A 72,089-nucleotide genomic window follows, 5' to 3' on the forward strand; every position below is an offset into this window, starting at 1 on the left:
ATATTCATACAAGTGGTTCTCTTTTCTCCAAAGGTCTCTTTAATTTTCCTGTAGGCATTATCTATCTTACCCCTAGTGAGACAAGCCTCTATATCCTTACATTCGTCCTCTAGCGATGCCTGCTTAGCCATTTTGTACTTCCTGTCGATCTCATTTTTGAGACGTTTGTATTCGTTTTTGCCTGAGTCATTTACTGCGTTTTTATATTTTCTCCTTTCGTCAATTAAATTCAATATCTCTTCTGTCACCCAAGGATTTCTACTAGCCCTCGTCTTTATACCTACTCGATCCTCTGCTGCCTTCACTACTTCATCCTTCAAAGCTACCCATTCTTCTTCTACTGTATTTCTTTCCCCCATTATTGTCAATTGTTCCCTTATCGTCTCCCTGAAACTCTGTACAACCTCTGGTTTAGTCAGTTTATCCAGGTCCCATCTCCTTAAATTCCCACCTTTTTGCAGTTTCTTCAGTTTTAATCTACAGTTCATAACCAATAGATTGTTGTCAGAGTCCACATCTGCCCCTGGAAATGTCTTACAGTTTAAAAGCTGATTCCTAAATCTCTGTCTTACCATTATAAATCTATCTGAAACCTGTCAGTATCTACAGACTTCTCCCATGTTTAAAGCCTTCTTTTATGATTCTTGAACCAAGTGTTAGCTATGATTAAGTTGTGCTCTGTGCAAAATTCCACCAGGCGGCTTCCTCTTTCATTTCTTGTCCCAATCCATATTCACCTACTACGTTTCCTTCTCTCCCTTTTCCGATTATCGAATTCCAGTCGCCCATGACTATTAAATTTTCGTCTCCCTTCACTATCTGAATAATTTATTTTATCTCATCATACATTTCTTCAGTTTCTTCGTCGTCTGCACAGCTAGTTGGCATATAGACTTGCACTACTGTCGTAGGCGTGGGCTTCGTGTCTATCTTGGCCACAACAATGCGTTCGCCGTGCTGTTCGTGTAGTAGCTTACCCGCATTCCTATTGCTTTATTCACTATTATACCTACTCCTGCATTACCCCTATTAGTAGGGGTATTCACCTGACCAAAATACTTATTCCTCCTGCCACCGAACTTCGCTAATTCCCACTATATTTCCTTTTTTAAATTTTTTAACCTACCACCCGATTAAGGGATCTGACATTCCACGCTCCGATCCGTAGAATGCCAGTTTTCTTTCTCCTGATAACGACGTCCTCCTGGGTAGTCCCCGCCCGGAGATCCGAATGGAGGACTATTTTACCTCCGGAATATTTTATCCAAGAGGGCGGCATCACCATTTATCCATACAGTAAAGCTGCATGCCCCTTGCTTTTAGCTGTTCGCAGTACCAGCACGACAAAGCCGTTTTGGTTAGTGTTACAAGGCCAGATCAGTCAATCATCCAAACTGTTGCCCCAGCAACTACTGAAAAGGCTGCTGCCCCACTTCAGGAACCATACATTTGTCTGGACACTCAACAAATACCCCTCCGTTGAGGTTGCACCTACGGCACGGCTATCTGTATCACTGAGGCACGCAAGCCTCCCCACCAACGGCAAGGTCTATGGTTAATGGGGTGAGGAATCTTACACTAGTCACCAAAAACTGCATAGGTATTTGGCGCTACTACCTATCATACCAGTTATGTGCCCTCGTAAAGAAGTTTATCATTATTCCCAGTTTATCAGATGGCGTATGCATTCTCATGACGACTTGGTCCCTGATCGCCTAAGTCTGCCGGCCGTTGTGAGTGAGGTTCTAGGCGCTTTAGTCCGGAACCGCGCGCTGCTACGTTCGCTGGTTCGAATCCTGCCTCGGGCATGGATGTGTTTGATGTGCTTAGGTTAGTTAGGTTTAGGTAGTTCTAAGTTCTAGGGGACTGATGACCACAGACGATAAGTCCCATAGTGCTCAGAACCATTTGAACCATATTTTATTTTCAAACAGCTGAGCAAAACTGAACGTACTCAGACATTGCTCTCTTTACTTATTCTGATCAACACTAAACTGACACACAATATTTTTAGCGCAACGCAATCTGACTTTCAATAATCCCTACAAAAGAATGGCCGTGACTAACAATAACCTATACCTTTCATGAATCACTCAACTCACAAACATCTACTTTACTCGAACAACTGCAATACAGCGAGCGCCAACACTGCCAGCTAAATAAAAGATTCTAACTACTGAAGGCACTAACTACTGATAGGCACAGTTAGCAAATGAAAGATTTAGATAGAGAACAAACAGTGTTTTTTCCTTAATAATATACAAAAGTCATCATGTATACAGTTTTACAAATTTACTCTTTCTGATGGAAACATGTCCAAATCGTCCGCTCTCAAAATTCTGCCATCTCTCTACCACTGCTGGCGGCTCACAGCCAACTGTGCAACGCTACACGCTGTTCACATCCAACTGCCCAACACTACAATAGCAAAAATTCCAACAATGCAAACCAGCCACAGACTGCACACCGCACAGTCAGTGACTTTCATACAGAGCGCTACATGACCTTACCAACATAAAAACCTAAACAGGCTACTTACATAAGAGCGCTACGTGGCGTTATCAACATAAAAACCTAAACAGCCTACTTACAACTTGCCTTCCTCCCCCGCCCCCAGAAACGGTCACCCAGCCCTCGACTTGCACGCCGCAGTTAGAAATCAGCAGATGATTGTAATTTATAACGCCATTCTCATGGCGCGGTTTGTTGAACATGTATCACGAACAATAGAGTTGCTTTCGAAGATTATCATTTACCTCCCACAGCCTTGTCCTAGCGAAAACAACAACATATATTTCGAAGGATGTTGCTAGTATTTGGCATACCAGGCTATCTGTCTCCAAATGAACACACGGTGTTTTTCTAAAGTTAGCAGCAACGTCCAGTTTTCCAGCCACTTGCTAGAAAACAAGGGATGTTTGGCTCAGAATTTTCTTATTCTCCCCCACAGCTGTGATCTGTTCCTCAAACGCCTGTCCCAAGCCCGACTAATGTATTATTCTGTACCGTACATAATAATAATACTCAGGAAGGACTGTCTTCATCCTTCTGAAGGACGTGTAGCGGACAAAACAGCGGAATTGGGATGTTTATGTACCTTCATCGTTGATCTGTAAGAGTGTAAAAGGAGGCGTGATAGGTGCAGCAGGATGCTATAGTTTGTTGTTATTACTGGAGAACCTAGATAATATAGTTACGTAATATAGATAAATAACTTGCATCGAAGATGTTACGCTCTTTAGTGGGATGAACTAAAATGTGTTTACATCCCCTTCAGAATCCTCTTTCGAAGAGTCTTTCGCTCTTTGCAGGGTTCTAGCAATGTCGAGAATAACGTACAATAGGTTGAAATCGAGACTTCGCAATTGGTTATATGCGTGCATAGTCTCTATAAGTACGCGTGTAGAGCTGTCAACAGCGGACGGTGGCAGTTGGCATGCATAACTTGCTAACTGTTCGTCTATAAATCACGTTGCTGGGGGTGTACACTCTGTAGGCATAGGGAGGGGGAACTCTCATGGTCGTTAACTAACGAGTAACGTACTACTAGGATAAAAAAATACCCGAAGTCTAGAGTTTGTAGATGTCCTAACGTGGCTGTGGGGACGTATCAGAACTGCAAGGTATAACAAAAAGTAGCAAAGCACTAACAGCGCACACTTATGGCGAAAAAAATATCAGAACATCAGCAAAAATAAACTCTGCACGCTTGTCAACTCTTAGTTGGAGATTGCTACACAGTAGAGTGGAAGTCAGATGAACATGTAGAACTGTGCCCGACTGAGTTTCCATCAAGTGAGTCGCTACATGAGTCTGCAGACGAGCTCTCTGATATTCCGCAGCAGTACACGGATTTGTTTCCACATTAAGAGTTTCCAATCTGCACCACTTATTAAGTTTCAGCTAGCTACGAGGAGAGTGCTACTATTTTTTTCATGATCGTCTTATCCAAAATGCATGAATGTATATCATCGGGCAGAGGGGAATTCTTATAATTTTTTAGTGGACTAAGGTACAGGACACGCAAACATCCATCTATAAAATCAAACAATGCATGAGTAAGCCGACAATATGACCATATACATACGGAAAAATATGAAAAAATTTCGAAAAATCAGTAAAAATCGAGATACACCTGGTAGAATTACGACAAATTGATGGGAAATCCGTAAAATTGAGGGAAATACGACGAAATATGTAAAATCGCGAAAAAACCTTGCAAAATGACTGAAATTGACGGACAATACGTAAAATTACAGAAAAAAATACACGAAATGTGGGGACTGAGGTGGACGAGAAAAGTTTAAAAAGTATGCTCTGGCTACATTCACATTTAACCTTACACCTGCAAACTACGGGAGTTTCTGTAACACATACTCTAACAAAGGCGACTTAAGTATTACCCAGAGGCGCCATATTAAAAGCAAACAAAATATATGTTTCTCAATCCACAGTACTATGAGAAGAATCAGTGCGTTTACCAGACTTAAGCTATTCTCTACAGTGTTCTGTAAGAGAGAGGACCAAAATCACATACATCACCTTTAATAATGTGAGGGGGTGTACTCGAGAGAAGTAGTGTTAAGACGAAATTGCTATTTTATCATACACATGAGCAAAACAACCTGACACCTGACCAGGACAAGTTTGTGCAAGAGGAATGCTACCAGAGCTGTGGTGACGCTTCTGTAAACAGTAATAAGACTGTGGCAACTCTCTTGGCTACTGACCATGGTGCTTACTCCCTCGTAAGAAGTATCTACTTCTTCGTGTGCATTTTCATGCACCGGGGCATGTGTGGCATCCCACTGTATCAACTATCGAAAATATTCATGTCGGTTTTTCTACACTCTATTTGCTAGTTAGACATAGCAGCATCCATCAAAACCGATAATAATAAAACTAATCATAAGCACGACTGAAGCGTGAAGTGCGATTGATGGTGCATACGTTTCCGACTTAAAAAGACGTATAAAATACATTATTTTTCTAAGAGACAGAGACGCAGTATCCAGGCTTTGTTCTAGCTGGTTTAAAAAGGAGCTCGAGGAGTGGATATACACTGACGATGCCTTCCTAGGTCACCAGATTGGTGTAGAAGGAAGTAGTTTTATCATTTTAAAGTTTTACACCGTAGGGGTTGTGGTAGGACTCTTGCGGAGCGGTTGTATCTCCGAGTTTGGACAAATATATCATGCATTAGACTATTAAGAGCGTAACATTGCACACGCCTAACACTTCGGAAACCGTACGGCTTTAACAATATAGAATTTTTAATTGCAGAACCGTGTAACCATTCTATTGTGCGTTTATGCTCTCTGCTCGTTTCTCTCATGCCATTACCTTCCAGGTACTGACACCAGACAACGGAATAATGCTTCAGAATTCATAACACCGTTGATTTACGTGAAATATTTCAAACTCAACCCGTCTGCAGCTCAATCATGTATAAACCACACGTTTCGTCTTAACCGTTTGTTATATCACCGCAACATTCTCATGTCCACAGTACACCTATAAGATGTGCTACCCTCCTCGACATGCACGATTCTGGAGAGATCTTACGCTTTTGGATGGGAGCCTTGGGTAGCATTGGTGTTGCAAGGAGAATTGGTCAAGGACAATGTGGAAGGGATCTGTCAGTATCTGACTTTCTCCTACGAATGCGAGAATAGTCTGTGACGCCCATCTATACAGGGAAAGATAACTAGTCGTAATCGCAAATTCTGCACTATGATCGTCGCGCTGGGAATATTTAAATGGTTCAAATGGCTCTGAGCACTATGGGACTTAACATCTGTGGTCATTAGTCCCCTAGAACTTACAACTACTTAAACTTAACTAACCTAAGGACATCACACACATCCATGCCCGAGGCAGGATTCGAACCTGCGACCGTAGCAGTCGCGCGGTTACGGACTACGCGCCTAGAACCGCTAGACCACCGCGGCCGGCTGGGAATATTTAGATAACGTAATTGCATCGGTATAGGACGCTATCTGGTATACTTTGGTGTATATGGTCGAATGGACGAGCTGCAGTCGCAACCTAATGTATTGTACTTGCAAAGTAGTGGAGCGATGATACAGAAATTGGGAAGCAATCTTCTGTGTAACTGGCCGGCGTTAAATTACGGAACATATGGTAAAATTGCTAAAATTGTTCGCACTGTGAACTGTGGTCTGTATTATAGTACGTATCCCCACATCAACATGATCTTTCCCGTCACATTCATCCACTGGTACGCTGTTGATTACCGCAGAATGATAGACTGATATCACCTGGTTGAGAAGGAGGGAGTCTTGGCCGAACACTGGATATCTGCTACTTGTCACTGTGGAGCATGGGATTAAATGGAGAGACCATCAACTTCAGATAGTTGTTTGGAAGCGTTCCTCAATACTGCAGACTCGTCCTATTTCCATATGCTGACACGTCCTCCAATTGCTTTTGTTTTTCATCAACAAGATAACAGTACCTCTTGTTATTTCTACACTTCGCGCGTGTTGTGAATGGCACCTTCTGACGATGATCAACACTGGAACAGTAAGCATGTACATGACAGCAAAACGAGGAAACAAAGCTCTTCGAATCGGAGCACCGAACATGCGCTATCCCCGTCACTGTGAAAGATGAGATTAACTGTATTGTTCATCACCTTTGGGTAGCTGTCGGAAATGCTCTACAATGTCACAAACTCTTCCAGTTTCCTTATGTTTCGATGTCTTCCAAATTTTTGTCAATGAGAAACATCGCCTCCGTGTTCTATTTCCACCAGGCTGTGTGTTGTGGAAGCTGGATGGTTTACACAACGCAATGTTCAGCTTTCTGTGAGAGTCAAAGGTTCGAAATGCTTTAATGTGTGTTTAGCAACTAACAAGCAAGGGAAATTTAGCGGCACCGCCCCACCCACACGCCACCCACCTGGCTGGGCGCAGCTGCCTAGAGCGACCATCCACACATCAGCGCACACGCGCGCACGCAAACGCACACACGTACACGCACATACTGGACCGTAACACACAACTCGCAAGTGCCTACCATGGAAACAAATCTCTGTAACAATTGTATTTCATGTCAATGCATCTCGTGTAATCGAGTATATATTAAAAAGAACAGAATTACGACATTAAACGTACTCTTTCCATAAAAGTAGGGGCAGTCTAGTTTCTTTTAGTTTTATGAGCAAAATCGTTATGGTATTTATGTTAGGCTGCAGGATATAATTGGCATCTCATTATTTTCGCGACATCCATCGAAGCGCACAGCCGCTGATTATATATTTCAGAGGTCAAGCTATAGGGCCCCTATGCACATAAATCCTGCATAAAATTGGAAAAAAAAATCTTGCATTATTTCGCTGCGAAAGTTACCGATCACCGCAGAATGTCTTCGTTATTTCTAAATAGTAACTGGAGTAAAGACAAAGCGAGAATTTGAACTCTGAAAGGAAAACATCTACGTTAAACAATTTCTTTCAGCTTGATGGACAAATTACTCGACCCGAGAGCGTCTCTCGCATTCATATCAGTTGTAGGTAGGCAGTTTAGGTTTTTATGTTGGTAACGCCACGTAGCGCTTTGTATGAAAATCACTGACTGTGCTGTGTGCAATCTGTGGCTGGTTGGCATTGTTGGAATATTCGGTAGTGTAGTGTTGGGCAGTTTCATGTGAACAGCGCGTAGCGTTGCGCAGTTGGAAGTGAGCCGCCAGCAGTGGTGGATGTGGGGAGAGAGATGCCAGAGTTTTGAGAGCGGACGATCTGGACGTGTGTCCGGCAGAAAAAGGAAATTTCTTAGACAGGATTTCATGAGCTGATATATGTATTATGACTTTTGAACTCTACTAAGGTAATACATTGTTTGTTCTTTATCAAAATCTTTCATTTGCTAACTATGCCTATCAGTAGTTAGTGCCTTCAGTAGTTAGAATCCTTCATTTAGCTGGGAGTATTGGCTCTCGCTGTATTGCAGCAGTTCGAATAACGAAGATTTTTGTGAGGTAAGTGATTCATGAAAGGTATACGTTATTGTTAATCAGCACCACTCTTTTGTAGGGATTATTGAAAGTCAGATTGCGTTGCGCTAAAAAAATTACTGCGTGTACGTTTACTGATGATCAGAATAAGTAAAGAGAGAACTGTCTAAGTAGGTTCAGTTTTACTCAGCTGTCTTTGTATCAAATAATTTAGATGTTTACCAGCACAGTCATACATAATTTTCCAAAAGGGACGTTTCACAGTGTCTGTAAATAAACTGTCATGTACGTGTGTATTACAAACATGTTTGATACGTGAAATAACATTGTATTCTCTAATCTTTCACGTCATTAGCTCACATGGCAGAAAAAACACAATCATTTTACGTTCGACAACAAAAGCTATAATTGAAGAGGACGTTGCTGTTCAAATGGTTCAAATGGCTCTAAGAGCTATGTGACTTGATATCTGAGGTCATCAGTCCCCTAGACTTTAGAACTACTTAAACCTAACTAACGTAAGGACATCATACACATCCATACCCGCTTGTAATAGCACCTCTCATAAGATTTCACCGCGATTCTCTCTCTCTCTCTCTTACATCGAAACCAGTTACCATCTAGCAGCACGGTTTGACTCCTGCCTGAAGGCATGCGGCTCTCATCCCGGCTGCTTCAGAGGACATACGAGTGCACCGACCAGCATCCGCCTTGCGCCGCCGCGGAGAGCAGGTTGGCGTGGCTTGAGTGCCACTTGTCACAGGAGGCTGGTGCTCAGTCATAATCGAAGGGTTCGTTTCTGGGGCAGCGTGCCTCGCCGTGGTTGTCGCAACTAGGCCACGGGCAACGGGGCTGCTTCATCAGCAAAGCAGGGCGAACTAACCGTCGAGCGAGTCGAATTCGACGTGAGCGGGACGACGGCCACATGTACCGCCTGAGACAAAGAAAAATAAAACGTTTATAGATATCCGCAGTGTCTCTCTGTAGCCGTGCCCTTTGTCCCGCCCTACAGCCTTCATTTCATCACCCTGAACATCTGTCGACTTCATATGTGTCGGAGAAGCGAGCATCGTCTTTGCTGTATGGCGTTCGGATCCACCGCCTAACTAATCTGCGAGAGCCATTCGGATACGGCAGTCGCAAAAAGTGCTGAGTGATAAACCATTTTGTTTTGGAATATGTAGAAAGTATGGGGTGCACAGAGCTACATATGGTGCTTTTATATATATATATATATATATATATATATATATATATATATATATATATATATATATATACTCCTGGAAATGGAAAAAAGAACACATTGACACCGGTGTGTCAGACCCACCATACTTGCTCCGGACACTGCGAGAGGGCTGTACAAGCAATGATCACACGCACGGCACAGCGGACACACCAGGAACCGCGGTGTTGGCCGTCGAATGGCGCTAGCTGCGCAGCATTTATGCACCGCCGCCGTCAGTGTCAGCCAGTTTGCCGTGGTTTACGGAGCTCCATCGCAGTCTTTAACACTGGTAGCATGCCGCGACAGCGTGGACGTGAACCGTATGTGCAGTTGACGGACTTTGAGCGAGGGCGTATAGTGGGCATGCGGGAGGCCGGGTGGACGTACCGCCGAATTGCTCAACACGTGGGGCGTGAGGTCTCCACAGTACATCGATGTTATCGCCAGTGGTCGGCGGAAGGTGCACGTGCCCGTCGACCTGGGACCGGACCGCAGCGACGCACGGATGCACGCCAAGACCGTAGGATCCTACGCAGTGCCGTAGGGGACCGCACCGCCACTTCCCAGCAAATTAGGGACACTGTTGCTCCTGGGATATCGGCGAGGACCATTCGCAACCGTCTCCATGAAGCTGGGCTACGGTCCCGCACACCGTTAGGCCGTCTTCCGCTCACGCCCCAACATCGTGCAGCCCGCCTCCAGTGGTGTCGCGACAGGCGTGAATGGAGGGACGAATGGAGACGTGTCGTCTTCAGCGATGAGAGTCGCTTCTGCCTTGGTGCCAATGATGGTCGTATGCGTGTTTGGCGCTGTGCAGGTGAGCGCCACAATCAGGACTGCATACGACCGAGGCACACAGGGCCAACACCCGGCATCATGGTGTGGGGAGCGATCTCCTACACTGGCCGTACACCACTGGTGATCGTCGAGGGGACACTGAATAGTGCACGGTACATCCAAACCGTCATCGAACCCATCGTTCTACCATTCCTAGACCGGCAAGGGAACTTGCTGTTCCAACAGGACAATGCACGTCCGCATGTATCCCGTGCCACCCAACGTGCTCTAGAAGGTGTAAGTCAACTACCCTGGCCAGCAAGATCTCCGGATCTGTCCCCCATTGAGCATGTTTGGGACTGGATGAAGCGTCGTCTCACGCGGTCTGCACGTCCAGCACGAACGCTGGTCCAACTGAGGCGCCAGGTGGAAATGGCATGGCAAGCCGTTCCTCAGGACTACATCCAGCATCTCTACGATCGTCTCCATGGGAGAATAGCAGCCTGCATTGCTGCGAAAGGTGGATATACACTGTACTAGTGCCGACATTGTGCATGCTCTGTTGCCTGTGTCTATGTGCCTGTGGTTCTATCAGTGTGATCATGTGATGTATCTGACCCCAGGAATGTGTCAATAAAGTTTCCCCTTCCTGGGACAATGAATTCACGGTGTTCTTATTTCAATTTCCAGGAGTGTATATATAGCCTGTGTTGGTTATGAGGAAAGGGTGCCGAGATGCATTTAAGTATTGCATTGTTCCGAACTTGTGTGAGATTTGTAGTATGAGGTACCTGTCGTTGTTTCACAGTCGCGTTGGGGTAGGAATAATGATTCTTTGGTATCTTTAAGATGCAGCCAGTGTAATTTGAGGGCCATTGTGCGCCTTGTGCTTGCGTTTAGGACACTAGTCATTTCGGCCATAACGCGAATCAATGTTTGTGGCAAGGCGAATGAATTGAGGCTGTTTTGTTCTATATTGTATCTGAGTGGTTTGCTATAGCATGTGTGAGAAGTAGTAGCATGACCAGACGGAGGAGTTTTCTTTTTGTGGAAGTAAGGTTTGTGATTTGAGATGTTGAAGGGTGAAAGCAGCACCGTAGCAGAGTCTTTAATGCAAGGAATGTTATTGGAAAAAACAGCTCAGTTAACAGCAGATAAAGCTCATTTAAGTAATGAGATAATAGGCAAGGGTGAGCAGTTGTCGTTGCCTGAAGTGCCACAGCAGAAGTTATATACGGCTGTCGCTGGGCTGATTTTCGAGTAGAGCATCTGATAATGTGCGTTTTCTTGTGTAGGAGAGCTAGAGACGTCGGCTGTGGTCAATGGCTTGACCGATAATCAGCTGTTGAACATGGCTAAGCTGCCTTTAGCAGGAAAATCCGAAACGTGTGTGCTCTGAGACCTTGAGAAAGGCGACGTAGCTTTGTACGGTTGAAGAAAGGGTTTTTGCAGAGATATAAGAAACAGAATAGCTCACAGTACATTTACGAGAGGCTGAGTAGGACGGTAAAGAGGCAAGGGGAAAGGGTGGAGAGATTCGCAGATAGCACAAGAGTGATGAACGAGAACAATTATGAAGTGGGACAAAGTGATGCGACAAATAAGGCTGCATTGCAAGAGGGTGAGCAGAGGGCACTCCATGTAATTTTGTGGAGGTTGCTTGTTTTCGACTAGCTCAAAATGGCTCAAATGGCTCTAAGCGCTATGGGACTTAACATCTGAGGTCATCAGTCACGCCGGCCGAAGTGGCCGTGCGGTTAAAGGCGCTGCAGTCTGGAACCGCAAGACCGCTACGGTCGCAGGTTCGAATCCTGCCTCGGGCATGGATGTTTGTGATGTCCTTAGGTTAGTTAGGTTTAACTAGTTCTAAGTTCTAGGGGACTAATGACCTCAGCAGTTGAGTCCCATAGTGCTCAGAGCCATCATCAGTCACCTAGACTTAGAACTACTTAAACCCAACTAACCTAAGGACATCACACACATCCATGCCCGAGGCAGGATTCGAACCTTCAAACGTAGCAGTAGCGCGGTTCCGAACTGTAGCGCCTAGAACCGCTCGGCCACAGCGGCCGGCGTTTCAACTAGCATAAGTAAGCGTGGTCGTATGGGACTTGCGCAGAAGCAGTGTCGCCAGCCACGAGAGAATAGGGGTGGAGGTAGTAATCAACAACGTGGAGGATGGAAAGGTGGGCGTGGTATTGTTAAACACTTGTTGAACGGAGGGTGGGGGAAGGGGGGGGCTGTCCAAAGTCAAGCCAAAGAAGTTCCCATTTAATTACCATACCAGAAGTACGTGTGAAGAGGTGAAATGTTCAGTGGAAGGATTTGTAGGACCCAGAAACTTTAAGTTCCTGTTGACATAGGAGCGCATGTGTCCGTGGCCAGTGACAGCACAGTATTGCAAAGGAAGTTGAGCCCACCACATTATAGGCTGCGTGGAGTTTGGGATGAAGGGATCACACCGTCGGCGGTTACAGCACGTGGATTTTAGAACAAGGAAGTTTCATTTGACCAGTGAGTTGATGTTGTACAACTTGGAGCAAAGGCTATGACATGACGCGAAAGATAGATTTCTTGTTTCAGCATCATGCTAAAATTAACGTTGGACAGCGAACTATGGAGCTTCATGGAACGTTAGTTCAGCTAGGGGAAACCGTTTTCAATGCAGAACTGTCCCAAGGATTGTTCATCACAATGAAAACACCAACTAAACCGCACACATTAGCATTAAGGCTCATTTCGCATGACTGTCTAGTAGCATTGGGAAGTCATTCTGGATGAATGTGGAGTCAATTTTGCCTGTGAGTACGGTGTGTGTTGTCGAAACATTTGAAGAAAGTGACGTCTTGGATCGGTTAGGTCGTTTAGTGAGACGTAGTGTTGGACACATATAGGAGGGAAACGGCGGGTGCACGTTACTTGTACACACGATTAATCTGGGCGAAGGGATGTCGATACCAAATTGAGATGTTGAGGACGAGGAGGATTGGTGCATTAAGGATAGCTCTAGCGAACAAGCATGAGCTGCCGATAGAGCTTCATTACATAAGAAAGCATTTCGAAGGAAAGGAAGAGAGGATGGTAGAATGTTATTGGAAACTAGTGACTTGCTTTTTTTTTCGAAAGGTCAATTGCCAGCAACTCTGATAACAGAATACCAACGGGGAATGAAGCACCATTTTACCGTAAACCATATCGCACTGCAAGGTATTCAAATCGACAATCGAGGTTTTTATTAACCAGCAGCTAACTGATGATATAATGGAACACAGTAATAGTGCTTCATGAGCCGGGATCACTTTTGTGCCAAAAACGTTTATGGATAGGACAAGGAAATACAGGTTTTACTGTGACTATCGTTATCTCAACAGCATGACAGCAATGGCTGTGCGTCACATTCCAAATATATCTGAGACTTTGTATCACTTGTTACACTGCTAACACTTTTAGACGGTGCATCTCACGAACGGTTATCATCAGTCAGAAGTGGCTCCAGAGGACCGTCTGCAAAATGCATTTTCCACGCTCGGTGCCCATTACCAATATAAAAGAACGCCATTTGCTCTAAAGAATGCTCCTGCCACGTTTCAGAGATTGTTGGACAGTATGTTGAGGGGTTTGAAACCTCGTCAGTGTCTCAGATATTTAGAATACGTCATAATATTTTCGAGTAGCATGGAACAGCGTAGACAGCATCTACGAGATGTGTTTAAGAGGTTGCGAGTGACACGTTTACCGTTGTGCCCGGAGAAGTGACATCTTGCGTTGGAGGAGGTGAGATATTTGGGCCATATTATTAGTAAGGACGGAATGCGGGCAGATCCGAGATTGGTGCAGGCAGTGCAGAATTTTCCAGAACCAAAAAACCACTAAAAAAGTTCAATCCTTTCTCAGGATCTCCAGTTTTGTGAAGTGATTTGCCAACGTAACACGGCCGTTGAAATAGTTTTTACGAGAAGGAGCGAAGTTTGAGTGGATGGAGGAGTGTCTGGAAGAATCAGGCAAATTAAGGGAAGTACTGACATCGAGTCCGGTTCTTGTTTCCCCAGATTGTGAGAAGGAGCTAATTCTGTCGACTGGCGCATCTAATGAGGTATGGGGGTGTGTTATTCGCTAGGAAATTGATGGGAAGTAGCATCCTGTGGTCTACTCGTCAAGACAGTTGAATCTAGTGGAAAGAAATTACTCGATAACAATCAGAGAAATGCTTAGTATGGTTTACGAGGTTTTGAATTTTAAGTGTTATTTGTACGGGAAAAATGTCTTGTGGTAACAGACCGTGCCACTTTGAAGTGGTTACTGGAACTACGATATCCATCTACCAGACTCGCAAGCTGGTCTTTAAGGCTTACTGAGTTCGACTATGAAATCAAACAAAAACCAGGGAGATAGCATGATAATGCGGACGCACCAACGGTAAGCAAAAATGAGGGACACTGACAGTGATTGTAAGTAGTACCGGACACAGGCACAATTTAGCATATACAACGGTCTTCTGTGCGCATAAATGATGTTAGGACCACGTGTAGTTGTGAAAGCAAAGTTGAAGGAGGAAGTATTAAGGGAAGTGCATGATCATATATTGCCTGGTTATGATAGATGTAGGTCGACGAATAGGAGAGTGGTGGACACGAACTGGTGGAAGGGAAGGAGAAATGAGGTAGACCAGTATGTGAGGAGTTGTATACAGAGCACGCAAAAGCCCGAATTTAGCCAGAAGCAGATACAAGTGCAGAGAATACCAGAAGTATGAAACCTATTTTCTGTGTTGGGCATTGGGACCGTTCAGTCAAACGTCACTAAGGGACAGATTCGTTCTAACCATAACAGACCATTTTTCGAGGTACGTAGAGGTGTTGAAGCAGCAGGCAACGACGGTTGCACAGGTGTTGATGCACAACTAGACTCTGAAGTTCGGATTACCCGAAACGATCATTACCGACCAGGGCATCAATTTTATGTCAGATTAATTGAATGAACTTCGTTGCTTGTTGAATGTAAAGAAGTTGAGTACGAGCGCGCTGTATCCGCAGGCAAATGAGGACGGAACGCGTGCACAGAACGGTTGGTAAGATGCTGGGACGAATATCTGGGATATGTCGTCTGCGATTACAACTCAAAGTCCCTCAGAATACTCGGTTGTCCACATATGAGATAACAGACGGACGGAAAATTCCATCTCCATTTTACCTCATAAAGGTAGGAAAGGAAGAATTGTGGAACCGATGCGAGAGTTCACGAGAACTGTTCGGGAGCCTAGTGCAAAATGAAAACACAAGAGCCTAGGAAAAGCAGGTGGAAGCAGTGAGAGCAACAGAGAGTTTGACATAGTGCAGAGTGGGGAAATTGGTGATGCTGTCCAGCCCATATACGCCGAAAGGGAAGACTAACAAATTCATCACCAGGTACCAAGAGACGTAACAGGTAAGAATAATCCCTTCACCCATCAACGTTAAACTTCAGCTGTCCACAAGAACGGCATTTGTGCACATTAACGTCTGCGGCTGTTTCAGAGTTGTCCATATAGAATTCCGCCTATTTCGCGAGGGAGAAAAAGGGAAGAAAGAAAAAGTAGAGCGGAGGGAGAAACAGAAGGAAGTGATATGTATAGAGCATGAGGTGCCATATGCGTTACGATCTAGGAAGTAGTAGGAACTCTGTACAATTTTTTCTATTAGTTAGTAGCGAATGACTGTTCCATTTTGTTGTAATTTAGTTGTGCTGTTTTATTTCATGTGCATTATAGAGCCTGATAGAGACAGCAGGCTTTTCAAAAGGGAGAAAGAGTGATGGTGATCATTGTCCTCAGGTTACCTAAAATCGGAATTTTGATTGTGTCCTCGTCGGGGTGGGCACCTTTCAGGTCCAGTACTTCGGCGGAGGACTACTATACTAGAGGCACGAATATGTAATGATGATGGCTCTGAGCACTATGGGACTCAACTGCTGAGGTCATTAGTCCCCTAGAACTTAGAACTAGTTAAACCTAACTAACCTAAGGACATCACAAACATCCATTCCCGAGGCAGGATTCGAACCTGCGACCGTAGCGGTCTCGCGGTTCCAGACTGCAGCGCCTTTAACCGCACGGCCACTTCGGCCGGCAATATGTAATGATGACGAGTCACCGATAGGCGTTAAGGTTAGTATCAAATGCCTGCGAGATGCGAGAAAAAGTTAGGAGATTGGAGGAAACATTTGATGAACTAAAGCGGGGTACAGAAAGCAAAGAAGTGATTGGGGAAGTAGCAGAGGAACATGATAAATTGTATCAGGGATACGGAATGCTGCGGAAGCGTATGAGACGAATGATGGAAGTTACACCGCATGTGAAACGAAAGAGTGATTTGTGGAGCAAATATGGGAAAATTTTGAAGGCAGTGTTTGGAACGGCGGACGAGAACGATGTTAGGGAACTGAATAGCATGGAGGAAACCATAAAGAAACTGGCAGAGGAAAGTAAAGCAACGGAGACGTGAGGCGTGGCACACGACACAGATAGGGAGTTTGGATGGAGAAGTCTTGAACAACGCAGTCACTTTGTAAGTAGGCGGAAAGGTGGTGGAGTCTGCTAAAACATCGGAAGATGTCGTGAACCTAAATTCAGGAGCCTTACAGGGAAGCTTGGAAGTACTGGATATCAGGAGAGTGTTGACGAGACTTTGCAAGGAGTAGCTGAGACTCCGTGATGTGGAGGGAGTAGTTACGAACCTGCAGGAAATTTTATGTCATGCATTACGGGGGCAGCCGAGTACTAACTTGTTACCGCCAAGTCGGTACTTGCTGGGATTACAGAAAGCGCAGAAATAACTGCCATCAGGGTTAAATTTGATATTGGAACCTAGTAAGTGAAACCTACCACTTTACTATCACGTGGCATCGATGGCAGTAAAGGCTAATCAAAAATTAATATATATTAAGCTTCGATTTCCAGTAATGGGGAAGCATGCGAAATTCCAGTGCTATACCATCCAGCCATTCTCAGTAAAGTGGGGGGGCTTTGAGGAAGTCTTGGAAGTGAGAACTGAGAGGATGTTGCCAATCTTCGTAGACTGAGGCAGGTACTCCGAAACCTGAAGGGAAGAATTTCAAAATTCCCATACAGGAAGCATAACTGTGTTTCCACCCACCGATCCGAATGCAATTGTTTCTAGCCAGGCAGAAGGACCTTGGTTGCCCGTGGGATATAGTGAAACCCAAGCACAGTCTACTGTGAGTGGGTTTGCACTGGGTTTATTCCGCTTACGAAAGTCTGTTGGTAGCAGCAACAGCTATGTACTGTGCTTTGGCATATGATTCATAAACATGGGGAGACGACATGGTTCAAGGGGCCAGCACATACTATCATCTTCTGGCATCCACTTCTTCATTCTCATGAATTCGGCATTATTAATTCGGTACCTTAGCCAAGTTGTATGAGCACCATTGGCCAAGTGTATCGGCGTTGAGGTTTCGTCGGGAAGAGGAAAGGCTGACGTTGTGACAGAAGCAAAGGAGATTAAAGTGTACATTTTCCTTGTAACTGTCTGGATACTGTAGTTCTCAAAACGAGAAAAGTTAATGTTCGATTATGGGTTTCCTGAGTGTGGCAGACCGTCCAAAAGGGCATCATCAGATGACGAAGTGCTTCTGCAACTGATGAATCCTCTACTAGAAGCTCACGGTGCTGTCGAACGCGTTCCACACGGAAACGTAAACCGCTAGAGCGACTCTCGAGATCACTGTTATCAAACATGACAATGACGCACAATCACAGCTGCTCTCTTTTGTCATAGGAGGTTGAAACAAGCGATCTTGAAGTGCTCCGACACATGTCATAGCACGTCTCCCAAGACAATCGATGCCACGGGCGTTGCACTGTGGAACATCTAAGACGCCGTGTTATATCAGTGGTGCTCGGGTAGGCGCGTTTCTCGCCTCAAGGTGTCAACGGGTACATCGGGAGAAATTTCTGCTTGAGACTTGTCGTTCAAACGCTGTGGCACCTCTCTGGCTAATCCTATTCATGAGAGTGAAATTCGGGGCTGCCATTTGCGTGGCCACGTTCTCTCCCTCTGCATATTCATATTCGATGGTGGATCTGACCTCCATTGTGAAGTGACACCTGCTACACTAGCTTACCATCCAAGAATCTGCTGACGAAACATGACTCCAGCGATCACCTGTCTTTGCCGCTCAGAGTCCCATTGCTTACACAGAACTTAATATGGAAATGAGCGTTTGGCGTCATTGGCCGGGAGGCCTCTTACGGGGTAGGTCCGGCCGCCGTGGTGCAGGTCTCACTACATTCGACGCCACATTGGGCGACCTGCGCGCCGAATGGGGATGAAATGATCATGAAGACAACACCCAGTCCCTGAGCGGAGAAAATCCTCGACCCAGCCGGGAATCGAATCCGGGCCCGTAGGACGGGAATCCGTCACGCGGACCACTCAACTATCGGAGTGGACAGAACTTAATATACTAATCACTAAAGTAGTTATACCTGATGCTTTATCTATTGCATACCGGAAGACAACCTCCCTGTGGAGCCGTAGTGATCTTAATTGCTTTTTTTTTCTGTGTGGTGTAGTCGCCGAAGTACTACCCCCATTGACGGCTGGACTTCAAGATACATGTTGTAGTGTGGTTATATCTTTGTCACCTTTTGCACGACTCTGTTCACGCGGGGTCCTTATAGCTCTATATTCCTTAAATGGTTCAAATGGCTCTGAGCACTATGGGACTTAACTACTGAGGTCATCAGTCCCCTAGAACTTACAACTACTTAAACCTAACTAACCTAAGGACATCACACACATCCATGCCCGAGGCAGGATTCGAACCTGCGACCGTAGCGGTCACGCGGTTCCAAACTGAAGCGCTTAGAACCGCACGGCCACACCGTCCGGCTATATTCCTTAGCTTCTTTTGTTATAGATCAGTTATGGCTCTGGGGACTGGGATTTTATGCCATCGGTGTCGTTGCTTAATTGGTAAATCAACGTATCTTTATGGAAATGCAAGGTAACTATTAACTATAACAAAAATCTTACTGATTTAGATAAGTGATAGCCAGACTAATAATAAACTGTCCTAAGCTATAGCCCTGACATGAACTATGTCTATGTAAACAAAAGAAATTATTTCTGGATAAAAATGACAAGTAAACTGTACGGTGTCTTGCCTGTGTACCTTTCTATTTATGGATGCATACAGTTGTTACGCAATGCCGTTAACATAATAAAGATGGGCAGTACAATTTGAGCTTCTGATCAAGAATTTTCGAATTGCTTGAGTTGTCACGCGGCACTGAATCACACAAGTTGGTTGGTTGGTTTGTTTGGGGAAGGAGACCAGACAGCGAGGTCATCGGTCTCATCGGACTGGGGAAGGATGGGGAAGGAAGTCGGCCGTGCCCTTTCAAAGGAACCATCCCGGCATTTGCCTGGAGCGATTCAGGGAAATCACGGAAAACCTAAATCAGGATGGCCGGACGCGGGATTGAACCGTCGTCCTTCCGAATGCGAATCACACAAGTACAACAGTTACAGATCAAGTAAATCACGCAAAAATTTTATGCAAGAAAAATCCCGTACAAAATTTAATCCGATATACTTCCCAATCACACTCAGTAAACCAGTCCCCTTCTAACTTCCATTCCCAGTCAGAACTTGATACTGCTGTTACACTCCACTTCCGTGGTAAGGTGCACCTACTGATTTATAAGAGATAAGTCATAGTGAGACAAATATTAAACTTCCCTCTGTGGTAGCCCTGACGTGAACTACTTCTATGTACACGCAAGAAATTATTTCTAGATAAAAATGATAAGTAAACATGTACACTTTCTACAAACTAGGAAGGTGTCTAAACCTTGCACAACTGGATCAAAACCTCAGGGTTCATTGAATATATGGGATGCAATGTCGCAACAGATTGCATTGTGTACATCTAAGCGTGTATACGCCAGTAGACATCTCTGTAGTGTGCCCTCAAAATTCACTTGTGTTAGTGACTGAGCCAAATTGTGGATGACATGAAATCATCAATAGTCCACTGTCCTGTATTCCTGTATTCCTTACATTTCCTTTTTTTTGGATCTCCTTTCACTGCGCGGCCCCTCCGGCCAGAGGTTCGAGTCCCGCCTCGGGCATGGGTGTACGTGTTGTTCGTAGTATAAGTTAGTTTAAGTAGTGTGTACGTCTAGGGACCAATGAACTAAGCAGTTTGGTCCTTCGGAGTTCGCACACATTTGAACATCTCCTTTCACCCTGCTCTTACTCCTCGTTGGCACTTGTTTATATTTTGATGCAAAACCAAATTCTCTTCGCTGCTATCCTAATCAACACACCACCTAACAACTCTCAGACCCTAACATATCAAAAACTACACCCGCCCCCCCAAAGTTTTACAACACTAGAACATCAAGGTGGGCCAAACAATCAAGCACAATATAAGAAAAATGCTGAAAGAAAACAATGGTCAGATGAGATGTACCAGGCAGTTAAATTAAACTTTCCCGATTTTATAAGACACATCGAAAACATATCAATATATTCTAATCAATGTCATTAATTCTTACACATAAAGGGAACAGTTAATGGAACAATTTTTAAAAGCGAATATGCACAGGATGCTTCACTTCGTAGCGGCCTGGCTTGAGACCTCTACTCTTATCAGGATGACGGATTGTGTAGTACAGTGGAGCAAACCAAATGGCACACTAAATGGTTCAAATGGCTCTGAGCACTATGGGACTCAACATCTTAGGTCATAAGTCCCGTAGAACTTAGAACTACTTAAACCTAACTAACCTAAGGACATCACACACACCCTTGCCCGAGGCAGGATTCGAACCTGCGACCGTAGCAGTCCCGCGGTTCCGGACTGCAGCGCCAGAACCGCAAGACCACCGCGGCCGGCAAAATGGCACACTGGGCGCTAATGGTACAACATTAGCGGAACAAGAATTTATTACATCAAAGTTTACAATCGTATATTGTTCTCTGTGGTCGTGCCCAGAACAGTGGCAGTACAATGTATGGCCTCGTAACGTGCTGACCCAGTCTCATTTATCTTCGGAGGATGCATGGGACGCTAATTGCGTATTACCAGAGCAATCTTGTAGATGTCAAAGGGCTATGCCCGTGTAATCTCTCTGTACGGTGTGAAGATGAACATCATAGCCCTTCCACCAAGGAAGGCGAGTGGTTGCTAGGTCGTCAGCTCGCAGCGACCCAGTACAGCACATCAGATACGTAGCAGTCTCAAGGGTAGAAATCATCCTGGTGAACGGTAGCATTACAACAAGGTCCGGCCTCCTATTTGGAGTACCACAGTGTAAAGTTGTCAATACTCGAAAGCCTGAATATTTATTACTGCTCGTCTGGGCTATGACATTATGCCTGGTCGGTGACGAGCAAATACGGCCTTTGTTTCCGGACGTATGAGCGGTCTTCACCAGACCTCTATTTCGCAAGAATGTGTTTCAGGACTTCACCTTGTTCCCTCCCCGTCATATCAGTAGTCTGATAGTTATTGTAATATTACGAAATAAAGCTATACTGCTAGAATGACGTTGTGACTTTACCTCATTGAGGTGATACTGCTGAGTTTAAGATACCGCCCTCTTGTTCGCTTGCCGGCGGAATGAGGCTATATCTTTCGGATTTGTTCTGCTTTCTTCAGTCGTATTACTGCCTGTTTCTTGTTTTGGTTGCAACACGGAGCATTGGCCTGGCCAGCCTTGGTTGGTGCTGGCAGCAGAGGACTTGGAGAATATTTTGGATTTGCCCATAATACATTTCTGCTGTGTAACTATATTAACGCTAGAAATGCTGAAGGCATATCAAAATATTCCAAGAAATTGAATCCTGATTAAGATTGCCGATTAATTTAAGATGCTAAACGAACTAATAAGCATTTTAGCTGCAAAAATGATCGGCACAGGTTGACCAGACCTAGAGGCAGATCGCTCCCCACGAACTCAGATATGCAAATAACTGTCACCCAACGGATTGAATGATATGAAGAGAATGGCTCACTTAAATGAGTTCCAGGCGTTGGTTCTTACAAAAGATATGAAAGGTTTAATTACGAGAAATGGGGTTACAACTGAGAACTGAATTAATAGTCTTGGTCTCATTTAACTACAGTAATCGCATATATTATGTGAGCAATAAATTACAAGGTGAGAGGAACTACGAATTGTTAACTTCGGGGACTGTTGACCTCTAATATTAACTCCCATAGTGCTTACAGCCATCTGAACAATTTTTGTTAACTTCGTAATGCACTTCAATGGAATGTGGATTGGTATCTCAAAATCCACAAGGAACAGATCAGTCAGGAGTTTCCATCACCTCAATAGCTATTCCCGAAAATACATTACCACGGGATGAACAGTGACTAGCCAGATCGCCCCTGAATACTTGATAAGTTGTCAAATTATGGAACATAATTAAGTTTAGATTCAATGGACGAAAAAGAACGCTTAATTACTTTCCTTCTCAGTTACGAAATGCTGCCAGATAATCTTACCATAGCTAATGAGTCAAAACGTCGAGCTATGCATACTGTGGAGTCTCCTGCCAGCTGCAAATCGTTCAGTTGATGCGTGATCTGGTGGTGACTCCCAGAAATACAAGTGCAGCCTCTGCTTTGCCTTTGAAGACAGAATATCTGCTTCTCCAGATCATCACTTCGTTGTCTTCATCCAGAATATCCACTTCCATGTTCGCCTCTATAGGGTCCAAAAGTTTTTGCCTTCCGTCTCTGCTCTGGACAAAGCCCATGCAAAACAGTACTCCACCAATCAGAAGGCTTCGTTAAACATTGGCCAATAAGATGCATTTTAAAGCAAATATCCAACGCTCCACCTAGCTAACGTTTTATGTATTGTCCAATCGAGTTTCTTTCAACGTGTATAATTTTATGAAAACCAATTTACTGATATTTTTTACGTTGCCCAATGGGCTGTTTCCTCGTGTCTGAAATTCTTGAAAACGGCATCCTGAACTGCATCTTACTGACTTTCTACCATCTTGCCTTTTGAGAGTGAGTAGTTTTTACTCCCTGTAAAGTAGCGTCAGGCTGTCGCACTTGCTCCCCAAAAAAGGGAGAAGGAAAAACTTTAACAGTAAACGTCCGATGAGCTTCCCAGAAGAAACCAGGGATGAAAATCTCCTAGCGAGCCTGGGACCCTCCGTTTTTTCTAAGAAAAGCTATATGGTCGAGAAAGAAATATTTTACCCAAGTTTCTTTTGAAAAGAGATACCAACTTGTACAGACCATTTATTCTTCAGTGGCTGGACATGAAACACGGTTCATTACATTAACTGTTTTTGGCTGGCTCTGGGACCCCACAGCGCGAAGCTGTGTCCAGTGCATCCTTGACCGCTCCAGCTACACCGGCACCGGTCCGGACAATTTAGGGTCCCACCACTGCGCATCTCATACCCAGTGTCCCTACTACCAGCGATCTAGTTGTAAGAATCTGCCTATTCTCCCTAGAGAGCTCCAGGGCCTGGCTGGAAGTGGCCCTGTCCCCTCCTTCTGTGAGGAACCATCCAAGGCTCTGTCAAATTCTTACAGCACAAGGACTTGGGATTAACTACTGAGAGAGAGAGAGAGAGAGAGGAAAAGGAAAAGAGAGAGAGAGAGGAAGAGGGAGAGAGAGAGAGAGAGAGAGAGAGAGAGAGAGAGAGGAAGTGGTAGAGAGAGAGAGAGAGAGAGAGAGAGAGAGGAAGTGGTAGAGAGAGAGAGAGAGAGGAAGAGGTAGAGAGAGAGAGAGAGAGAGAGGAAGAGGTAGAGAGGGAGGGGGGGAAGGTGAGGGAGAAGAGGGAGAGAGAGGGGGGGAAAATTACAAGAAGTGTTAGTGACTCCATCTCCACAATCACCAGTACCACCCCAGTTATCGGCACCAGAGATTCATCAGCTGGTAGAAACGTATACTAATTTGTACAAAATGAAGCAGAGGCAAAGATATACTAGTATGTGTCAGTCCACCACTTCAATGACGTGTTTCATGGTAACCAAGAAGACATTATGGGTGAAACATCACAATCCACCAGTGAAATACATAAATTGAAAAATGTTACGAATATAAAGATAATCAACGATTTAAATAACTTTTAAATGATAAAAAAAGAGAAAGTACTTGGAAATTAAAGTGAAACCGCTTCGGGAGAAGTGGGTAGATATCGAAATGAAAACTGTCATCAGGAGAGCTGCAACATGTGGAATAGACAAAACAACTATTGATTCATTCTAAAATAATGATTTCTGTTTTAAGAATGAAAGTAGAGTTTTCTTGTTAAATAGCAAGGCAAGACCAGATATATGAAAAACTTATACTGAAAGACGGGAATTTTATAGTAACGAGTCAGAAGATGAAACAGGCGTCCATAAGGAGGGAAGGACTCTCGTTTTAGAGTCGAGTTTTTCGACACTTTGGAAAACTTGTTATTAAATAAAGCAAAGGGAGTGGCTAACATTCCTTCAATTTTTTTAAAAACTGTGGAAGAAGTGACAACTAAGTGATACTAAAATTAGTGTGTGTGACGTACTGCAGTGGAACACTTCGCCTGCTACATGGTGTCCAGTTTTGATATTAATTTTGTCATTAGTCTCATTCCTGCTTCTCCTTTATACTTTCGTCTCTGGTATCTTTGCGGTTTTCAACGGTTAAACTTAACGTCACATAACTGTACCATTTTATTCTCCATCCATTCGTGTGTTTTCATGGTTACCAAGTTGGAATTATGAGCTGTGATGCAAATCGCTTGCCAATCCTCATATTTGTCTACTTTTTCTACCTTCGGTATTTGTGTGTATGACATTTTTTCAGAGCGTATGATGATAAGTATGCGCACCCGCAAAATCTGCACAACAATCTGAATAGTCGCTTGGTTGCCAACCCCAAGGGTTTTAGAAATTCTTAAGATAAGTTACCTATCCATTCTGAATGAGTCAATCGCAAGTCTCCCATAACTATGTTGACACCAAACTCTAACACTGGAGGCCCTATGTCTCCATATGCACTCCCATTTCTTCCTTAATCACATGAGACAACTCCATCCCTGTGTAGAAGGCCGTCAACATAATCTTCCCACCCATCCTCTCTCTCCTCATCGCTTAACACTGAAGTTCCCACTGTACGCTTAATGTTGATGCCGTTGCCTTCTGGCAACCATTTCTTTTTGTAATTCTTCATACGCTTCCTGCTGTCACTTCGCCTTTGTTTCCCTGCATTTCCTATTTACTTCCTTCCTAAGGCGTACAAAGCTCGTGGTCTCGTGGTCGCGTTCTCGCTTTCTGAGCACGAGGTCCCGGTTTCGATTCCAGGCGGGTTCAGGGATTTTCACCTACCTCGAGAAGATTGGGTGTGTGTTGTCCTCATCATTCATGAAAGTGGCGAGTTTGGACTGAGAAAGGGTTGGGAATTTGTACGAGCGCTGATAACCGCGCAAGTAAGCGCCCCTAAACTGAACTTCATCATCCTACCTAAGGCCTATTTCCGTGACCCTGTCTTTACGTAAACATTTTTGTACTTCCTTCTTTCATAAAAATGGCTCTGAGCACTATGCGACTTAACTTCTGCGGTCATGAGTCGCCTAGAACTTAGAACTAATTAAACCTAACTAACCTAAGGACATCACACACATCCATGCCCGAGGCAGGATTCGAACCTGCGACCGTAGCGGCCGCGCGGTTCCAGACTGTAGCGCCTTCTTTCATAGATCAGTTCAAATATATCTTCTGTTGCCCAAGTTTTCTTCAGTTACCTTCCATGTACCAATGTTTGTCTATCGAACATCTGTATCAATCTTTTCAGAGATGCCCATTCCTCTTCAACTGAACTGCCTTCTGTAGTTTTCATTGTCGCAGTATCTACAGTGCACTACAGTATTCCACTCGTTTGCAGATTAATTCTTCTGGACGAGTCATAAATTTCAGCAACTGTCACTGACAAATTTTTGTCTGAGTCTGCATCTGCTCCTGGGTACGCCTTGCTGTTCAGTATCTGTTTCGGACCTTCCTCTTCTTCCATTCCTGCTATGAAGCCCGTATTTTCCCATAACTATTTCTTCTATACCTACCCCTACTAACTCTTCCCAGTCCTCATGACTGCCAGATTGTCATTTCACTTTCCCTACTGGATTACCAGATCATTATCCTCATTTTTTATTTTCTGCTTCTGACATTGACGTGTATACTTGAACTATTTAAGTTGGCGTTGTTTTGCTGTCGATACTAACGAGAACAGGCCCATCACGGAGTTGTTCTGCCCATAACTCCTTACTCATAACGAATATTACTGCCATTATAACATTTTCCGCTTCTGGGGCATTGCTCTGTATTCGAATGACTGGTAATTCCTATTTTCTTTCCATTTACTTCACTAACGCCCATTGTGTCTAGACTCATCGTTTGTACTTCTCTTTACAAATACTCGACGTTCCTTAATATGTTCGGCCAACGGCCTTGCCGCAGTGGTAACACCTGTTCCCGTCAGATCACTGAATTAAGCGCTGTCGGACTCGGTTAGCACTTGGATGGGTGACCATCCGGTCTGCCGAGCGCTGTGAGCAAGCGGGGTGCATTCAGCCTTTGTGAGGCAAAGCAGAAGCAGCGGCTCGAGTCTCTGACACTGACAAACGTCCGGGAGAGCGGTGTGGTTCCACATCCGCATCCTGTGACGCTTATGGGTTGAGGATGACACGGCGGTCGGTCGGTACCGTTGGGCCTTCATTGCCTGTTCTGGAGGAGCTTAGTTTAGTTCTTGATATGCTCGAACTTCTGACAGTGCCACAGTGTATTAGTTTCTCATTTGTTATCCTTGGGTAGCACCCCCTTGGCAAAACCGTCCTGGCGATCTAAGTGGCGAACTAATCCGAAATCCTTCGTCAATGGAGAGATCATCATGACACTTGTCCACTTATGGGCCACACATACTATGTCTTTAATGCACAGGTTTCCATTGTCTTTTGTATCCTCATGCCGTTGATTATTACTGATCCTTCCTACATTTACGAGAAGTTTGTTACCTGAAGAGCAAGAGGCGGTTCTGAAATTCTCTCCACTCCTTTGCCTTCTTTGAGAAGGCCGTTGGCAGAACGATGGTGACTACAACTGGAGTCTTCGGTCGCCATTGCTGATGACTGATTCAAAATCTGAGCAGAGGCTGGCTTCGCACCGGGAACCCAAGACGTTTTTATTGTCAGTGAGACACTCTTTAACTAGACCAGAGTTCTTTTCTTACATAATATCAATAACAGTGACCTGAGTGATTCCGCGCAAATAGCGTCCAACAGTCGTACCCCTACGTTTAACGCCATATAAATACTACATATTTCTAAGATGGAAGGTCAAGAGGGTTGCAATCATTATAAATGAAATATGATGGTTAGAATACATCAAGACAGCACATTCGGCGAAAGAAGGCTATGTCGGAAGTTGTTATATTACGAGAAAATGTAAGTTTCATCGTCATACTCACTTTGCCTTCGCGCTATTTTCAACATTTTAGTTGCGAAAGCCACAAAGGGAAAGACGCCATCCATCACGGTTGAAAGTAGGCTCAAATTCATACTTTGTTTTGTAAGAGAGTTCATAGTTACTTAATACGTGTGTTCCTGGTACGAAGCGCCAGTATTGTTGGCCAGAGGATTTACCTCGCGGGTATACCTCTATGGGTGGGCTCTTGGATTTAGCGGGGGTCTTAAGAGAGAGCCATCACGGAGCTGTGGAGGTAGTGTGGTGAGGGAGCTGGTGGACGCACGAGGGATACAGATGGCAGCGCGGGCTGCCAGCGGAATGGCCACGTGCGTTAAGGAGCAGAGGGCTCCGGCAGAGCGTCGCACGCAAGGGGTGCGACCGGGTGGGAGCGTTAACTTCGGAGCGGCTAGTTGCTATCGGAATGCTTCGCAGGAGCAGTGGGTCGTAAGGAGGATCTGGGTTCCGTTTGGGCAATGTGTATCGCCTCACAGAATTATTCGCAGTATTGAGTCCATGTGAGTTACTCTACTAGCAACTACCCTTATTGGTCAGTCACTTTATTTGATCGTTATTGCTTTAGAGCCGCGCGGAATTAGCCGTGCGGTCTAAGTCGCTGCAGTCATGGGCTGTGCGGCTGGTCCCGGCGGAGGTTCGAGTCCTCCGTCGGGCATGGGTGTGTGTGTTTGTCCTTAGGATAATTTAGGTTAAGTAGAGTGTAAGCTTAGGGACTGATGACCTTAGCAGTTACGTCCCATAAGATTTCACACACATTTGAATATTTTATTGCTTTAGAAGTTGTTCTTCCGTTCTCACCATTAGAGGGCTACTGTGTGAGCTCCCGTGTCCGCAGTATGCGTTGTTTTTCTACACCTCGTCGGCGTAGGTGCTGTATGAACTGTGCTGTATGAACTGTGCTGTATGAACTGACATGGCTGTGCGAGCGTTCTTAGTCCCATCCAGCGCGTCACATTCTAGCGAATTTTCAGTTTGCTAATTAATTGTTGTTAACTGTGGTTCTGGAACTTCTGCCTCTGACCTGGGGCGTTGTGGAAGATAAAGACGTCGCCGTTTCATAGTGGCTCTACTTTGAATTTTGTTTAAAGTTCGAAAAGTTTTTACTTCACTTTAAAAATGGTTCGGCGAATCCTCACTATTTTCGTACTGTGAACATTTGTTTAAAGGATTAACTTCCCCTTGGGTATTTGTTAAGGCTTTTGAGAAGTTCTTTTAGTTCATCTTTCGAGTCGCCTCAGGATACACTTTCTCTATCTTAGTCATACTTCAGACGTGGTTTACAGTAATTTTACTCCTGATATGAACATTCGTTTACAATTAGGAAAAGGTTTTTATCCACGATGTACGTGTGGTTCAGTTTGAACTGTGATGATGTAAACATTGGCTTAAACTAAAGCTCAACGTTTTTCTTGCGCTCTGGTTCGTGGGTGCGTTGAGGTTAAGCACAAGTCTTGATCGCTTGGTTCACACTTTGTTGATTAGCAGGGTGTGATGTTAACTGCCTTGTCATGAGTCTGGATTAATTCAACCTATTTGTGCAATAGCGTTGAAATTATTCCACGTGTATCCCGGCGCCTAGGCCAATTAAGAGGTCCAACGCGGGATCACCATGTCACACTTTGTTCATAATATTGTGAAAAAATTTCCTTCTACCCAAATCATAAGTAAAGTTATCCTTCTTGTGTGCATGTTTATTTTCAAATACATAAATTTTCTAACCTTTAGTGCACTGAAATATTTCAAATATTTTTACATTCCAAGTTAAATTTTTGATCTGATCAAAGTCCGTCTACATATTTGTTCTGGGTCTCTGTTTTGGTATTTAGATTGTGTGTGTAAAATCATATTTGGCTTAGTAGTTTCAGTTTAAATTTTGCTGCAATTATAGCCTGTTTTAACATTCGTTCTGACCCTATGTTTTGTTACTCCAACTGCTGAGCTTATCTTTAAAACCATAGATTGCTTAATTGTTCTACGCAAGGTATCAGTGTATACTATCCGAAGTTTCTCGGCAAATACAGGAAAAATATTCTTACTTTCGGTATATCCTCGACTTGGGTTTAGTCCACTTCAGCATCCCGTGTTCTGCCTACCTACGATACTAGAATTTACTAACGCATTACTTTCATTTAGCAAGATTAGCACTCTGTCACTCTTACGTCTAAGCAAACATTCAAGTAAATTAACGATAAGATATGCATAGTATGAGTAAATGATCTGTATGTAATAATAATAATAATAATAATAATAATAATAATAAATGTGCTAATGAGTACAAGTACTGTAATAAATATTTCTATTGTTAGTATTTTGCTAAGAAATTTCGAATTACGCTGTTGTCACAGCTGAGTATCAACATCTAATAGAAATGTATGGTTGCTCTAAGAGACAATCAGTGTGAAGGACTATATCGCTCAGAGGAAGAGCGATAAAGACTGGGATTATATCAGCTGGTGGGATGGTAGGAAGAAAATAGGGATGATAAAAGTATAGATTTTTCAGAGTGTGACACAGATACTGGTTTCCTGTTGGACAGGGTGAAAACAACTGGGATATGTCGAGATGGAATTGACGCTGACGATAACAGATAATGCGTTAATCTCGTTTTGAATGCTGTTTAATTTTGAAGAAGACACAGGTTACAGTGTAGTTCGTTCCTGAATCGTGTGGCTGAAATGCAGGAGTAGATGGAAGAAGATTTACTTTATCCAAAGGTGATTGGCGTCTCCGATCCTGTATCGGTGTTATGGAATGATGGCAAGTACCTAGTGTGGGAGCAGAGCTGTTTAGATAAACGGTAACTATGGAACCGATGAAGAAAACGGAACGAGTGAGCATAATGTGGCCTAACCGTTCATATCCAACCTAACTGCGCATAGGAATACTGGCATGATCAAACAAATAGATGTTACACGTATATCTAACTGGTGCAATCATAGCTGAAGGTCTGCAAGTCTCTTATCAACAGTAGCGTTCACAAGAACTTTATCCACATGCATATTTGTGAATGTCAACATATTATAAATCACTTCACCGGCTCAGTACGCTACAGCTCTATCGATAGGCTAACCTCTGGTCTGAATTTTCGTCTGGTGAATTCGGACAGTGTAGTATACGTTCTGTAAGCTAAGGATATACAACGTAGTTGTTACGTCCCCAAGCTACAACTTTCTGTTGTAATTAACCAAACAGATTTGGTGGAATTTTTCATCAGAATATTTTCTCAACGTTCTGAAGTCAATTGAACTCGTGTTACAAGTAGTCATATCTTGGTATTGAGCGTTGCCCTTGGTAGTTGAAAATATATGAAAGAGAAACTTCGACAGATCCACTAATTTTAGACCGGGTAATATTTATTAAGTATGTGTTTTAGAAACGGTAGTCTGACTGTGAAACTTAGATTCCAACGAATGGAATGTCTCCAAACACCCTTTATTTTACGATTCTGGAATCACGTAAGTGATCTCTCATACTGTAAACGAAACACGAGTGGCTCCCACTCAAGGAAGTTGCTGGTACTACGAAAAAAATGTGCAGATGTAAGTGTTGGGAAAATCAGGACGATCACCTTGTCGCCACCTATCTTCACGATTCTGCAAATTCAAGTAAAATAGCATCATTCAGTCACGAACAGCTAATAGTAACGACTCAAACAACGATTATTTTAGTCATGGAACTCTTGTAATACTAAAACAAACAAAAATCATAGCACTGACATTGTCGTTTAACACTTAGGCACAAAGTAATCACTATTGCGAATATCTGCAGGTACAGAAGTCAATACTACTATGAATATCCGCATCTATTTAGATCCTTTCCATAACCACTCTGAGTCGTCTGGAGTGTTAACTACTTGTGATATGCTGATCTACTTCACACTGGCAAATATTTGTCAGAACTGAATACTGGACAAATGTTTGTTTTATTTCAAGTGGCAATATATTTTCAGATTTGTAGATCGCAAGTGGCAAAATATTGATCTAAAAGTTGGTTCTTCATAAACTAGAAGTTCATTCAACACTTCGTCGGTACCTTCTATTTTTTGCAGGGCGGTAGGTTGCTGTAAAGGAATTTTTAAGATACTATTTCACGAAAGTCCGCTTATCAATTTTCAGTATCAGATGAGGGCAACGTGTGACTGCTTAGAGTTTGGTTTAAGATCTCAGTTTTTTGTCCGTAGTGCTACTTAACAAAGATGGTCATACTTACCTGATACAGCAAACAACAATCTTCTTAGGGCTGGTGCTTGGATATAACTGGATGTTGTCAGCATATAAGTGGTAATTATATGAATGTAGCACATGTGAAATATCAGTCATATACACCGATACAGGGAGAAAAGTAATGGACCCAGAACTGAAAAGTAGGATGTCACAGAGCATGTGTTTCCATAATGAGTTCTCCAACCACAGAGGGTGTACAACCATCTGAGAAACTTCGCTGTCTGTTTAATAAGTGTTTAGGGTGTCCTAGTTAAACATATAACAATGTAAAATGTTATAACTTGTCTAAATGAGTTATTATTGGTGGATTACTTGTGCAAGTATGGGATCTCAAAATGTTTTTTGTGTTTGCTGAGGCAATTGGTACAGTGTGCGCATGCGTGTTATTGCTTTGTTCACCTAAATGCACGTTAGTAGCAGGTGGACTACACAACATAAGGTGTTATGTGCACTCTCTCGCGGAGAGAGCGACAGTTTCCTTGTGATATGGTGACAGAGCAAGATGGTGAACCATGCCATTTTTCGAACAACGTGACAGATTTCTTGGACCATGGATAACCAGATAGCTTGAGAGGGAGAGTAGTCATTCGATTGTTTGTCCCCGTAGAAGCCCTGAAATTATATCACTGTGGCAGTTTATCAAGAATCAAGTATACTAGACACTAGTTCCTATTCTACCAGATATGCGCCATCTCATACATGCAGCTATCGCAAATGTTACGCTTGCAGTACAGCAAAACACTTGGAGATGCGGATAATTGACTGATTTGGCCTGGTAACAGTGACCAAAACGACCTTACTGTGCTGGTACTGCGAACGGCTGAAAGCAAGGGGAAACTACAGCCGTAATTTTTCCCGAGGACATGCAGCTTTACTGTATGATTAAATGATGATGGCGTCCTCTTGGGTAAAATATTCCGGAGGTAAAATAGTCCCCCATTCGGATCTCCGGGAGGGGATTACTCAGGAGGACGTCGTTATCGGGAGAAACAAAACTGGCGTTCTGCGGGTTGGAGAGTGGAAAGTCAGATCCCTTAATCGGACAGGTAGATAAGAAAATTTAAAAAGGAAAATGGATAGATTAAAGTTAGACACAGTGGGAATTAGTGTAGTTCGATGGCAGGAGGAACAAGACTTCTGGTCAGGTGAATACAGTGTTACAAATACAAGCCACGCGGGATTAGCCGAGCAGTCTTAGGCGCTGCAATCATGGACTGTGCGGCTGGTCCCGCCGGAGGTTCGAGTCCTCCCTCGGGCATGGGTGTTTGTGTTTGTCCTTAGGATGATTTAGGTTAAGTAGTGTGTAAGCATAGGGACTGATGACCTTAGCAGTTAAGTCCCATAAGATTTCACACACATTTGAACATTTTCGTAAAGAGAAAATCAAATGGGGTAAAGCAGAAGTAGGTTTAATAATGAATAAAAAAAATCGGAGGGTGGGTAACCTACTGTAACGATGGAAGAGTACCAAATTTGTTATAAAAGTCAGTAAATTACTCAACGGGCAGTATTTTTTAGTTGAGGTATTTCGTTCATTCCAAGCAAGTGTAGATCCCTGACGTCATCGTCCAGACACGAGTTGACTGTAATCTGAATCCGTTTTAGCAAACTAATAATTTCTCTCAGGCGACAAAATTTTATTGATTATGAAAAATAAGTTCTCGAAATTTATTCAGAATCGGAAATGTTTAATTAGTAATTACATGCCATAATTTATTTATGTAATATAAAGGTGTTTTGAATTTTGAATGCATAAAAAAGTGTGAATTTATGTGCAGCTTTTACTCTGAGACGAGTTATCACTTAGAGTGCTGAAAGTGGTCGTGTATAGTTCGCTGACCTATGTGGTGAATTTTATTTTGTGATCTTGACCCGAACGGAGAGTAAATCCAGTTTCATTTAGACTTTACGTGAGATAAACACATCACGTTATTACAAAAGAGTCGTTAGGCCCATTAGGGAAAACAAACCCGCGTGCTCGATTTGAAATACTTTCGACGCTAGTGCGTGATCGAGTTGTCCAGTGTACCGTGTACAATAGTTACAAACTCGCTTGGATTTAATGCGCGAAGTTTGAAATTAATTTTCAGACAAGTGCTGATTTTGACAAAAATGAACCGAAAGTTTATTCAAAATATCGAGGCTCTGATTTAAATGTGACACGTAACACCTTGTTATTTACGTTGCCTAGCAACACTGTAATGCAGCTCAATTAATTCATTAGAACGATTTGCGACGTAGTGACGCACATTACACTCACAAAATGTTCCACGAAGTTTGCTGACCGCATATGAGAATGTTTTTCTTCCCATAAATGCGAATAAACAAGCAGTTTCAAAAGTTAAATGATTAACTGTTGTGTAACTTCATTTATTGCCCTACACCACTACGGAATTTGTTGTATCGTTTCTCTTCACAAGAGAACTCAAGAAGCAGGGATAAACAAGAAGAAGAAAAAGACTAAAGAAGAGGCATCGGTATACTACTACGAACAGCACAGTGAACGCATTATTGAAGCCAAGACAGACACGAAGCCCACGCCTACCATAGTAGTACAAGCATATATGGCAACTAGCTCCGCAGATGATGAAGAAATTGAAGAGAAAAGAAATTGTTCAGATAGTGAAAGGAGACGAAAATTTAATAGTCATGGGGGATTAGAATTCGATGGTAGGAAAACGAAGATAAGGAAAAGTAGTAGATGAACATGGAATGGGGGTAAGGAATGAAAGAGGAAGCCGCCTGGTAGAATAACTTAATCATAGCTAACACTTGGGTTAAGAATCATGAAAGAAGGTTGTATATGTGGAAGAGGCCTGGAGACATTGGAAGGTTTAAGATAGATTATATGATGGTAAGACAGAGATTTACGAACCAGGTTGTAAATTGTAAGACGTTTCAGGGGGCAGTTGTGGACTCTGACCACAATCTATTGGTTCTGAACTGTAGATTAAAACTGAAGAAACTGCAAAAAGGCGGTAATTTAAGGAGATGGGACCTGTATAAACTGAAAGAACCAGAGGTTGTAGAGAGTTTCAGAGAGAGAATTATGGAACTATTGACAAGGACGGGGGAAATAAATGCTGTAGAAGAAGAATGGGTAGCTTTGAGAGATGGAATAGTAAAGGCAGCAGAGGATGAAGTAGGTAAAAAGACAAGGGCTAGTAAAAATCATTGGGTAGCAGAAGAGATATTGAATTTAATTGATGAAAGGAGAAGATATAAAAAGGCAGTGAGTTATGACGGCAAAAATATATACAAACGTCTCAAAAATGAGATCAACAGTAAGTGCAAGATGGCTAAACAGGGATGGCTAGAGGACAGATGTAAGGATGTAGAGGCATATATCACTAGGCGTAAGACAGATGTTGCCTATAGGAAAACGATAGAGACCTGTGGAGAAAAGAAAAATGCTTGTATGAATATCAAGGACTCAGCTGAAAAATCAGTTCTAAGCAAAGAAGGGTAGATAGAAAGGTGGAAGGAGCATATAGAGGGTCTATACAAGAGCGATGTACTTGATGGCAATATTATTGAAATGGAAGAGGACGCAGATGAAGATGGGAGATAGTATACTGCGTAAAGAATTTGACAAAGCACTGAAAGACCTAAGTAGAAACAAGGTGCCGGGGCTAGACAACATTCCCTTAGAACTACTGATAGCCTTGGGAGAGCCAGCCATGCCAAAACTCTACCATCTCGTGAGCAAGATTGTAAGCTACTTACGTAAACCGATAGTTCGCTGGTCTACAGTGGGAGCTATTTCTATTTGTAGGTGTAAGCTACACGTCGTAACCTTATCGATGATAATGGACTGAATCGAACCATATTAAGTACAGAATTGCATCCACACTTGGCAAATATCTGTGGTTAAGCTACCATCAAAAGACAATTATTTTACAATAAAATTTACAGGGTCGCCACCAGCCCAAGCCCTTCCTAACATACAAGAATGACTGAACTGGAATTAATTCAAATTTGGAATTCAATGGAAACAAATGAAGTAGCAAGACACACAGTATTATCCTTTACGGCATATTTATTCGTTAATAAAGATTTTTGAAATAGCGTGCACATCCTATGGGTACACTTAGCTGATGCCTGAACATGAAGTACATTAATCTATTTTCGATAAGTGGAATTATATTGTACAATTTAACTGTTGTGATTAATGGAAATGGTGAGGAAGGGGAAACTGGAAACATCCTCTCAATCATTTAATCTAGATTCACACGACAGAGAAAGATCACAGGAATAACCGAGCACCTTTACAAACATGCACTAATTTACAAAGTGGTTTATTTCCGTTGCAAGATTTGGTCTGCGTAAGTACGTGAGATGAGAAGCCGTGCGCCCACGTGCAAAGAACGCAGTTCACCTCGTGGAGAATTGGGTCACATATTTAAGGTTTCAAAGCAGAATTTAAGTGGCAAGCACAAATACAAGTAGCGTTTCTTTTCTTAGGGAAGACTATAAAATGAATATGTCACTACAACGGGAAACTAGATCACCATGGCAGAAAACCTTCCGATGATTCAAGGTACACGTGGTCCGTTAAGAATTAAACCATTACAAAAGTTCGCCTTAATTCACGAAAATCCGATATTTCAACGAATTTATCCCGCACAAAACAGATTAAATTAGCACTGGAAAAACCTATTGGTATGCAGTAGGAAGAGGAAACGTACATTGTTTACCAAATATGCAGTACAATACGAACAAAAGCATATACTATCACCAAGAAACCACAAAAAATAGAAAAAAATAAAACCACTCACGTAAAACACACAATTAGTCTCGCATTGGCACGAGATATAAGTTCACTAGCTGTTACTAATCATGTTCAATAGTGGATGCTGCACACGACGATGTCCCAAAGGAACAAAGCCAATTTCCTCCACAACTATTTTTAACACGATCATGACCTATTATTAACGAATTGTTCAACAGTACGAGCAGAAATTCGTAAGGTTTCAGTTAGGCTGAACGACTTAAATATTCCAACGCATTTAACATAGGAAAATCGCGATTAACACTACCTACTACTTTGTCGTTAGTACTAGAAGCCTTACTTAGGAGCTGCGAACCGTACTCACCAACAGCCTGGATAAGAGTGCCTGCTGTGCACAATGCTCCTAACAACCCCTGGCTGAGACGGAAGCGACCAGAGGGATCGTTTCCGCCACCAACCTGACAAACACACAAATCTCGGGACAAAAGGGATGAATCTCGGATGAACCTCTTTGCTCAGGTAAGCAATTCTAAGTTGGTGAGCCTATGAATCCTGCCAAACGACAGGCACTCATCTTCTGCTCCCAGCAGACTACAACCAACTACACTGCTGGCCACCGTAAATGCAACACCAAGAAAGACAAGAGGTAGCACAACAAAATTTATTTTGTAGATAACATGTTGACCAAGTATCAAATGATTACGTTTACAGACGTCTGTGATATGTGGTTCCTGCCAGAATCAGTAGCCAGAGTAGCCGCCATTGTTGGAGATCACTGCTGCCACACGTCTCGGCATTGAGTCAAAGAGACGTTGGATGTGTTCCTGGGGTACAGCAGCCCAAGCAGCTTCCACACGTTGCCAAACATCATCTGGTGTGGCAGCTGGGGATGTAATCTGGGTCACTCGTTGAGCAACCATGGACCACATGTTTTCTATCGGCGAAAGATCCGGAGAGCGAGCCGGCCAGGGAAGCAATTCAATCTGGTTATTGACGAAGAACCTTTGGACAATGCGTGCCACGTGTGGTCGCGCATTATCCTGTTGAAATATGGCTGTGGCCGAGCCCTGAAGGTAAGGAAGGACAACTGGCTCCAGCACCTCGGATATGTAGCGCCGGCTATTTAAAGTACCGGCAATGCGTACTAGAGGCGTGCGAGAGTAATATCCAATACCGCCCTATACCATAATACCCGGTGCAAGACCAGTGTGGTGGTGCATAATGCAGCTGTCCAGCATCCTCTCTCCACGGTGTCTCCACACTCGAATCCGACCATCGTGGTGCTGCAGACAGAAGCGTGCCTTGTCAGTAAAGACAACGTCATTCCATTCTGACATTCACATCCGTCTGTCATCACACCATTGGCGACGGAGACGTCTGTGGTTCTGCGTCAATGGTAGACGAAGCAATGGACGTCTTGCGGACAGACCACTCTGCTGTAAACGGCGTCGAATGGTACGCGCAGACACTGGATGATGCGTTACAGACGCAATGTGCTGTGCTATGGTTCGGGATGTCACTGAGCGATCCGTCACTGCCATGCGCACAATTTGCCTGTCAGCACGTGCAGTGGTGCACCGAGGTGAATGCGATCGACCACATCGGTCCGTCGTACCCTCCTGCATCCAACGGTCACATATCCGCATTACAGTTGTTTGGTTTCGTCCAACACGACTAGCGATTTCTCTGTATGATAATCCACAATCTCAGTAAGCCACTATCCTTCCTCTTTCGAACTCGGATACTTGATCAAAAGATGTTCGCTGTTGTCTACGAGGCATAACTGATCGTCTTGTGAAACAACCACAAGGTAAACACACGTGCCGAACGTACACTCGTCGAAATCGCCAAGCCTTAAATGGCGCTATGAGGTGGCGCCACAGGCGCGCGTGATGTGCGTCTGTGCTGAAATTCTAATCACTTGCATAAAAATGGCTCTGAGCACTATGGGACTCAACTGCTGAGGTCATTAGTCCCCTAGAACTTAGAACTAGTTAAACCTAACTAACCTAAGGACATCACACACATCCATGCCCGTGGCAGGATTCGAACCTGCGACCGTAGCGGTTTCGCGGTTCCAGACTGCAGCGCCAGAACCGCGCGGCCACTAGGGCCGGCAATCACTTGCATATTTCATCGCTGCAAACTCATGGTGTAAATTTCACTTGATTCGGATGCTTCCTTCAGGGTGTTGCATTTACGGTGGCCAGCAGTGTAGCTTCCACTACAAAATAAGTCCGAAAAGATACGTGAAACACCCATTCACTCACATTCAACCACACATAAGGTAACATAACGGAGGGGCATGATAAATATAGCTCATGATTTCACGTAGAACATAAAATTAGAATACAATACATTGAAATACTAGTGCAAGGCACCATTTGCTTGTATTTTACGTTAGATATATACTGAATTACTTTCAGTTCCACTGCTTAGGCTTTCTGGGCGAGTTAATAAGCAAAATCGCAATTACGCAGTGGATCAAATGAGACGTAACAGAATCATATGAGGCAAACATGTCTGAAAGGACTCAACAGAGACGTTTCAAGATGTATCAGAGAGTCGAAATACCCTTTGACTTCAAGAAGAATGTAATAGTTTCCACCCCAAAGAAAGCAAGTGTTGACAGGTTTGGTAGTTACTGAACTTTCTGTTTAATAAGTTACGGCTGCAAAACACTAAAACGAATTCTTTACAGACGAATGGAAAAACTGGTAGAAGCCGATCTCGGGGAAGATCAGCTTGGATTCCATAGAAATTATGGAACACGTGAGGCAGTAATGATCCTACGACTTACCATAGATGATCGATTAAGGAACGGCAAACCTACGTTTGTACACTTAGAGAAAGCTTTTGATAATATTGACTGGAATACGCTCTTTCACATTCTGAAGGCGGCAGGGGTCAAATACAGTGAGCGAAAGGCTATTAACAATTTCTACAGAAACCAGATGGCAGTTACACGAGTCGAGGGGCGTGAAATGGAAGCAGTGGTTGAGAAGGGTGTGAAACAGGGTTGTAGCTTATCCACTATGTTGTTCAATCTGTACATTGAGCAAGCAGTAACGGAAACTAAAGAAAAATTTGGATTAGGAATTAAAATCTATCAAGGAAAAATAAAAATTTGAGGTTGCCGATGGCATTGTAATTCTGTCAGCGAAGGACCGGAAAAAGCAGCTGAATGGAATGGACAGGAGGATATAAGATGAACATGAATAAAAGCAAAATGAGCATAACGAAATGTAGTCGAATTAAATCAGGTGATGCTGAGGGAATTAGGTTAGGAAATGAGACACGTAAAGTAGTAGATTAGTTTTGCTATTTGGGGAGCAAAGTAATTGATGATAGTCGAAGCAGACAGGATATAATATGTAGACTGGCATTGGCAAGGAAAGCATTTCGGATCAATAGAAGTTTGTTAATGTCGAGTATAGATTCAGACGTTAGGAAGACTTTTCTGAAAGTATTTGTTTGGAGTGTAGCCATGTATGGAAGTGAAACGTGGACGATAAATAGTTTAGACAAGTATAAAATATAAGCTTTCGAAATGTGGTGCTATACAGTAACGCTGAAGATTAGATGGGCAGATCATGTAGCTAATTAGGAAGTACTGAATAGAATTGGGGAGAAGAGAAATTTGTGGCACAACTTGACTAGAAGAAGGGATCGGTTGGTAGGACATGTTGTGAGGCATCAAGGGATCACGAATTTACTATTGGAGGGCAGCGTGGGTGATAACAATCATAGAGGGAGACCAAGGGATGAATACACTATGCAGTTTCAGAAGGATGTAGGTTGCAGTAGGTACTTGGAGATGATGAAGCTTGCACAGGATAGAGTAGCATGCACAGCTGCATGAAACCAGTCTCTGGACTGAAGACAACAACAACGACAACCATACTTGCAGAAACATACTGTCAATAAATATCTCAATTACTTCTCAAGTTATTACGTTTCAAGTTGTTTATCCATACGTCCTGATACCGGAAACAATGCCAAAACCTTCCTGAAGTGAACTAGTATTAAAATGGTCACTCCACTATTGTCCATGTCATGTTGACACAGTCATTCAGGTACACTATTGCAGTTACCGTGTTGAGGTGTTTCTAGAAGCCTAATTGCTGTTTATCGTGCATGTTGGAAGTTTTAAGTACCGGTAATTAGTCTGAGCCGTGGCCGGCTCGTGTTGATGCCGTTTGTCCTTTGGCAGTTTGTCGCAATCAAGTGCCGTCCTTTTTCTCCGTCATTTACTACCATAATGGGTTGCTGACTTGCCTCTGTCAGTGACAGCAGCAGCGCTTATCGATACTAGCTGTACCAACTTCGGTGTGACCGATATATTTCCGTGTAGTGGTGGTGTGTGTGGCAGTCGGCCGGTTGGGACAGAGAAGTGAGGAAGTCTCCACAGCGCGAGGTCAGGCCGGGATCTCTGGTGTCGTGCACGTGAGATTGGATTGTGAGGCGCTAGCTGCGAGAGCTACAAAGTTCGTTGCCCATCGAAGTCGAGTGATCAGTCAACCTGTTATGAAACCTCAAGTGCTGTGACATCTTTTCGGTCATTATTGGTTGTTGCTTTCTGGGTCATTCCGGCTAGCAGCAACGTATGGTGTGTTTTAGTCAGCGAAATTTTGCAGCCGTCTTCCTGTGTGGTGTTTAACTATTAAATTGGTTGTTACTTATCTGTGAGGTGTACCAGCGGTATTTTCGGCCTTGTGGCTGTTAACGCCCCAGTTACCTGCACTGGTCGTTACCGTAGTTTTCCAGCAATTTGTTTTTCCTCTCCATGTTGATGCTGTCCAGCATGGCGTGTAGTTCGACAGCCTCTTCGTTGTTTGTTCATATTTTTGTCTTAAGAGTGGTTATTGTGTCTTGGCTGTTTCAAAAATGTTCGTATGTTTGTGAAATCTTATGGGACTTAACTGCTAAGGTCATCAGTCCCTAAGCTTACACAGTACTTAACCTTAATTATCCTAAGAACAAACACACACATCCATGCCCGAGGGAGGATTCGAACCTCCGCCGGGATCAGCCGCACAGTCCATGACTGCAGCGCCCAAGACCGCTCGGATAATCCCGCACGGCCCTTGGCTGTTTTTAGACGCCAATTTTGAAGACGTAGTGCGGCTAGTATCGTCGTCCTCGACTGATATTTTCCTTTGTCGCACTGTTGGTTAGACGGAAGGGAATTGATTAGGTTCTTGATCAGTGCTTCAGCTGTCTGTGAGTTAGGTTGCCATCCGATTATTTTACGTTACTCTTGGCTGTCTGTCTCACCCCTACTTTACGTTACAGCTACCTCCACAGGCCGACCGTTGGAACATTTCTGAGGACCACTGTTTTGTTGCTTTTAGATTGTGATTTTCATTTTAGTCTGATGTACTGTGTGAGTCCTTCAGCTGTCTATTAATTTAGTTTGTTTTAAATTTAAGAAAAGGCCTTCATCTGACTTAAAGTTTGAATACTGATTTGTTTAATAACTAAAATTTTGAAAGTTTTTTCTATCTGAAATTCTCGTTATCGAGGCCTTAAGTGCTGAGTTGTTCGATGTCTTGTGTGTGGCCTCCAGCCGAATATATATATATATATATATATATATATATATATATATATATATATATATATATATATATATATAAAGTAAGGCCTTCAGCCGCATGTAGTTGTGTGTTTTGTGCAACTAACAGTAACTGATTACGGCCCCCTCCCCAACCATTTCCTGAACCATTCTGTCCTGCGAAACCTCATTTCATTGTCCCTGTGACTTCGAGGCTTTAGGTATTGTAAGATTTTTGGTGACTATTACTAGTCGAAGAATGAAATTTTCACTCTGCAGTGGAGAGTGTGCTGATATTGTAAGGTAGCAGTATTTTGCACCTTACTGTAATATAATAATTGTTGCAAAGACAAGTTAGATATCGGTTATTATGTTATTTATCAGGCAATCAGCCTATTGAAATTAATATAGGGATTATCAGACGGCATAAGACGCGTATTAACTTTAAGATATTCGCATGTTGCATGAAGTCGGGGTTCAGGTGATATTTTCATGGAGTTTGGTTGGAGCGGACGAGCGGCACTGCTCAAAGGCAGGGCAGAGGGGTGTGCAAGTTTACAACCGACCATTACGAGTCGGCATGCGAAAGCGTCTCACCGGGGGAGACGCGCCGCCGGAGCAGGTCAGCAGGTAGGCACCAATTGCGCGGGGCCTTTGAGGGACGGCGCCTCGTTGGCGCTGGACGTTACGCCGACGCCACTATGTCGAGATGAGCAGGCGCCTAAGGGAGCCTTCCCACGAATCTTAACGTTTTCTGGGGCTTTCTAAGAAACGCGGTTAAGCTAGTGCAATGATCTTTTCCCGCGCGAGGGCGAACACAGAGACACGATTGGTGGGTTAAATTTTGAACGGAGTTTCAGTTTGTTCCAGAACATTCTAGGCGCAGTAAGGCACAGAATGTTTTAATTGGCTGGAAGAAGCCTGGATATAATAGAGCGAACGGTGCTGGTCTAGAGCCACGGGATTGGCCAGCTCGAAAAATAGCGTGGGGTTGCTGATTTTTGCAGAGGGAAGCTTTTGGAGCTGTTATCAGGGAGAAGCGTCTTAGCTCCTGTAGCGAGTGGACGTTGTGCTTTCGGCTCTGCTGTAGGAGAGTAAATTCTTTTCAGTGTGCTGTGCGGAACTTTGAAAAGTCTGCCAGCTGCAACTGAAACTAGTATTCAGTTAGGGGTACTGTCATGTTTTACTGTTAGAGACAGGCTGATTCCGCTAATTACGGTTGGGAATGCTGTCTCACAGGAAGCACAAAGGAGTAGAGTTAAAGACGTTACTGGATTCCTCCTTTGGGCTGGTGAGTCCCGTCTTAACGAGTGCGAGACGATTGGAAAGAAATCAGAATTAGCTTTTGAATAGGAGTTTAGGAACAGGAAACCTGTTCGCGAAAATAAATTCATTTTTGTTACAATTGAGGCTCCTCGACGACGCAGACGCCATCGGCAGCTTGCTGACCCGTCCACGATGCAGCATTTGGTAACGTGATGCTCAGTTTCGGCATTTAATCCGATATTATGCACGCCTGTGATTACCAGAGCTCAGTTTTCCAGCCACGCTCTTATTGAGAATTTGTTAATTGCAGGAGATTTGTCTTGCGTAGTTTATGCCGTCTGACAAGGGGAGAGAGTAGAAAATAACAAGTACAAATGCGTTATCCAACCTTAAGAGGTATATTGGCCACGACATCTTGGTAGATGATTGTTGCAGTGTATGTGTGTTTATGGGTTACATTTTTTCATATGACTTGTCAAGCCAATGGCAGCACGGCATCTCTTGCCGCAATTGTCACAAGTGTATCTGGCTGCTGAGGCAGGAGCAGTGGTACCATTGCGAAGCTTTTTCTGCCTTAATCTGTCTAACAAGCCTTCATCATGCTTCGACATTCCAGATGATATATCATCACGCCACTCTGGTCTCATGCTAGCCCGTGCCTCCCATCTGTTTGTGTCGATTCCAAAGCTCTCCATATCTCGTTTACAGGAGTCCTTGAACCTCAATACAGGACGTCCTACAGGTCTTTTGGCTGTAGAGATCTCTCCAAGCATCGCCTCACGTGGTAATCTGTCAGGATCCATACAGTGGACGTGTCCCAGCCAGCGGAGTCGTCTCTGCTTCAAGATAGCTGAAATACTATAGCAGATAGTTTTAGATAGCACTGCTTCGTTGGTCACTCGGTCCTTCCACGTTACTCCGAGGATGGATCTCAGGCACCGCATGTGGAAAGCATTAAGGCGACGTCTTGTTTGGCATAGGTAGTCCATGTTTCCGATGCATACAAAAGGATGCTGAGGACGCAAGTTTGATATACAAGAATTTTGGTGGTCAAAGAGAGTTTGTTGTTTTTCCAAACACGTGTAGAGAGTTTGCCAAAAGTTGTCGCAGCTCTTCCAAGGCGAGCATCAATTTCCTTGTCAACAGACATGTTTGATTCTATAGTAGATCCAAGATAGCAGAAGTTATCTACGACTTGCAGAGTAGTGCCATCTAGTGTGATATTCGGCTTTGTGTTAGTACCTTGAACCATAATTACGGTCTTACTGCTGTTTACGCTCATCGAGAATAGGTGGCATGCGTGACTAAATCTTGATACTAGCTCTTGCAGCTCTTCTGCGGAGTTCGCAACAATTGCAGCATCATCAGCATACAGGAGTTCACGAGCGACTATCTCGTAGCGCTTAAGAGTTAGTTTTGGAATTTAAGGGCCATTGCCATTACTAGCTTAATTTTATCACTTATAAATGTATGTCATTGTTCAGTTTGATGTTAGGAAGATAGGTGTTCAATAAATGTGTTCAATGCTATCCTTGGTTGTTTGGTAATGGTTAGTTCCCTGAACATTCTTTAGTTATTAAATATTAATCAAAATTAGTGAAGGGGCAGTTTTAATTCACAGGTTGTGTCTCATAACAGGCCTTCAGCCAGAGCCAACGACCCGATCCAGTAGGCAAAGTGAACAAGTAAAAGCATTCTTGTTAAAACCCTCCGACACTTGGCTGACCCGCCTAGGGTCCCTAATTATCATCATTTTATAGAAAGAAACCCCTTCCAGTATGAAATTTCTTGCCAAATTGAAACTCAGCACCTTTGCCTTTCGCAGGCAGGTGCTCTACCAACTCAGCTATCGAAGCATGACCCACGACCCGTCTTCACAGCTTTCAGTATCTCGTCTCCTACGTTCCAAACTTAACAGAAGTTTTCCTGCGGAACTGGCGTGCCCAGTACTCGTGGAAAAAAGGAAATTGTGAAGACGATGGTCCCGAGTTCGAGTCTGGGTCGGGCATACAGTTTTAATCCGCGAGGAAATTTGATAATAGCGCACACTCCGCTGCCGAGTGACATTTCTATTCTGGAAACATCCCTCAGTCTGTCGCTAAGCCGTGTCTGCGCAGTATCCTTTCTTCTCGGAGAGCTAGTCCCGAAAATTCCGCAGGAGGCAACCTAATGGCGGAAGTGACGCTGTGAGGACGTGTTGTGAGTCGTGCTTGGGTAGCTAAGTTAGTAGAGCATTTGGCCGCGAAAGGCAAAGTTCCCGTGTTCGAGTCTCGTCCGGGCACACAATTTCTATCTCCCGAGAGAGTTTCGTTTCTTATTACTACGTATACCACCGGTAGGATATACAGGGTGAGTCACCTAACATTACCGCTGGATATATTTCGTAAACCACATCAAATACTGACGAATCGATTCCACAGACCGAACGTGAGGAGAGGGGCTAGTGTAATTTGTTAATACAAACCATAAAAAAATGCACGGAAGTATGTTTTTTAACACAAACCTACGTTTTTTTAAATGGAACCCCGTTAGTTTTGTTAGCAGATATGAACATATAAACAAATACGTAATCAGTGCCGTTTGTTGCATTGTAAAATGTTAATTACATCCGGAGATATTGTAACCTAAAGTTGACGCTTGAGTACCACTCCTCCGCTGTTCGATCGTGTGTATCGGAGAGCACCGAATTACGTAGGGATCAAAGGGGAACGGTGATGGACCTTAGGTACAGAAGAGACTGGAACAGCACATTACGTCCACATGCTAACACCTTTTTATTGGTCTTTTTCACTGACGCACATGTACATTACCATGAGGGCTGAGGTACACGTACACACGTGGTTTCCGTTTTCAATTACGGAGTGGAATAGAGTGTGTCCCGACATGTCAGGCAAATGGATGTTCAATGTGGTGGCCATCATTTGCTGCACACAATTGCAATCTCTGGCGTAATGAATGTCGTACACGCCGCAGTACATCTGGTGTAATGTCGCCGCAGGCTGCCACAACACGTTGTTTCATATCCTCTGGGGTTGTAGGCACATCACGGTACACATTCTCTTTTAACGTACCCCACAGAAAGAAGTTCAGAGGTGTAAGATCAGGTGAACGGGCTGGCCAATTTATGCGTCCTCCACGTCCTGTGAAACGCCCGTCGAACATCCTGTCAAGGGTCAGCCCAGTGTTAATTGCGGAATGTGCAGGTGCACCATCATGTTGATACCACATACGTCGACGCGTTCCCAGTGGGACATTTTCGAGCAACGTTGGCAGATCATTCTGTAGAAACGCGATGTGTGTTGCAGCTGTTTGGGCCCCTGCAATGAAGTGAGGACCAATGAGGTGGTCGCCAATGATTCCGCACCATTCATTTACAGTCCACGGTCGCTGTCGCTCTACCTGTCTGAGCCAGCGAGCATTGTCCACGAACCAGTAATGCATGTTCCGTAGATTCACTTCCCCGTGGTTTGTGAAACCCGCATCATCGGTAAACAGGTAGAACTGCAACGCATTCTCTGTTAATGCCCATTTACAGAATTGCACTCGATGATTAAAGTCATCACCATGTAATTGCTGATGTAGCGACACATGAAACGGGTGAAAGCGGTGACGATGCAGTATGCGCATGACACTACTTTGACTCAGTCCACCGGCTCTCGCAATGTCCCGTGTACTCATGTGTGGGTTCATGGCAACAGCAGCTAACACACCAACTGCACCCGCTTCTCCTGTGACGGGCCTGTTACGGACCCGTTTGCGTGCTACGACCATACCTGTTGCATACATGTTCTGCAATGTGCGGCACGTTGGATGCTCTCTGTCCGGGTACCGTTCTGCATACACCCTGCAGGCTTCAGCTGCATTTCGTCGACACTCACCATAGATGAGTATCATCTCCGCCTTTTCAGAGTTCGAATACACCATGGTCACAGTTCCTACAACACTACACCATCACAGACTTCTGGTAACACGCTGTACTACAGTTGGTCTGTGTGCGGAGACGAGTTCAGAATAACAATGCTACATGCGGACACTGCGACAGCTAGACCAAAGCACAACAGTGCACTACAGCCACACTCGTAAACACGGTCGTCATCGTAAACATGCCCCTGCAGATGCTGCTCGCCGACCGTGGCCCGTGTTTCTTACAACACGCAACTGAACGTCGGAGGTTTCAAGCGTCAACTTTAGGTTACAATATCTCCGGATGTAATTAACAATTTACAATGCAACAAACGGCACTGATTACGTATTTGTTTCTATGTTCAGATGTGCTAACAAAACTAACGTGGTTCCATTTAAAAAAAACGTAGGTTTGTGTTAAAAACATACTTCCGTGCATTTTTGTATGGTTTGTATTAAACAATTACACTAGCCCCTCTCCTCACGTTCGGTCTGTGGAATCGGTTCGTCAGTATTTGATGTGGTTCACGAAATATATCCAGCGGTAACGTTAGGTGACTCACCCTGTATACCACTAACAGGATAGAGATTCAAGATCTCTTAGAGAACAAGAATAAAAACACGGGCCACGTTTCTACTCGTACCTGTGCACTCTCGACGAGCAATCAGTCTCCTCGACGAGAAACCTGCACGGCGTCTATCTGGGACATGTGAGCGCTCTGCGCCCTCGGAGCCTGAAGAACGTGTGTGGGTGCGGTGTCAGGGCCACCGAGGGACACGTGGCAGGCCCCCAGCACATTTTCCTTGAAAGGCGCCGGGGCGGAAGGGAAGTCGTCCTCACGCCGCGCCGCGCCGCGCGCTCTGGTGTCAGTCACACGCCGGAGTGGGGGCAGTCGGGAGCTGCTCCCAGGGGACAGCTAACAGGCGCGGCTGAGGCATCTGCGGCGCGCGACCCGCCGTCTCCCGGGAGGAGCGGAGGCGCCCCGCGGCCACGATAACTGCTCACACCGAGGGCTGCAGGTGACTGTGTTCTCTGCAGAATGGGATCTTCGCAATAGCGTCCCGCAAACTCGTGAAGCTATGTTCGTATGCTCCTGTGGTGACTGGTCCCTTATAGGCTCATTATCTCAATAATTGGCAACCAATGCTGTACAATCGCAATGAAGTCATGAGATGTTCAATTGATTCTTTTATTAGAACGTGTTACGCGTTTCGGGATTACACCCATCTTCAGACATCTGTTACAAAAAAGTACAAAACATAAGTGAACTGCACACTCAACACCTCTCAACGTTACACAAAATGAGATCTGGTCATATGAGTTACATACCACAAACTTCAACTCCTTCCTAAGCAACCAGGCGTACAGCCTTGACAACTCAAAGAAAGTGTCGAGTAACATATGACTGCGACACAAGCAATCTCGAATTAGAGTGTATACTGACGCAAAACAAGTCAACTAGCAGCGAAGCGCCATCGGTAGGGGGCGCTGCATGGTCATGTGCTCCATGCGTTCACATGTCATTTAATAATAATATACTCAGCATATAACATCTAACAGGGTGTAATTACGAATAGCAGTCGAATGGTACTTTCGTACACGTTAAATTTAAAGGATTTTCCAAAAAGAAAATTTTAAAGCTCCAAAATGTTTTACATTGCCATACTATATACCAATAGCGAGAAGTGGCACTATGCACAACTCAAACCATATGTCAATATAAAATAAATAACAGGGAGGGGAGGGGGGGGGAGTTCCTTCATGAATAATAAACCTTTCCACCTCTCAAATCTCTAAAAGAATACCACCAAATTAAATATAACCAACATTATCCATCATAAACTAAAACCCTGCAATCAGCTCGCGTACGCAAACGTCTTAGGCGCTATCTGTTAAAGCCAACGGCAACCACGTCGGTAGAAGCCATCCGCCTATCGAATTACCGTCGAGTGATAGTCACTTAGCACAAGCAATAGCAGTACCATAAGAAGCTCGAACAGCACCTTGTCACATGATGGTTAGGTTTCCATCATTTAAGCAGGTGATGCTTCCATATTCCGCTGCTTAAAACTAAAACTAAACTCCGTCCGAACAGTCCACGAAGGCCCAATGGAACCGACCGGCCGCCGTGTCATCCTCAAACACAGGCGTCACGGTCAGCACACCGCTCTCCCGGCTGTATCTCTATCTACGAGACCGGAGCCGCTACTTCTCACTCAAGTAGCTCCTCAGTTTGCCTCACCGAGGTCTGAGTGCACCCCACCTACCAACAGCGGTCGACAGACTGGATGGTCAACCCATCCAATTGCCAGCCTAGCCCAACAGCGCTTAATTTCAGTGATCTGACGGGAACCGGTGTTACCACTGCTTTGTCCCATTGTCTAGAGGTAGCAGCGGTGCACCCAGCACTCGTCTGCGATGATACGATGCCAAATAGTTATCTGGACTAGCCCGACACTGGTTCCAGCCTTGAAACGGACAGCTTTTCGAGTGAGTGTGAGCAGTTGAGCAACTCAGTGAGGCGATTTTTGCCACTTTCGAAATATCGTGCAGTATGTTGAAAACAGAATCTTGAGTAGCTTTTTTACTAGACTTGTTTCTGTATCGTAGGCCAGCAACACACATTACATTCAAGTTACACAGGGAGCCGGTGTCCGTACAGTCGACACTTGAGTACACCCACGTTACACGTGACCACCAGACGGCGACCAAAGCGCCACCAGAATTCGGTGGCCCCATGGACCTCATTCTTAAGCCAACCATTTGACAGGAAGCAATAGCGACTGAATCCTTGCGTACAGGACTGTGCTTAGGCCGGTGCATAGGCACTGATGGATCAGTTCATTCCAAGTGGGCTTCCTGTGCCAGGTGCTAAATCCTTACGCATCTATTCAATAAGGAGCTCACTCTGGTGTCAGCGCAATGCCGTCACCGCTGTCCGAGCCAGTCTTCAAGTCCCAGAACCTGCAACGTGCTCTACCAAAACAATATGCAGCACTGACAAGGTGAACGACCAGCAGGCATGTGTTATTTCAGTGTTTGTCTTGAACGCAGCTTTAACAGACTTAGAACGTTTCCCATTGTGGACCTGGACTCTAACTAGTCTCTTTCAGACTTGGTTTCCACAGAAAATGCGCCAAGAACTTAATTCAGAACTACTGAAGTATTATTTCGCTTTCATATCAGAAGAGCTCATTTTATCATGAATACTTGAAGACTTGTTTCCAAGAAGAAAAGCTGTGTTCTCTTACTTTAAATGAACTTGATATTTATTTTATGCTTGGGCCCAACTTTTTTTTACTGCCTGTGGTGCATACGTTACATAAGACTCTAAGGAAGCGGTAAATAGCATAAACATTGTTACTTCTGTCGTCATCCCTTTGAAGTAATCTGTTGTTGGCCAAGAGGAGGATAAAGAAGGGGAAGAAATGGGAAGTTGACGGAATGTATGTTGCCGCATCAGTCCATGGTGATACGCACACACACACACACACACACACACACACACACACACACACACAAACACAAAACAAACAATATTTTGAACGTTTCACTAAATATAATCGAGGAGGTAACATCCTATCCTCATTTACTGCAATAATAATAACACACATCTTTCCAGTATGCAGTTGTAGTAGAAAAATATAGTTTCCATTGTGTTGTGGTTAATACACTCCTAGAATTTTATTCTTGCAGCTGTTTCAAAATGAATATTGGGGACTGAAGGCTTTTTAGAATTTATTACTTTCGACTTACACTTATAAATATTTTAGGAAGTGAAAAAGCATTTGAGACCGTTTTGTTTATATACATGGGGGTATGTGCATGCACTGTTGCTGTGTCTTCCAATATAAAGGCCGGCCGCTGGTGGCCGAGCTGTTCTAGGCGCTTCAGTCTGGAACCGCGCGGCCGCTACGGTCGCAGGTTCGAATCCTGCCTCGGGCATGGATGTGTGTGATGTCCTAAGGCTAGTTAGGTTTAAGTAGTTCTAAGTTCTAGGGGACTGATGACCTGAGATGTTAAGTCCCATAGTGCTCAGAGCCATTTGAACCATTTGAACCAATACAAAGCGGTAATAACCAATATGGTGCCCTAATGAACAGAAAGTTTTGTATTTTACACTTTGCAGTGACTCAATCTGTTCTTCCAGTGCAACATGCCTTCCATATTAAGTTCCACGGTATTCCTCCAAAAATGGTTCAAATGGATCTAAGCACTATAAGACTTAACATCTGAGGTCATCAGTCCCCTAGAATTAGAACTACTTAAACCTAACTAACCTAAGGACATCACATACAGCCATACCCGAGGCAGGATTCGAAGCTGCGACCGTAGCAGCAGCGCGGTTCCGGACAGTAGCGCCCAAGTGGTGACAAAGTCAGTAGATGGTATCATCAGTTTGAAGACACCACTTTCTTTGCAAACGGAACAGTACGGGACAACCAAGAGAGACTGATGACCGTGTTGAACATTTTCCACACGTAGCCCCCGTAGCCCCCAAAACCTAGTTCGGAATGCTTGCTAGTTGTGAATTAGCAGATCCAGTGACATTTGTGTGGAGAGTCTTACAGGTATGCTTACATCCATATCTTCTGCAGCTGTTCCAAGCTCTCAAGAACTCAGAATACAGTTCACGTACCAGCTTTACAAAAAAAAATGATGCTTCAAGACGATGAAGGTTTTCTCGATCATGTCGTCTGCGGTGACAAATCGACATTTTATCTAAGTGGATACGTCAACACAGGTCCTGTTTTCATGCAGGGGCCAGCAAGTCATCGCGAGATGCTACAGTTCCAACGTGACTCCCCTAAACTGAATGTCTTTGTGCCATATCCCGGCGGAAAGCTTATGCGCGTTAGCCTCGGTGGGAAGATGCTGAACAACTTGATTTGACAGCAAGATGGTGTGCCGGCTCTCTGCTGTAGCTCAGTACGCCATTGGTTAAATGTCGTTGTACCCGACCGCTGGATTGGCCGCGAGGGCCGGGATGACAGAGCTTGTTATTCGTGGCGTCCACGTTCGCCTGATCTGACACAATGCTATTTTTACCTATTGGGTTTCACAACAGGTCATGTGTATGTGTCTCCGCTACCGGCTGATGTACCAAACTTAAGGAGAGCCGGAGGTGCCTATCTGCCCATGTTAAAATCACTAAGTTTGAGGAACATTTATGAATAAACTACCAAATAGAAAAATTTGAATTTTTTTTACATATAGAGTGGTTTAGTATTGCAGTTATGACAGAGGGATTTTGGAGTATCTTTTCTAGTTTCCTTCCAATTATTTTTTTTATTAATGACCCATTTTTTTACAAATAATTGCTTTATAATTAAACTGAAATGAAACTACTGAACATATTGCCAAATGGCTGTGTTACAATGTAAGTTTGACCACTAGGAGTGCTGTATAAAAGTTTCATCTCTCTAGCTTGAGTGGATTTTGAGAAAATGTTCCTTATATTCGAAAAATTCTAAGTTACGGGAAATGGCTATCGAAGTTTCTCAATACATTCCTGCACTATAGGATGGATTATCAGGGTCTTCTTCTTCATCCTCCAAAAGCTTCCTCTTCTGTATTCTTTTCTGGCCTGTTGTTCCATCATACTTCATATGCCTTTCTCTTCTTTCTGCTCCTGTTATCCTTTCTCTGTCAATATTTCTTAGTGCTGGTACAGTGTTCACCCCAGCAGTAAATCCTAATGCCTTCAGAACTTCACACTTCACACTGTTCCCTTGGTTGTAGGTTGCTATTGCATCATACATGCCAAGTGCAGTGTTTTTATGCTTACAAACACCCTTTTAAGAATCACTTTCCAAATCAAATTGTTTATGCTCTCATTAGGATTCTGCGTCTTTCCGTGTAGACATTTGTGTAACAATTCTGGTTGTGCTAAGTCATGAAAAATTGGTTTTATTGTTCCCTCCTGATTCTTGTACATACTGCATATTACCCGCTTTACACAAGAAGTATAATACTACCAACAACAGGCGCAACACTGAACTAATTCGAAACGGTAAACAGCAAAGAGACGATGTTCCGCGCTCTTATTCATTGTAGTATCGCAACTTGGTGTTAGTGTTAATTTTCTTTTCCCTACGTTCTTCCTCTTCTTATATACACGGTTACTAAAACGTGGCATCGTAACCAGAACAAAAGTGTACAACAATATTAAATGGAGCAAGATGTTCGAAATTCTGAGGAAAATAGGAGTAAACTGTACTGAAATACGGGTAATATTTGTCACAGAAAACAATGTAGCCAACCCTTGCACACTCGCTGTATGCGTAACATAAGGCGCTGTATGCGTAACAGGCCGAGAAAATCCCAAGCAGTTCGCCAGGAAGTCCGAGAGGGTGTTAAATACATTCAGCGGCCGCCCATTTCCTCTGCAACTCCACTTCCAGGGCGAGTAGAATAATAATTCAAAGTTTACATTAAAGAGGAATGTTCCAATTAATTTTCTGTAGCAAAAAAAAATCGTAATTTTTTGGATTTGACCACCTCCGACTCCCCTTAAGAAATATGACTAAAACAATTGCTGCAACAATTACTCCAGACACACTATCAAAGTTTGGCAAGAACTCGCTTATTGACTCGACGTGTAACGTACGACAAATGGTGCTCACAACGAACACTTGTAAGAGGAAATATCTCAGTGGATCTTTCCGTTCATACATTATTTACAATCGTAAGTTGAATGTAATAAATGTTACAAAACCTTAAAAACTCGATATCATTTTTGAAACACCTGGTTTTTACATTACTTTCGATTTTTAGGCCTTCTTTAAACTTGGAACGACTGGGAGCAGCAGGTGCTTTAAAACGTTTTCTCGACTTAACGCTGACAAGAAAGCGCTCGCCGTCCCCATCTCACACTGCGACCAATTGACATACGGACTAACATTACTGCTTTCGTTACCGTAGAACATTTCAGTTTGCGATGAGGCAAAGTGATCATTGTTGATGCCACCGGCCGCAGCGGAAGTGTTGCACACATTAATATTTATGACGGATAGCTTCGGAAGCCGGCCGAGGTGGCCGAACGGTTCTAGGCGCTACTGTCGCATGATCGAATCCTGCCTCGGGCATGGATGTGTGTGATGTCCTTAGGTTAGTTAGGTTTAAGTAGTTCTAAGTTCTAGGGGACTGGTGACCTCAGAAGTTGATAAGTCCCATAGCGCTCAGAGCCATTTCAACCATTTTTCATTTCGGAAGTTTGTGTGTGTTCTCCAATCCGAAGACTACAATGATGCATTTCCTACCGCTAGCCTGCACTTTACAAGCCTCTTCTACTCAGCGTAGCTACTGCAGCCTGTATCAGTTTGAATTTTTAGACTTTAGTCAAGCCTCGGTCTCTGCCTACAGTCTTAACCTCTCCTCCCCACCTCCCCACTCACAGCTCCCTCACATTACCAAAATGATGATCCTTCGATGCGTCAGACAGAGAAGATCAGAGATACCTTTTGATTAGAGCACGTAAGCGTTGTCTCCAAAAAAACAGATGCAGAAACCTTTAGTGCAGCACTCACTGGAACATATAACGGATCTTTTACATTGGGATAAATTTATTTTATTTTTTGTTAGATGTTTTCGTTAAATAGCTGAATAAATTGTTATTAGGAATAATTTAATTAAGCAGAGTAGAGATGATAAAGTCAAAGAGATGTTCATTGGGCGGACATTATCGTAATGTAACGTCAATGCGTTGTTCGGTTGTTAAAACAAGTCGTTTGTGTTCCGTTCTGCTGTTCGGTCGTGCGCGTATCTGAAAGGAATTAATTAGGGGACTGGAATAAACTTTCACATAATAGTTACGATTCGATGTTCCGACAAAAGGGGATAACGTCAGTGTTAATCTGAACTGTGGAGGACAGGATTAGTTTTGACAGATACGTGGAAACTGACGTAACGAAAGTTGTTTGCATATCATCCTTGAACGTGACTTTTTATTTAATTAACGATGCGGTCTCATTAAAAGCTATTATCTCATGATTAGGATCAATCCCTCTTTCCTCCTAGACAGTCATCATTCATTAACATTTACGTCATAAGAAAAAGGATTATTAATAAAAGTGATGTTAAATGACAATTACGTGTTATTCCGTTAGTGAGAAACCGACGTAATATCTCTGAAATGACATTGATATAAAATTTGTGTTAAATACTGAACTGAGATAGGAAGTAAATTGAAATTAGTGAACATTTGATACTGAGACTATAGAAGCAAAAGTGCTTAAGGTTTCTCTTCTCTAAAATGGCAAAATAGGTGCTAACTTTAACTCAATAGTCGACATTATGTATTGCAAAGACATTAGCATTTCATACTTAATTTGACGACGCGCTGTTAAACAAAGGAACGTTGAGTCTCTGTACGAGTAATAAAATTAAATCTAAAAACATAATTAATAACGGGGAACTCCGCTTTAACAAACTGTATTGCGTGTCGTCATCGGGAAAAAACTGCTCAACCCTGGAGACTTGTGTGGTGAGATTAGAAGTCGGGCATCTAAAACAAACTTAAAAATCCATTCAAGCTACAGTGGAGTCGGCACAACACGACGTGGGCAGTTATAAACATCAGCTGCAAGCAGGTCTTTACAGGCAGCCAATGGGGATGCGGGCCATAGACCAACGTAATTCTGAACCTGGGTGCTGCAAACAGTGCTGGTACAGTACCCTGCGATGCAGCCTTCTGTCGTGGACTGCACTGCTAGAAGTTGCAACACAGCGCAGTCTTTCTACAGCCAGGTACGTGGCAAGAGCCTAGCTCCTGGAAGAACTTTTCTTTATGTCTCCTTTTGACCTAAGAGTGATCGCCTTTGCCAGCTTATTCTTCTGTGATAACAGGTTGAGGATAGGATTTTCTCTTTGTTTATTCATCTCATTCAAAGGTGATTTGTCACGCAAATAGGTGGTTTAAATATTTTAGGTGATTATCGTCAGTGTAAAAGTATGTATCACTATTTTTAACTTTGGGGATGGGTATTCCTATAGCGATCATTGTAGTAGGCTGGTGCTGCGTCCCCCTACATTGTGTTATCAGGTGGGATATCGATGTTCTCGGCGTACCTTGTATTTGTACCACCATCAAGGAAGGACTCGGGTAACGGTAGGAAGTTGTCAGACGTGAGCTCTATTCTCATCCAGTTACTAAAAAGTTTTTTGGCGGAGCACTTGATCTTAGCAGCGAGTAGGTTTTCACGTTGCTCCTCGCAGACGTCTCTGGTCGTGGGGCACCTAGGGCCCTCTAGGCTCCATTTTAAGCACTTCTTCTGCAGTGACTGGAGTTTTGAGATGTTTGTGACACAGGTATCTTCCCTTGATGCAGATCCGTAGAGAAGTGACGATGTGACTGTCGCTTTTATGTAATTTCAGTTTCCTTTATGGTTTAGCGTCCCTGATGGTGAAAAACGGCATACGAGTTGAAACACTTCATGGGGCTGATTTTCTTCTCGTGTACCCTGCCTGTGCAAGTACAAATTCTCGCGGAATTCAAATGCGCTGTGCATTCGAGTGGCGTTGTCTTCGTGCCAGTCATGGGCTCATTTAGCAGCAATATCAACTAGTTAAAGCCACTGATCTACGAACCGTTGTGTAGCCCGATGGTTCTGAGCTTCGAAATGGAACTGGTGAGTCGAGACCGCCCTTTGCGTACCACTGCCTCATTCCAGTCACTCTCCACGGGCTATGGGTCCAGGTCAGGGCGTCTGCACGTTCCTGCCATCCAGTTTCGTAGCGTGCAGAGCTCGCTATCCTACCCATCTAGTCTCGCTCAGCCGCGGAGTTGACACCCTACACGCACCAGCAAATATCTACATCTACATCTAAATCTACATGGTTACTCTGCAATTGATAAGTGAATGGCAGAGGGTTAATCGAACCATTTTCATACTACTTCTCTACCATTCCACTCTCGAAAGGCGCTTGAGAAAAAGGAACACCTAAATCTTTCCTTTCGAGCTATGATTCCTCTTATTTTTATTATGTTGAGCATTTCTCACTACGTAGGTGGGTCTCAAGAAAATATATTCGCATTCGGGAGAGAAAGTTGGTGATTAAAATTTCGTAAATAGATCACGCCGCAAAGAAACCGCCTTTGTTTCAGTGAATGCCACCCCACTCGCGTATCATATCAGTGACACTCTCACCACTATTGCACGATAACACGAAACGCGCAGCCCTTCTTTGCACTTTTTGTATGTCCGCCGTCAGTCCTACCTGGTTAGGATCCCACACCGCTCACCAATATTCCAGCAGAAGACGGACTAGTGTAATGTAGGCTGTCTCTTTAGTGGGTTTGTCGCAATTTCTAAGTGTTCTGCCAACAAAGAGCAGTCTTTGTTTCGCCTTCCCCACAATATTATCTATGTGGTCTGTCCAATTTAAGTTGCTCGTAATTGTAATTCCTAGGTATTTAGTCGGATTAACAGCCCTTGGATTTGTGCGATTTATTGTATACCCAAAATTTATCGGATTCCTTTTAGAACCCATGTGGATGACCTCGCACATTTCTTAGTTTAGTGCCAATTGCCACTTTTCGCACCATACAGAAATTCTCTCTGGATCATTTTGTAACTAGAATTGATCGTCTCATGATTTTACTAGGCGGTAAATTACAGCATCATCTGTAAACAATATAAGGGGGCTGCTCAGATTATGCCGGCCGGGGTGGCCGAGCGGTTCTAGGCGCTACAGTCTGTAACCGCGCGACCGCTACGGTCGCAGGTTCGAATCCTGCCTCGGGCATGGATGTGTGTGATGTCCTTAGGTTAGTTAGGTTTAAGTAGTTCTAAGTTCTAGGGGACTGATGACCTTAGAAGTTAAGTCCCATAGTGCTCAGAGCCATTTGAATCATTTTTTGCTCAGATTATCACCTAGATCATTTACGTAAATCAGGAACAGCAGAGGGCCTTGCGTAACGCCAGATATCACTTCTGTTCTACTCGATGATTTACCGTCCATCACTACGAACTGTGACCTCTCTGTGAGGAAATCACGAATTCAGTCACACATCTGAGACTGTGGTGTCACCGCCAGACACAACACTTGCTAGGTGGTAGCCTTTAAATCGGCCGCGGTCCGTTAGTATACGTCGGACCCGCGTGTCGCCACTATCAGTGATTGCAGACTGAGCGCCGCCACACGGCAGGTCTAGAGAGACTTCCTAGCACTCGCTCCAGTTGTACAGCCGACTTTGCTAGCGATGGTTCACTAACAAATTACGCTCTCATTTGCCGAGGCGATAGTTAACGTAGCCTTCAGCTACGTCATTTGCTACGACCTAGCAAGGCGCCATTACCAGTCACTATTGATGCTGTAAAACATGTACCGTCAAGAGCGATGTTTACCAATTATGGATTAAAGTTAAGTATTCCAGAAGCTATGTACGTTTTTTTACTAGTCTCATTTCCGTGTCCTGTTCCAGATCTCACGCCAGCCTGCGTGAGCTTAAACGCGTGCCTTTCGGCTTCCTCCTAGTGGATTGGCTGTCTTGCCAATCCACAACAGAGACGATATTCCATATGCACGCAATTTGTTTAGTAGTCGCTTGTGAGTAACGGTATCAAAAGCCTTCTGGAAATCTAGGAATATGGAATCGATCTGAGATCCCTTGTGGACAGCACTCATTACTTCATGGGAATAAACAGCTGGCTGCCCAGTCGTTATGGTCGGTACCTGCATGCCAGCATTCAACGTACTGTGTTGAAGCATAGAATAATGAAGTTGTTGCTCAGTAGGCACTCCTGAATACGCACTCGCCGCAATACTGGAGATCCTGTCCCACAGCTTCCTGCACGCGCCACTCTGGTGCCATATGCGGTTACCCTGCAACACTGGTGACATTTAGCTGTCACAGACTTATGCACCGGTGTTTCTCAATGGCGATCTCAACGCGCTGAAACGTTCGTTGTTCCGTAATACTTCTTTATTCGTTTATATAACCAGGAATTGCGCATCGGAGTTGGTAGTTTAATATGTTGGACTGAATCAGAGAAACAATTGCACAATAAAATACCATTCAATTCCGTTGAGTACTTTCTTGTACAGAAGATTTATTGATTTAGCTGAAAAGCATGCTGTAGTGCGAAATAGTTTGTAAATTCAGGACTCTTCCATTTGAACAACCGGCGGATGATTAGCGCTGGCTATTAGAGCAGACGGTGACATTTCCTCATAACTAAGGGAAGCGTGCAGTGTCAGAGGCCACCGGTTCAATTACCTTCGCTACTATTAATTTATTTCCTTTCCTGCTAAACAGATGAAGAGAGCTAGAGGTGCCTTTCATCTTTTCGTCTGATGAAAGAGTACGTAAACATAATTGGAAAGGCCGGACTAATTACTAGCTCCACGTCGCTCTCCGAACGCCAGGAAGTTGGATAACTCTGTCTGCGTGCACCACGTACAGTTACTGTGTAGCACAGAGAAATATGCAGTGTGATTCAGGTGCTCCTGCCGATGTCGCTTTATGCAAACCGCAATTATGTATCTGACCTTCGAAAACCGTGTGCGAGATTTTCATATTTTCTCTCTCGCTACCCGTGAACTATTAGTTGTAGAGAAAAAATTAACAGCACATTTCTGTAGTAAATTAAATGTGGTAAAATTTTGTTCTGGGATGCGTTTCCGCTAGAGGCCATAGTTTTTCGAATAAGTCAAGAAAACCGTAAGATCTTGGAGCTTCAAATGTACCCCTATTTTTGCAGTCGCACATTTTGGACAATTGTAGGAGGGAGTGCCGCGAGTAACATTTTAAAAATTCTGATGTCAGGAATGACTGTTGGGGTGAAAATTAACCTGAAAGTCACTTTTGTAAGTTTTTCTCGAATAACTCGAAAAATGTAGCCTCCAGCGAAAACGTGTCACAGTAAAAAAATTTAATTTCGTTAAATTTTCTACGAAAAGACTGTGTACACATTTTTCTCTAGGACTAACAGTTTTCGTGTAGCGAGCGAGAGAATATGGAAACTTTTCACGTGGTTTTTCAATGACAAATGTAACATTCCTGGGTGCATAAAACGACGTCGGTAGGGGCAACTAAATGAGTAACTGATACAAGTACACAGTAAACACCGCGTAATGCGCGTTTGCTGGAAGAGGGTGTGTCAATCATCAAACCTACCATAGAGTTAACCAGAACTGTCAACCTTTTCCATGATACAGTTTTTCGTAGCTGATGTAAATAAATTTCATCGTTAATTTCTTAGAACTCCTATCCCTCAAGAGCACTACATATTTTCATATTAGCAGTTACTCGAAAATCGCCTCAGAAGGTCTTACACAAGCAAGGAATACATCCTGAATCGTGCAAAAAATGGCAGTTTATATCTAATTAGTTAATAAGTACTAATTTCGATATTTGTTCGTGAGACTTAACAATGTACGATGAGACTGTACATGTTTACACTCGTAACAAGGTGCTGTTAACTTTTACACAGAACTAAATGACGTTTCCAAATTACATAATATGATGCTATGTTGGTACAGATGTATAAAGCTGTGTCTGTCGTGTGTCGCAAGGTGATGAACAGAGATCAAAGTAATTTGGGGTGATAAATTATTAATACTCTTCAGCTTTGGCTATCATAGAGAAATGTGTTCATATAAAATAAAAGACCGTTATCATAGAAGGGGAGGCAATGAAATTTTATTTTTACTGATGTTCACATCTGATAAGAAATCAGTTGTGATTCGTTCATCAAATATGTTACGAATTTATATTCGTGATAGAAAGGGGACACTGACTACCAAGACATTGTCTACAACTGTTCCCAGCATACAGCGATAGTATCACGTTGTTGAAGTAAACAGGGAAAAGAAAACGGGAGGTTGAGGAAAAGTTATTAATTAGCGTAGATATATCTGCAAGAAACTAAATTACATTCTCTATGAAACTTCCTGGAAGATTAAAACTGTGTGCCCGACCGAGACTCGAACTCGGGACCTTTGCCTTTTGCGGGCAAGTGCTCTACCATCTGAGCTACCGAAGCACGACTCACGTCTGGTAGTCACAGCCAGTATCTCGTCTCCTACCTTCCAAACTTTGCAGAAGCTCTCCTGCGAACCTTGCAGAACTAGCACTCCTGAAAGAAAGGATACTGCGGAGACATGGCTTAGCCACAGCCTGGGGGATGTTTCCAGAATGAGATTTTCACTCTGCAGCGGAGTGTGCGCTGATATGAAACTTCCTGGCAGATTAAAACTGTGTGCCCGACCGAGACTCGAACTCGGGACCTTTGCCTTTCGCGGGCAAGTGCTCTACCATTTTTTTTTTTTTTTTTTTTTTTTGCCTTGGCTCCTTCCTCCCTTACAGCCCGTCCATCCCTTCGCCATTTGTGCCTTCTTCTGCTAGCTTCTGTGCTATGTTTGTTCCATAAGAGATAGTTGACCAACGAAGTAAATATATACAAGTAAACAAAATCCCTTCTTTTGGGGTTGTGGAAAGAAAATAGGTCCGCTACATTCTTCCATCAGTGTGCGGGAGCGATTTTTATAGGAGAGCCAGGCGTACTTCAGCCTGCTGTGTCATGTTTGCGTCAGCAACCTATTAGTGCTGCTACACGAGGGCAAAGGGTAAACGAAATAGCCACCTTGTTGGCGTAAAATGAATGAGAAACTTAGTAGGTAATTTCATAAAGAGAAAAAAAAAAGGAATCTTGAGATTGAACAAAATATCGTTTGATCGTTCTTCCGCTCTGTCGGTAAGACAATGTTCGGTTCAAGAAATTTGCGTAATTTTCTCGTCAGCAACCTATTAGTGCTGCTACACGAGGGCAAAGGGTAAACGAAATAGCCACCTTGTTGGCGTAAAATGAATGAGAAACTTAGTAGGTAATTTCATAAAGAGAAAAAAAAAGGAATCTTGAGATTGAACAAAATATCGTTTGATCGTTCTTCAGCTCTGTCGGTAAGACAATGTTCGGTTCAAGAAATTTGCGTAATTTTCTTTGTATTTCTTTTGTCGTTCGAGCTTTTGATGTTCTGTCATCAGGTACATCCAATAATCTGCTTCACTCTTCGTCGTAGCCGTTAAGATGTAATGGACTGTCAGTCCTTTGAGCCAGTTGGCTGACCTTCTTTTAGTGTTAGGATATTGCACGTCATCAGGCAGAAGGACGTGTGTCGGTGTAATCGTGTTAGGTGACGTGCGGAGCACATATGCTAGTTTTTGCCTGAAGAGATTCCACACGTCTTTCACATCGTCACAGACGAAGCGATGTTCTTCAGTGTCGACGACATTGCAGCTGGGACAGTTTGGTGTGTGTGCCAGACGTATCGCGTGCAATTTGGAGTTGGTGGGGATTTTTCTATTGACTGCGAGGTACCACGTCGATCGCACATTGGATGGTAGATGGGGGTCAGATATGTTTTCCCATATGTATTTCCAGTTATAATGTCGAAACTTGTTTTCTATTCGATTGCGCAATTTTCCTTCCAGCAAGGTATTGTTAACCTCCTTAACCTGATATATGTCCTTTTCCGGTATTCTATGGCATACATAGCTGTATTCCACAAGAAAATGTTTATAGTGGTACAGCTCGTGGGAGATGTGATGCACATCGATTGGTGGATCTCTGCTGACTGGGGTGATTTCACGTGAGAGATGAGCCACTAAGGTCCGCGGTGATCGTTGCCACTGTTTATAAGTTTTTCTAACGTATAGCGCTTGCGCTTTAAGGTAGATGTCTGTCAGATGTAGCCCTCCATTGCGTGTCGGTAGCGTCAAGGTATCATATGAAACCTTTAATATCTGACCTCTGCTGACAAAATAACCAAGCGCAGCTTGCATTTGGTGTGCTATGGTTCTTGGCAGAGGCAGCACTTGAGCAACATAGTTTACTTTGGAGGTTATATAGGTATTGGCTAGTTGCACTTTTAGTATTGCATTTAAATTACGCAAGCTGTGTTGTTTTATGCTTGCTCGTAATGTGGTAGGTAATTTTCTATAATTGAGAGCGGCCGTGGGGCGGATATTACTCGTATATTCTATTCCAAGGCATTTTATTTTTTCTGCAGTGTTGATACGTCCAGCGGCTCTGATACCTATACCCCGACCAAGAGTCATAATACCAGATTTATTGCGGTTGAGTTTAGCTCCTGACGCCAGTTCGTAGATCGCCACAACTTCAAGTACTGTTTCCACTTCGCTTTTGTCAGTCACAAGTACCCCTACATCGTCCGCGTAGGCTTGACATATGATCTTCTGTCCGTGTATATGTAGTCCACGGGGTTGCCGAGTCAGGGATACTAAGAGAGGTTCAAGCGCAATAGCGAAAAGCGTCATGGACATGGGGCAACCTTGTCTTACCGAATATTGATCGGGTGACTGAGTTGTCCGTTGACACTGATTCTTGAAGTGCTATTCGTCAGTATGTTTTTCACGGAGGCTATAATTTTCTGTGGGAAGTGCATGGATGTCATACACCGGAACAGGTAAGAATGATTAAGTTTATCAAAAGCTTTTTCAAAGTCAAGCGACATCAAAGCACAGCCAATGTTGCAGGCTTCCGATATCGCTCTAATGTCTCTGTAGTCGCATAAGGTCTGAAATATCGTTCTATCCTTTCCCACACTTGTCTGGTAAGCTCCTGTCACTGTACGAATAACTGAATTAAACCTTTGCATCATGATACGGGCGAAGATTTTATAATCACTATTGAGAAGTGTTATGGGTCGAAGATTCTCCACGGTTTTGCCTCCTGGTGTTTTGGGGACTGAGCCCACTGTACCTTCACAGAATTCCTTCGGAAGGTCAGTGTCGGCATTTAGTATTTCATTGCAGACGAGTGTCAAGTTAGCAATTATATGTTCGCGAAAAGTTTGATAAAATTCAGCGGGTAGCCCATCTGGTCCAGGTGATTTATTCTTTGGGCTCCTCGAGATGGCATCTTCGACGTCTTCGTCCGTTATTCTTGCTGTGAGCACATCAGCTTCTTCTGGAGTGAGTCGCTCTGTCGTCCTAGCAGTGAGAGCTTGCTGCGCTGTTTCATCTGTCTGTGTATTGGCCAGCAATTCACTAAAGTGTCGATGGATCTCGTCTCGAATTGCAGGTTGATCTGTCAAGAGTCTCCCGTCTGAAGTTTTGAGTTCCGTCAGAATTTTCCGTTTTTGTCTTTTGTTCTCTTGGAGGATGTGGTACATCGATGTTGTTTCTTCTCGTGTACCGTTCTGCAAACGCGTTCGTATTTCATAGCCTTCGAGATGGTGTCTCTGCAGGGTGAGCAATTTTGCTTTTATTCTGTTGATTTTCCCATAATTTGTTGTGACTGTAGCATCCCGAACGCACAAGTCTCTCAGACAGCTGAAGTAAAAGTCTAATGTCCGCTTCCGCTAGGCGACTTTTTCACGGGAGTAAGTTTTAATTGTCTTTATTATTGCGGGCTTCGCGCAGTTTAGCCACCAATTCAGCGCCGTACCGTACAAGTGGAACTTCCTTTCACAGTCTGCCCAAGTGGTGTGGAAGGCGGCGTGACATCCAGGATCCGAAAGATGAGCAACGTTTAGCTTCCACTGACGTCTCGCCCTGTAAGTTCCTTGTTTCTCTAAATTTATCGTACATATGTACGCGATATGATCAGAGAAAATAGTGGGCCATAGCTCGGACTGTAAAACGTGTCTCCTTAAATTGGATGTTGCGTAAATCCTGTCGATACGACTGGCAGATTGACTGGTGATATAGGTGAAACCTAGCTTATCACCATGTTTTAGTTCCCAAGTATCAAACAGATGGAAGTCTCTGACGATGTTCTCCAGCTCCAGAGATTTGTTAAAATTTGGCGTCTGATCTTTGGGGCTCAGCACGCAATTAAAGTCACCCGCAAATATTATTTGTTCAAATCGCACCGCGAAAAGGGGGGCGATGTCCTCCTTGAAAAATTCGGCTCTGCGGCGCCTGTTTCCGGTTCCTGACGGGGCATATATGTTGATAAACCTGGTGTTGTTTATCGTGACAGCGAGACCTCTACTGTTCGGCAGTTTCGCCACGTCTGTAAGTAGGATCCACTCTTTAGTCATAATCGCTGTGCCGAGGCTATTGTCATTGCCAGGATTGATGACGGCGTTGTAGCCAGTGATGTCGTCCAAACGGATAGTCGTTACTTCTTGCAGCATTAAGATGTAAACATCAGCGGCGTACTGAAAATCTTGGAGATTTCTCAGATTGAGGGTGCTGCTAATTTTATTTACATTCTGTACGCCTGCAAGGACGTCATGTCGACTATACCGTGTCAGGTGGGATACTGTTTGCCAGGTGAAGTGGATGTTTGCTCTACTTAGAAGAAGTCGGCATCATCATCTGCTGCACGAGCGTCTTTGTTGGTGGTTTGTTGCCGCGTGGACACATCTTGTCGACGGTCGGGTGCCGTCCGTCCTGAATGTTGTGGTATGTCAGCCATCTCTGCATCATGGCTGTGCTCCTCCATGTCATCCGCCCAATCTCGCGTGCACGTAACTTCCCGCGTGTCTGTTTTTGGTACAGGTGGAAGGTCCTTCGGACTAGCTGTACCGTCTGGAATGTGGATTCTACGGTCGGGGTCAGTGTCTTCTTTTTTGGTGTTCGATCTTCCAGAGGATTTACCTGTGTCGTCTCCGCCAGTTCATGGCCTATCTGTTTCGCCTTTTCACGCAGGATTGGCGCGATTTCTGCTGCTCCCTGACGGGCTATTCGACGTTTCTTCCGTTTCTTTGGTGAAGCAGTTGTAGGCTCCTGGTCATTATCCTCCGATGTTGCAACCGTGTCCTCTTTGTGTTGCCCGACTTCTTCAAGTGGTTTGCACATGCCTTCTTCTGCTGTCTTAGCCTGGTTTCATATCAGCGCACACTCCGCTGCAGAGTGAAAATCTCATTCTGGAAACATCCCCCAGGCTGTGGCTAAGCCATGTCTCCGCAGTATCCTTTCTTTCAGGAGTGCTAGTTCTGCAAGGTTCGCAGGAGAGCTTCTGTAAAGTTTGGAAGGTAGGAGACGAGATACTGGCAGAAGTAAAGCTGTGTGTAACGGGCGTGAGTCGTGCTTCGGTAGCTCAGATGGTAGAGCACTTTCCCGCAAAAGGCAAAGGTCCCGAGTTCGAGTCTCGGTCGGGCACACAGTTTTAATCTGCCAGGAAGTTTCATAACAGCGCACACTCCGCTGCAGAGTGGAAATCTCATTCTGGATACATTCTCTATGTTGGTATTTCCTGCGTCAAATATATGTGAGATATATACACAATGAAAAGCTGTGGTTCATCCTTTGAGTCACGGTAGTGATTTTGTTGTTATTTTGAGCGCTGTGTAGCCTCCTGGCCAAGTTTTTATTGTAGTACTACAAAGACGTCATTTAGATCTGAATATCTAGAATGGAAATCTAGGATGATTACAATGAGGTAACTGGCTGACTAACGTTTGATATACTTGCATTAGGAGTAGATTCCTAGAAACGGTAAACTGTATTCCTAGGGCCGTATGGGGTCGTACAGTACTACCTAGACCTACTATACGGCCAAATTCAAGGTGAAATATTATCCACGCCTACAGTTTCCCAAACAGCTATATGTGGCCAAAAAAATAGTCATTGTGGGACCAGAATGATTGATGGATGTGCGATGTAGACGGCGGTGAGAGGATAACATGGTCTTTTTATTGCGAACGAATGAAGGGACGTGTTCTTCACAGATGAACCACAATCCAGTCTACAGAATGATATTTTCTCACAATTAACGGAAAGGAAATGGTGTCTGGTAAAATCAACAGTACATCATGGAAAGAGGGTAGGATCTGCAATTGCTCTGGTAAAACTAGTTTCTCACTGAAAGATTCCATTGGCGGAGGCCACTTGTGGCGAATTGTAGTCAGCCACAACAGGCAACACAATGAACAAGTATGGAATACGCTGTTTCATGATGTGGAAAACTAATTTGATTTTAAATTCGTGTCCGAGCGCCATTCCTGTCGGCATCGTCTCGTGATAACTTTAGAAAAGGAAGCCATTGTCACCGTTAATGTTTGAAACATGTAAACTTCGTTCATACTGACACCTGAATTTCTCCCATCGTATAAAATGTTCTAATAACTTACGGGAATGCAGCCGTATGACATCGTCGAAAAAAGAAATATTGGGACTGACAGGGTGTTCACCTGTCGAAATATCAGCGGTTGTCGATTGCGTCACCTGGCTGCATTCCCATAAATTATTTGAACTTAGTTCAGTCCATATTTGTGTTCTAAATATTTATGTATCTTATTTTCCGAGGCGGGGATTAGGGGAACAGCGCGGAAGTTGCCTTAGTGAGAGTGGAAAACCGCCAGAAAGCTACACTCCGGTTGCCTGGTGTAGAAGACCACCGGTCTTTAGTTCGCCACAAAGATTCGATCCGGTTCTGGCGTACCTCTTTTTTACGTGATGTAGTGCATTGTGCAGCTAAACCATGTCAAAAAACTTTTTTACTCGGAGTAAATCATATGTGCAATAACTCTCAGACACAATGTAATATTTCACCGGCGATTATTATGGGCACGATAGACGGTTAAGCTTTAATCGCTGTGCTACGTTACCAGAAGACAAGACCACGACGGCAACTGAAGTGAACGGTTCGCTTCAGAGGGGTCGCTCTGCGAAAAGTCTGACGTTGAGAAGGATGGAAACATTTTCATGAAGTACAGGCCACGCAGGAAGATTTCGCAAGTGTCAGCCTCACCAGAGTGGGGATACCTTGTACAAATTCCGACAGATACAAGGAGGGGCCCCTATAACTCACCAACACCGGCTGAAACTTTTGCGAAGTGCAGGCTTTCCGCTGGAAATGAGCGGGGTTGTTGTGTGGCTGTATTTTGTACAACTGATGAATGCAGTCGCCAGTTCAAACAACCAGGTGGGGAGATTGCAGGCAGCATCGGGGAAACGCACATGATATAACACGTAGTATGAATTCCCGGATCACATGCAAGCCACCGCATTGGATGGCATTGGTAATTCCGCCAGCAAATAGCAGCGCCAGTACGGTGTAAAATTCTGGAATCCAGTGAGTTATGTGAGTAGCGATAAGAGATCAAGAGAGAGAGACAAACAGATATTCGAACAGACAGCGAGGTAGCAAGATGACAATGAGTCAGTGGGAGACAGTGAGAAGACCGATGGGACAGCTTTTCCACTCCATGGAGTGGTGATACAGCAACCAGTGCGTAGAATGAGGAGAAGAAAACAGTCTTGGTGGTGGTGTTGAAATTCTTGTATACTTATTCATCAGTGACCCACGGTTTGCCTAATTCAAGTCATCTTCGAATGACTGACGAATTTTTTTTCCAGTGTTGTATCATAGATATCCATAACTTGCCTATGAACATTTATTGGCAAATCCTAAGATGCCTTGAATTAGAAGAAACGTGTGTCATCGACGAAACACTAATTTCAACATCGCAACCAACACTTTTTCTCCTCACCGATGAGACAGTGAGTTTACCTTCTGGAGGCATATCCGTCTATTGCCGACTCATTCTCTTGACTCTGAGTCAGATCTCGACCTGCATTCTAATGTTTGTTGTCAGCTGCTGTCATATTCTCTTGCGCTCCATGTTGAACTGACGAATCCTTGCAGTCAGCTGCCTGGAGGTTTAAGCATTCGACAGCACACTGCGATTTTCTTGGCTGGCACCTGCCCCCAACCACTGCGATAACACCACTTCGCGTAAATTCAATTATCACGGACAATAGCCTGTGACAGAGCAGACCTCGTCTCCCGAAAGTGCTACCTGAACGGTATTACGGAAGGAAGTCAGTCACCATGAAAGCTGCCCTGGTCTGTAGCCTTGATGCCGTTGAACAAGAAAGAGAGATTCTACCACACGTCAAATAATCACCACGCAACAACGTAAAGTTATAAACGTGGCCCCGAGCTGGCATCTGTCGCAGAGATCTTCACGTAAGAACTGGCTGCGTCGAGTGGGGAGATGATGGTTCCACTTCTTCTTGCCAGCTACTGACTTACTGAAATCACCTTTTTATTTTCGTATTAATAGTATGATAAGTAAAGTAAATGTCCTCTACACTGGTTGCTAATCTTTGAAAAGTAATGCCTCCGAAGTTTTCATGTGAAAATTCTGAAAGTTTAAAGAATAAAACAAACCTTATTAACACGCTATAACTTTATCCTAGATGTATAGATGTTTACAACCCTCTGCCGCTAGAGGTCTCCCAGATGTAGCGTGTAACGTGGTGGTGTCTAACGTTACTATGTTTTTACGTGAGAAAAATGTGCTGTACTCGAGTTAGTATTGAATTCGATGAGTCCGCCCACGTTTTGAGCACCTTTTCCTTCAGCATAATAATGCCAGACCTGACACAAACGCTGTTACATCTGCAACAATCCGACGTCTTCGGATCAACACCATCGATCATCCTCCATGCAGTACCAAATTGGCCCATCCAATTTTCATCTGTTTCTCAAAGTTAAAGAATACTTTCGAGGACTTCGCTTTGACAGCGGTCAAGCGGTGAGGTTGTGGCTCTATCAGCAAAGTCAAACATCCTTGAGAGGCAGTATTGACAAAGCGGTCTCTCGTTCGAAAAAATGGTTCAAATGGCTCTGAGCACTATGGGACTCAACATCTTAGGTCATAAGTCCCCTAGAACTTAGAACTACTTAAACCTAACTAACCTAAGGACATCACACACACCCATGCCCGAGGCAGGATTCGAACCTGCGAACGTAGCAGTCCCCCGGTTCCGGACTGCAGCGCCAGAACCGCTAGACCACCGCGGCCGGCTCTCTCGTTCGGAGAACTGTGTTAGTCGCCAGGGTGACTATACTGAAAAACAAGTATGTACACATAGAGAATGGAGATGTAGAATGTTAATAAAGTTAGCTTTATTTAAAAAGCCTAAAGAGATTTCACACAAAAATTCGGAGGAGCTGTTTATCAGCACACCTTCGTACCACACCGAAATTAGGAGCAGACATAGAGAGTGCACCTACATTTTAGTACAGAAGGGAACTGAAAAAAAAAATACGTAATGAGACGAACAGAAATGATACTTTTATTCAAAGACAGTAATATGGTTGAAGACTCGGCGTTTAGTGACAGTCCCCTGAAAATTACCGAAGTTGGGACAGATTTTTACCATGGTATGTGATCAGCATGCGCTGCAGTGCGTGCACCGCAACGTGCGCCCATTCTGACAACAGGTTGATGAGGTGTTCTTGTCGTACGGCAATCCGATCCTTCACCAGCGTGGTTGACATCTTCTGAACGGTCGACGGTGCATGTGGACGTGCCCCAATACGTCTCCTCAACACGTTCCATACGAACTCGACGGGGTTTAAGTCGGGGGTACAGACAGGCCGGATCATTCGCCGAGAATTGTGTCGTTACAAAAGCTCCTAATCCTGTGCTGTTCGATGTGGTTGCGCATTGTCATCCACATAAATGAAGACAGGTCTCAGTGTACGCCGAAAAAGACGCACATAGGAAAGGAGTGGAGTGTGTAAGTACAATAATGTGGACTGTTGATTGTGTTGTGTGCAAAGATTTAGAGGTTATTATGCCTGCGCCGGCCGAAGTGGCCGTGCGGTTAAAGGCGCTGCAGTCTGGAACCGCAAGACCACTACGGTCGCAGGTTCGAATCCTGCCTCGGGCATGGATGTTTGTGATGTCCTTAGGTTAGGTTTAACTAGTTCTAAGTTCTAGGGGACTAATGACCTCAGAAGTTGAGTCCCATAGTGCTCAGAGCCATTTGAACCATTTTGTTATTATGCCTGCCAAGATCATAACAGTTGGACCACCAAAATGTTCATGTTTGACTATGTTCCTGGGTGCATTACGTGTCTCCACCTCCAGTCGTGTGAGGATATGTCCAGAATTACTACATAGACTTAGTATGCCCTCATCGGAGACGAGCACGCGACCCCACTTCTAACATTCTGCGTGGTTTCCTGTTTGTTGTATGTCGTGTCTCCCTACCATCGCGTTTCAGATTTTTACTTCAAGTGGCAAATGTGAATACCATGAGCTTTAATTGACGATCGACACTAGTATTACGTAGAAAGGGGATGTAACAGATGAGACTTCTGCAGTTCTGAGTGAAGCCTTATGCGCTCAAAAATGCGGCATCGCGTGCGTTCATTACCTTGTCGGTGTTCGTCAGGGGGCGGCAGCTGGCGCAGCTCCATCCAGCCCGCCGTCTCGGAAGCAACTCTTCTCTAACTTCTCCTTACTACAATTTACCGAAGTTGGTTTAAAAAAAACTATCTGGCTGTGTTTTTATCTGACCAATCAGGGTCTCAATGGTAACCTTAAGCTCCGCCTACAAAAATTCTGTCTATCCAATGAGAAATGTTATACTTTTCGTGGTGGGGCAATGTTTTTAAAGTTTGCGACGTAACAGAGACGCGAAAAAGTCTCACGCTAAAACTTGCAGCTGGTGTGGCCCTTTTAGTGTTATCGTAAGATCTATACTGTTCTTCTGGAGGGCTCTAGCTTTTAACATGGGCTGGGGGGTGGTCCTAGCGGTTAGCTGGCGACGTGCGTGTCCGTCCCTTATCGTATGGCCTTCTAACTTAACACGGTTCTGCTTTCGGCTTCTGTTCTCGTTTCTCCCCTCGGAACTGCGTCTGTCTCACGGTGGGAAGATATGACATGCATTTAGGCATTCTTCTGTTAGTCTGTGGTATTCCATTTTCTCACTCGTTACTCGTATTACTTTGGTTTATTTAATGTCACGATTTATTCGGAGCTATGTGACATACTACTGGATTTGCTTATCATGTCAGGGTTTTCATGGAAGGTGTTGGATTTGCCTGACACCTTACACACTCCACGTTGGCCCAGTCCCTGTTCTCTTGACACCGTCGCAAACGTTGAGGCCGTTGCGCGGGTGTCAACAGAACACAACGTATTGACTACTGGTCGCCGTTCAAGGAGACTAGTATCATGTAGTCACAGTGCCACTGTGGAGCATGAGA

The sequence above is a fragment of the Schistocerca nitens genome, chromosome 2 (genome assembly GCF_023898315.1).
Source record: "Schistocerca nitens isolate TAMUIC-IGC-003100 chromosome 2, iqSchNite1.1, whole genome shotgun sequence".
Lineage (NCBI taxonomy): Eukaryota > Metazoa > Arthropoda > Insecta > Orthoptera > Acrididae > Schistocerca > Schistocerca nitens.